The sequence below is a fragment of the Lotus japonicus genome, chromosome 1 (genome assembly GCF_012489685.1).
Source record: "Lotus japonicus ecotype B-129 chromosome 1, LjGifu_v1.2".
Classification (NCBI taxonomy): domain Eukaryota; kingdom Viridiplantae; phylum Streptophyta; class Magnoliopsida; order Fabales; family Fabaceae; genus Lotus; species Lotus japonicus.
The window spans coordinates 31571076-31642604 of NC_080041.1; the positions used below are offsets into that span (position 1 = coordinate 31571076).

At 37.3% G+C, this 71529-nt stretch overlaps 7 protein-coding genes across 24 annotated transcripts; 1 reads left to right on the forward strand and 6 right to left on the reverse strand.

Moving 5' to 3' along the window:
• Positions 1–20597: 20597 nt before the first annotated feature.
• On the reverse strand, positions 20598–22105 carry LOC130734400 (FBD-associated F-box protein At5g56370-like). The gene is made up of 2 exons (XM_057586775.1): positions 21290–22105; positions 20598–21188 (listed from the first exon to the last, which is right to left on the reverse strand). The coding sequence occupies exons 1-2, from the start codon at positions 22007–22009 to the stop codon at positions 20781–20783; spliced, it is 1128 nt and encodes a 375-aa protein (XP_057442758.1). The 5' UTR covers positions 22010–22105; the 3' UTR covers positions 20598–20780.
• A 3713-nt stretch (positions 22106–25818) lies between these two features.
• Positions 25819–33098, forward strand: LOC130732820 (uncharacterized). The gene is made up of 13 exons (XM_057584808.1): positions 25819–25963; positions 26776–26843; positions 28833–29456; positions 29564–29698; positions 29802–30268; positions 30356–30437; positions 30549–30611; positions 30714–30836; positions 30916–31053; positions 31188–31291; positions 31387–31477; positions 31661–31727; positions 32938–33098. Exons 1-13 carry the CDS (start codon positions 25819–25821, stop codon positions 33096–33098), a joined length of 2268 nt encoding a protein of 755 aa, XP_057440791.1.
• Positions 33099–34227: 1129 nt separating this feature from the next.
• On the reverse strand, positions 34228–35908 carry LOC130732828 (protein FAR1-RELATED SEQUENCE 5-like). The gene is made up of 4 exons (XM_057584820.1): positions 35009–35908; positions 34729–34833; positions 34447–34560; positions 34228–34347 (listed from the first exon to the last, which is right to left on the reverse strand). Exons 1-4 carry the CDS (start codon positions 35906–35908, stop codon positions 34228–34230), a joined length of 1239 nt encoding a protein of 412 aa, XP_057440803.1.
• A 125-nt stretch (positions 35909–36033) lies between these two features.
• LOC130732836 (protein FAR1-RELATED SEQUENCE 5-like) lies at positions 36034–37218 on the reverse strand. The gene has a single exon (XM_057584829.1). It carries the CDS (start codon positions 37216–37218, stop codon positions 36034–36036), a length of 1185 nt encoding a protein of 394 aa, XP_057440812.1.
• A 2704-nt stretch (positions 37219–39922) lies between these two features.
• On the reverse strand, positions 39923–52208 carry LOC130734401 (uncharacterized). Of its 18 annotated transcripts, XM_057586783.1 has the most exons (12): positions 51882–52207; positions 51646–51715; positions 46671–50792; positions 46435–46504; positions 43884–44327; positions 43104–43779; positions 42836–42934; positions 41924–42000; positions 41071–41694; positions 40826–40960; positions 40411–40753; positions 39923–40318 (listed from the first exon to the last, which is right to left on the reverse strand). In XM_057586783.1, exons 8-12 carry the CDS (start codon positions 41942–41944, stop codon positions 40152–40154), a joined length of 1290 nt encoding a protein of 429 aa, XP_057442766.1. In that variant the 5' UTR covers positions 41945–42000; positions 42836–42934; positions 43104–43779; positions 43884–44327; positions 46435–46504; positions 46671–50792; positions 51646–51715; positions 51882–52207; the 3' UTR covers positions 39923–40151. The 18 variants fall into 18 exon arrangements, with proteins under 18 accessions (XP_057442766.1, XP_057442768.1, XP_057442765.1 ...); XM_057586785.1 differs by lacking the exon at positions 46435–46504 and adding an exon at positions 44893–45581 and having other exon boundaries at positions 43104–44327; XM_057586782.1 differs by lacking the exon at positions 43104–43779 and having other exon boundaries at positions 44064–44327.
• Positions 52209–57575: 5367 nt separating this feature from the next.
• Positions 57576–59117, reverse strand: LOC130734403 (probable FBD-associated F-box protein At1g32375). The gene is made up of 2 exons (XM_057586795.1): positions 58351–59117; positions 57576–58253 (listed from the first exon to the last, which is right to left on the reverse strand). Exons 1-2 carry the CDS (start codon positions 58984–58986, stop codon positions 57846–57848), a joined length of 1044 nt encoding a protein of 347 aa, XP_057442778.1. The 5' UTR covers positions 58987–59117; the 3' UTR covers positions 57576–57845.
• A 7706-nt stretch (positions 59118–66823) lies between these two features.
• LOC130734404 (FBD-associated F-box protein At5g56380-like) lies at positions 66824–68198 on the reverse strand. The gene is made up of 2 exons (XM_057586796.1): positions 68122–68198; positions 66824–67731 (listed from the first exon to the last, which is right to left on the reverse strand). The coding sequence occupies exon 2, from the start codon at positions 67665–67667 to the stop codon at positions 66936–66938; it is 732 nt and encodes a 243-aa protein (XP_057442779.1). The 5' UTR covers positions 67668–67731; positions 68122–68198; the 3' UTR covers positions 66824–66935.
• Between the last annotated feature and the right edge of the window lie 3331 nt (positions 68199–71529).

The following is a 71529-nucleotide window of genomic DNA, read 5'->3' on the forward strand; positions in this document are numbered from 1 at the left end:
CTGCTGCTTGACGTGCAGCTTCTTCTGCTTGAGCTTTCTTTCTCTTGGCTTCTTCAATAGCTTCAAGAAGCTTATGTCTCTGTTCTTGTTCATGAAGAGCCACCCTTCGAGCAAACCTTTGCTTTGCAGCCTCAATGCTCTGACTTCCCTCTGCATGCAGGAGCTGCATCATAATTGGAACTTGAGCCACTAGCCAAGTGCCCAGATTGTTCCACTCATCAGCCACACGTTCAGCATTCTCACTGAGGTCAGTCTGACCGTGCACATTGCGTAGCATCAAAGAAGCTTCATGATAGAAAGTATTGATGCACTCAGAGAGAGATGTGGGTCGGAGGTGAGTGTAAGGAATTATGGAGAGGTTGGTTTCAGGAGAGGCTGGGTGATTGCTGCTGTGAGCTTCAGAGGTACCTTGTGGAGAGCCAATGTTAAACGTTTGAGCATTGGGTTCAGAGGTTCCAAGGTGAGGTTCTGAAGTTTCAACCAGAGGATGGGGTGATCTAACCGAGGATTGGTTAGACACTGATTGTTCGGGTTCAGGTTCTGGTTGAATAGGCTCTTGTTGGTCTGGGGCAGGGTGAGCTTGTTGAGCCAAAGGGTCTGCCTCTTGTAAAGGATTGGCCAAGATAGGTTCATCTGGGTCAACTAGACGTTCAGGTCTAGGGCCAGGATATCTCCTAGGGCTTGGACAAGTGAGGTAATACTCTTCTAAGGTAGACACCTTTTCTTTTCTGACCTCCATGAATTTTCTAATGGATTCAGAGTTATTGGAGGGAGAAGAATCAGCAACATTGGTTGGGAAGGATACAGGTGTAAAGGCTGTGGAAGAGTCTGTATCCGTGGGTTTGAGAGCCAGACGTTCTGATGCTCTTGGGACAGAGTGATCAGAGGTTCTGGGTTCAGGTTCTGTGTGGGTAGGCTCTGGTTGTGCATGAATGATGGGTTCAGAAGATAATGGGTTGTGTTGAATGGTAATGGGAGAGGTAGGTTCTTCTGACCTAGAGGGTTGGTTCTGAAGCAAATTCCAGAGAGGTGCTTCAGTAGGGGAAGGTTGAAAGAATGATGATCTTGGGGAATGTGGTGGAGAGGTGGTTTGTGCAGCTGGTTGGGATTCAGGAATAGGAGTGAGGGGATTTTAGGAGTGTTTGAGCATGGCAGATATAGGGAGTGCATCAAATAAATTCAAATCATCATCAGAAGCAAGTGCAGACTTACTTGAATGTGCTGATGATCTAGTCACTCTGGCAGGAGGTTCAGTCCTTCTGACCACTTCAGCAGCTGGTTCCACCCGAGTAGGCTTCACCACGATTCTGACCTGCTTCTTCTTCTTCTTAGGAGGACCATCCTCATTATCACTATCATCACCATCATCAGGCTTTCTCTTCTTCTTTTTGACCAGAGGGACATTTGATTCCTCAGAAGATTCTTCTAGGATCATCTTCCTCTGAGCTTTCTTCTTGGGAGGAGAAGGAAACTCTGGAGCTGGCGGCAGTCTGCTGAAGAAATCATCGAGATCAATTTCGAATCCTTGAGCCCTTAGGTCTTCAACATAGCACCTAATGGCGTCAGGATTGTCTGCCTGAGTCCACAGAGGGTAGTCATTCAGAGGCATCCTTCTACTTCTGATTTCAGAAGATGTGTCTTCACGAGCAGGGGCGATTTTCTTCTGGACCAAACCCATCTTCTTCAGAGAATTTGCAGTGAAGACATCACTTACAATGGTGGTCAGATCCTCTACACATCCAGCATTGACCAGATCTTGCACCAGGTTGCTTTCAATGAAAAAGTTTGAGAGCAGTCTCCCAAAGGGGATATACTTGATTGCTGACTTGATGGAGGCAGTGGTGCGAGACTTCCGGATACATTCCTTCAAGTAGGAGAACAGGAAGTAGGGAAGGCAGATCTTCTTCTGGTCTTGGATGAAGAACAACATCACCTTCTGGTTGAAGTTGATGTAGTCTGGGGAACTGCCCTTTGGTCTCTGGTTTATGCAGTGGAGCAAAATTTTGTGCCAGATCCTGAGCTTGGGATGAAGGTCCATCACCTTGTAATTCGTCTTGCCCGGTTTGTAATTGGTGTACAGGGCCTGGTTGATTGTATCCTTGGTGCTGGGTTTCAGCTTCGATTCCGTGAGTTGGAAACGATACCCAAAAGCAGTATCTGCACCCAGCAAATTCACGAAAGACTTCTCTGTGATGATGATCTTTCTTCCAAGAATGTGAGATACCACCTGAGTATCATCGCAGTCGGCGTGCTTCTAGAATTCCTTGACCAGTCTATCATACACCGGTCCTCGAAGTCTGTTGAAGTAATTTCCCCAACCTTGAACTTGGACTTCAGGACGAAGATCATACCCATTTGTAGCCAGGCTGTCGAGGTCGAATCTCCATTCTGCCAGGACTTGAAGTTCCTCAGGAGCATATACGCAGTGAACGACACAGCCCCGTTCTGCAATTGGAACAATCTGCTCTTGAGCTTGACCTTGATCTTGTGTCGGATTCTCAGGGCCCCTTTGACCCGTAGCTAGACCAACTACCATGTGAGGGAACTGGGGTGCATCTGCAGTAGATCTTCTGGTTTGACTCACCATTTTTGAAGCGGTTGAAGGTTTGAGGTAGAAGATGAAGGTTGAAAGATGAAGAGAGATCGAGAGAGAAATCGAGGATAAGCGGTTTCGAAAAGCAGAGAGAGCGAGAGTAAAAACCGGAAGTGAAAGAGATCGTGTGTGTATAGTGGGTTTTGACAAATAACCGTTGTTGATTCAAAAAGCAATTTAAGATCAACAGTTGAAAATTAAAGATAGATAGTAACAGTAAATACACAAATCACACACAGGAGAGAAGCACATCTACACGCAATCATAACAGACTGTCACACGGTCACAAGGAACTATGCATCAGAAATACTGACACATGTGTTGCTGTCTCAGCTTCAGAGTCAGTACCAGTGGGTACACACACTCTGATTGAGTTACCTTCTGGACTAGACATCTCCTGATCAAGAAGTATCATAGTCAGAGGTTCTGATCCATCTTCACTCTGGACAAAAGTCCATGTTTAGATTTTTCAGAATAAAATTAAATCTATCCTCTGCTAAGGGCTTTGTAAAGATATCTGCCCATTGATGGTCAGTATCAACAAACTTCAGAAGAAGTACGCCCTTCTGTACATAATCTCTAATAAAGTGATACTTTACCTCAATGTGCTTTGCCCTTGAATGCAAGATAGGGTTCTTACTCAATGAGATTGCAGCAGTGTTATCACAATAGATTGGGATATTGTTCTCAAGGATCTGATAATCCTCCAGCTGATGCTTCATCCAGAGCATCTGAGTGCTGCATATTGCTGCTGAGATATATTCTGCCTCTGCAGTTGATAGTGCAATGGTTGATTGCCTCTTGCTTGCCCATGAGACTAGATTGCTTCCCAGAAATTGACAATTTCCGGAAGTACTTTTTCTCTCTGTTCTATCTCCAGCATAATCAGCATCACAGTAACCTGAAAGCTTATACTCTGATGTTTTCTTATACATCAAGCCAAGGTTAGTGGTGCCTTTCAGATACCTTAGGATCCTCTTAACAGCAGTTAAGTGGGTTTCCATTGGATCTGATTGGAAACGAGCACATAAATGAACACTAAATAGTATGTCTGGCCTAGATGCAGTTAAGTATAGAAGTGAACCTATCATGCCACGATAGAGCTTCTGACATACTTTACCACTTTTATCTTCTTTCTCCAGAATGCATGTAGGATGCATTGGAGTCTTGGCCACTGTAGATTCCAGCATATTGAACTTCTTCAGAAGTTCTTTAGTGTACTTGCTCTGATGGATATATGTTCCTTCTGGTGTTTGATCAACTTGTATTCCCAGAAAGTACTTTAATTCTCCCATCATGCTCATCTCAAATTCAGCCTGCATCATCTCAGAAAATTCTTTGCATAGGGATTGATTAGCAGAACCAAATATAATATCATCAACATAAATTTGCACAATTAAGATATCATCTTTATAAGTCTTGCAAAAAAGAGTTGTATCTACTTTACCCCTTACAAACTCATTCTCCAGAAGGAATGAGCTAAGTCTCTCATACCATGCTCTGGGAGCTTGCTTCAGACCGTAGAGTGATTTCTTCAATTTGAACACATGGTCTGGTTTCTTCTCATCTTCAAAACCTGGGGGTTGATGAACATAGACTTCCTCTGAGATATAACCATTTAGGAAGGCACTCTTTACGTCCATCTGATGTAGAACTATGTTGTGATTTACTGAGAAAGAGATCAACAGTCTGATTGCCTCCAGTCTTGCTACTGGAGCAAATGTTTCAGTGTAGTCTATTCCTTCCTGCTGGCTGTAGCCTTGAGCAACTAGCCTTGCCTTGTTTCTGACTACATCTCCTTTCTCATTCAGCTTGTTTCTGAATACCCATTTCGTTCCAATAACATGGACACTCTCAGGCTTCTTCACTAAGCTCCAAACATCGTTCTTGGAAAATTGATTCAATTCTTCTTCCATGGCCAGAATCCAATCCTTGTCCTGAAGAGCTTCATCTATGGACTTGGGTTCAATTAAGGACACCAATCCTTTCAGACTGAGCAAGGTCTCTTCAGAGGGTCTGAAGGCAGATCTGGTTCTGACTGGTTCGTCTTTGTTGCCCAAAATCAATTCCTTAGGGTGAGCTGCAGTGATTCTGCTCTTCTTCAGAGTTTGTGAGTTAGAGGGACCAGCTTCTTCCTCTGGTTCATCTTCCTCTGGCTCAGCTTCCTCTGGAGCTTTTCCTTTGTCAGAAACATTAATGCTTAAATCTGCAAACTTTTCAACTAGCTTTGACTGGTCAGAGTCAAGCTTATCGTCAAATCTAACATGAATAGATTCTTCAATAGTCTTAGCATCAGTATTATAAAATCTAAAACCTTTAGATCTCTCAGAATAACCGAGTAATAGACACTTAGAAGACTTAGCATCAAATTTATGTAATCTATCCTTAGTATTGAGAACATAACAAACACAGCCAAAAGGATGAAAATAAGAAATGTTGGGTTTTATGTTCTTCCACAATTCATAAGGAGTCTTATTCAGAATTGGTCTCACAGAGATTCTGTTCTGAATGTAACATGCTGTATTTACTGCCTCTGCCCAAAAGTGCTTAGCCATGCCAGTTTCTTGGAGCATGGTTCTAGCCATCTCCTGAAGAGTTCTGTTCTTCCTCTCAACAACACCGTTTTGTTGAGGAGTTCTGGGACAAGAGAAATCATGTGCAATTCCATAGGAATCAAACAGACTCTCAAACTTGTCATTCTCAAACTCTCCACCATGGTCACTTCTGACACGCACAATCCTACAAGCCTTCTCGTTTTGCACTTGAGCAATGAAGGTAGAGAACACAGCATGAGACTCATCCTTGCGGGTTAGAAACTTTACCCATGTCCAGCGGCTATAGTCATCAACGATAACCATCCCATATCTCTTGCCACCTATAGACTCAGTTTTCACTGGTCCAAAAAGGTCGATATGCAGAAGTTCTAACGGCCTTGAGGTTGAGACAACATTCTTTGCCTTGAAAGGGACTTTTGTGAATTTGCCTTTCTGACATGCTTCACAAAGAGCGTCTGAAGCGAACTTCAGATTGGGTAAGCCCCTGACAAGGTTTAGCTTGCTCAGCTGAGAAATCTTTCTCATACTGGCATGCCCTAACCGTCTATGCCATACCCACTGCTCTTCATTAACAGACAGAAGGCACTTCACATTCTGAGCCTCCAACTCAGATAATCTGATCTTATAAATGTTGTTCTTCCTCTTGCTGTTAAACAGAACAGAGCCATCGATTTGACTTACAGCCCGGCAGGACTTTTGATTGAATATAACATCATAACCCTTGTCAGCTAATTGACTTATAGACAATAAGTTATGTCTTAAGCCGTCTACCAATAACACATTATCAATGCATGGACTACTATCTACACATATAGTACCAGTACCAACAATTTTACCCTTTTCATTTCCTCCAAAGCCAACTTCGCCTCCAGGCTTAAGTTTCAGCTCTCGGAACATACGCCTTTCTCCCGTCATGTGGCGCGAGCATCCATTGTCCAGATACCATGATTGGTGTTTCAGTGGAGCTATCAAGGATATCTGCAACATAGATAATCTTGTCCTTAGGTACCCACTTTCTGGGTCCTTTCTTGTTAGTTACCCCAGAGGTTCTGATCACCTTGGGTGTCTCAACATGATATTTTAAAGGAATATTTGCATGATATTTAGTCATAGAGAAGGATCCCTTTTTAAGAGGGTTTTTAGCAACTTTAGCAGGTACAGGATCAGGCAATATGGTACCAGAGGGAACAAAGCATTCATACAAGGATTTAGCTTTAGACACAGAGGGCTCATTTCTAATTGGTTTAGAATAGCCAATGCCATGCATTCCATTTCTGCTTACGCCATAGATCATTGAAGCCATTAAGCTTCTATCCACGCTTTTAGCTAGGAATCTTTGAAAAGACTTTTCATACTTAGATTCATTTCTACAATCAGAGGCATCACAGGCAACAATTTCTTCTAACTTAGCAATCTGGTTCTTAAGCACAGAGTTAGAATTGATCAAGGCATGATTATCATTTTTCAAATCAGAAATAATTTTCTCATGTTCAGAAGGAGTCTTGGAAACAGCAGATAAGTTCTTTTTCAGCTTCTTATGCTTAGACAATAAGGAGTTATACTTATCCATAATATCAGACAAGGCATGTTTCAGTTCAGAGGTAGAGAAAGAAGCGAATACCTCATTTTCATCGTCTGAGTTAGGATCTCCTTCTGATTCTGAGTCAGAGTCAACAGCTTCCTTTGACTCTGCTTCTTTGTCTTTGACAATAGCCATAAGTCCTTGGACTTCACCATCAGAGTCAACATCCTCTGACTCTGATTCATCAAAGGTTACCATCAGACTCTTCTTTGTCTTGAAGTGCTTCTTTGGCTTCTTGTCCTTCTTCAACTTTGGACAATCACTTTTGTAGTGCCCTGATTCTTTGCACTCAAAACATGTGACTTCCTTGATTGAAGACTTCTTCTGGCCTGAGGACTCATACTTTCCTTTTGCCTTTCCAGAGCCTTTGTACTTGCTCTGCCTGTGCTTCCAGATGCGGTTGAGTCTCTTGGAGATCAGAGTCAGCTCATCTTCATCAGAATCTTCTGATGCTTCTTCAGATTCCTCTTCTTCAGCTTGAAGAGCTTTTGACTTCTCAACCTTAGCCTTTTCAGATTTAGATTTCAAGGCTATGGACTTTTTCCTCAGATCTTGCATCTCTGAGCGCTTCAGCTCATGGCATTTCAAAATGCTGATGATTTCTTCTAAACTCATATTCTCAACGTCTCTCGTGAGCTCTATTGAAGTCACTAAAGGCATCCAACTTTCAGGAAGACACCTGATGACCCTTATGACATGATCTTTTGTTGTGTAGCTCTTGTTGAGAGGTCGTATGCCAGCTACAAGCAGCTGAAATCTAGAGAACATTTCTTCAATAGACTCATTTGGCTCCATGATGAAGGATTCATACTTTTGGATCAAAGACAATGCCTTTGATTCTTTGACTTTCTTGTTTCCTTCATGAGACATCTTCAGAGATTCGAAAATGCCTTTCGCAAACTCACGATCTGTAATCTTCTGGTACTCTTCATAGGAAATAGCACTTAGAAGAATTGCTCTTGCTTTGTGATGTTGTGAGTACAGCTTCTTTTGATCTGCAGTCATCTCTGACCTTGGGATCTTCTTGCCATCTGCATCAACTGGACGCTCGTAGCCATCCACAATAATATCCCAGAGATCTGCATCGAAACCCAGAAAGAAACTTTCCAGTCTATCTTTCCAATATTCGAACCTTTGACCGTCGAACATAGGAGGCTTTGCATTGTAACCATCTCTTTGAGTTTCACTGGTGGTGGCAGCCATTGTTTTTCACACCGGCCCGGATCACTGAACACTGTTAGGTGTGGTAATCAGAACTTGCGCTCTGATACCAATTGAAGGTATGAAAAACGGTAGAAAGGGGGGGTTTGAATAACGTTTTCAGTATAAAACTTCCACCTTAAATATTTTGACAAATCTTTCGAGAACTTAAGTGCTAAAGATAAGAGATAGAAAAGCACACAAGGATTTTATCCTGGTTCACTTGATAAATCACTCAAGCTACTCCAGTCCACCCGTTAAGGTGATTTCTTCCTTCTTAGAATGAAGGCAATCCACTAATCAGGTAAGAGTTACAACTGCACTTGAAACCTACAAGTGACTAACAATTACACTGACTTAGCTCACACTAAGATTCACTCTCTTAGTCTTCTCTAGGATCCGATCAGCCTTGATCTCCTAAAGGAACTAAACAAACTGTTTATCAAAGAATTGTTTACAAGAGATTTGCTTCTAAAAAGCTAATAGTAAACTCAATGAATTTCAGATGAAAGAAAACTTAGAAGAATTTAAGATTGTCTTGCGCGTATGTGAATGCTTCTAGCCGTTTCTTTCAGTCTTTAGCCTCTTTATATACTCCAAGGATTAGGGTTGAGCGTTGCATGGGAAATGCTACCGTTGGAGGGCAGTTCTGGAAAATCCAGCTTCTGCTGTGTCTGAGACTGTTAGGTAGGTCGTCAGGAAGGTACAATTGCTTTTGTACTTGGATAGCGACGCGACCTTTGAACCTAGGAGACTTCTGATCAGGGGAATGCTTCATATTGGAACTTGTGAAGCCGGTTGATCAGAGTCAGAGGGAAAGCCCAGATCCTCTGACCATTGTTTCTTCTGATTCTGAACTCAGAGGGAAGAACATGGTCTTCAGAGTATCTTGCTTCTGGACATCAGAACTTCACTAATCAGCTTCTGGATCTTCAGAGTCTTCTACACCATCAGAACATCTGAGCCTTCAGTGTTTCTTGGTTATCAGACTTTCTGGATCTTCAGAACTTCTAGTGACTGAGTCCACATCAGAGTTTGTGTAACTTCAGAACTTCTGAAGCTTTTCCACTGTTCATACTGAACATGGTGAATGCGAAAGCGTTGCTTGGGTTGCTCTTTATACACAGTGCTTCTGATTTGTGTGAGATTGAGTTGAGGTCAGAGCCTGCAAATAGCACACTCAGAAAAACACGTTAGAGTACCACAATTGTTCATATCAAAAGGTTAACTTGTAATCATCAAAACATAGAGTTGTACTACTAGATCAAAACTTTGATCTTACACAAACGGTATGTATTTGATTGCAGACTTGGGTGAAGCAGTGGTTCTTGACTTCTTGATGCACTCCTTCAGATAGGAGAAGAGAAAGTAGGGCAGACAGACTTTGCGGTGCTCCTTGATGAAGAAGAGTAACACCTTCTGGGTGAAGTTGATGTAATCTGGAGAGCTTCCCTTTGGCCTTTGATTTATGCAGTTTAGCATAATCTTGTGCCAGATTCTCAATTCAGGATGAAGATCCTTGGTCTTGCAGTCAATTTTCCCTGGCTTCCATGTAGAGTAGAGAGCCATGTTGACTGCCTCTTTGGTCTTTAGTTTTACTTTTGATTCCTGCAACTGGAATCTGTAGCCTTTGCTTGTTTCTGCACCCAGAAGCCTTGCAAACGACTTCTCAGAAATAATGATCCTCTTCCCCAGAACGAATGACACCACTTGATGCTCATTGCAGTCAGCGTGCTTCCAGAATTCCTTCACGAGTTTATCATAAACTGGACCATGGAGTCTTTGGAAATACCCTTCCCAGCCTTGGGCTTGAGCTTCAGGACGAAGATCAACTCCATTGTCAACAATGATGTCGAGGTCGAATCTCCATTCAGCAAGAACTTGGAGATCTTCTGGAGGGAAGACGCAGGTAACTGCACATCTTCTCTGAGATAAGGGAACAACATCTTCCGCGTCTTGGACTTGTGCTTGAGCACCCTCAGTCGATCTAGGACGCAGAGCAGGACCCACTTGCCCTGTTGGAAGACCCACAACCATTCTGGGAAATACTCTTCCATCGGCAGAATCAGATCGTTCACCGGAGTCAGCTCTTTCAGAATTTGCCATTGTTGAAGGTAGGAGTTTTGGGTAGAAAGAAATGAGTGAAAGTGAGAGAGAATCGAAGAGAATGAGGGTTTTGCAAACAGGAGAGAGAAGCAAAAGACGTGAATGATGGAGAACGTGTGTGCGTAGTGGTTTTAGAAAGTAACTGTTGTTGATTGTAAAAGCAAAAGTAAAATCAACGGTTGAAAATTAAGAACATCATTATGAACAGTTATTACACACATCACACGGTGGAGATAAAGCACATCAACACTCATTACAACAGATTGTCAGCACGGGCACAAGGAACGATGTATCAAAGTAACTGACACACGCTTACTGTCTCATCTCAGAGTAAGCACCAATGGGTACTTATCTTCTGACTAAGTTACCTTCTGAACCAGACATCTTCTGATGAAGAAGTATCATAGTCAGAGGTTCTGATCCATCTTCATACTGGACAAAAGTCCATATTCAGATTTTTCAGTATAAATTTAAATCTATCTTCTGCTAAGGGCTTTGTGAAGATATCTGCCCATTGATAGTCAATATCAATAAACTTCAGAAGAAGTACGCCCTTCTGAACATAATCTCTAATAAAATGATACTTTATCTCAATGTGTTTAGCCCTTGAGTGTAAGATTGGATTCTCACTGAGTGAAATTGCAGCAGTGTTATCACAATAAACTGGAATGTTGCTCTCAAGGATTTGATAATCCTCTAGCTGATGTTTCATCTAGAGCATCTGAGTGCTACAAATAGCTGCTGAGATATATTCTGCCTCTGCAGTGGATAGTTCAATAGTAGACTGCCTCTTGCTTGCCCATGAGACTAGGTTACTTCCCAGAAATTGACAATTTCCAGAAGTACTCTTTCTTTCAGTTCTATCTCCAGCATAATCAGCATCACAATAACCTGAAAGCTTATACTATGATGTTTTCTTATACATCAAGCCAAGGTTAGTGGTACCTTTCAGATATCTGAGAATTCTCTTAACAGCAGTTAAGTGAGTTTCTCTATGATCTGATTGGAAACGAGCACATAAATGTACACTAAACAGAATATATGGCATAGATGCAGTTAAGTATAGAAGTGAACCTATCATTCCACGATAGAGCTTCTGACATACTTTTCCACTTGCATCTTCTTTCTCTAGAATGCATGTAGGATGCGTAGGGGTCTTAGCAATTATTGATTCTGTCATGTTGAACTTCTTCAGAAGTTCCTTGGTGTACTTGCTCTGATGAATGTAAGTAACTTTTGGTTTTTGATCAACTTGTATTCCCATAAAGTACTTGAGTTCTCCCATCATACTCTTTTCAAATTCAGTCTGCATCATCTCAGAAAATTCTTTGCAAAGAGATGGATTAGCAGATCCAAATATAATATCATCAACATAAATTTGCACAATTAAGATATCATCTTTGTAAGTTTTACAAAAGAGAGTTGTATCTACTTTACCCCTTAGAAACTCATTTTCCAAAAGGAATGAGCTGAGTCTCTCATACCATGCTCTAGGAGCTTGCTTCAGACCATAGAGTGATTTATTCAATTTGAAAACATGGTCAGGGTTCTTCTCATCTTCAAAACCAAGAGGTTGGTGCACATATACTTCCTCTGAGATGTATCCATTCAGGAAAGCACTCTTAACATCCATCTGATGAAGGATTATGTTGTGATTCACAGAGAAGGAGATCAGCAGTCTGATTGCTTCCAATCTTGCTACTAGAGCAAACGTTTCAGTATAATTTATTCCTTCTTGCTGACTGTAGCCTTGAGCAACTAGTCTTGCTTTGTTTCTGACTACATCTCCTTTTTCATTCAGCTTGTTTCTGAATACCCATTTGGTTCCAATGATGTGAGCGCCTTGAGGTTTCTTGACAAGGTTCCAAACATCATTCTTGGAGAATTGATTCAGTTCTTCTTCCATTGCCAAAATCCAGTCTTTGTCTTGAAGAGCTTCATCAATTGATTTTGGTTCAATTAAGGATACCAATCCCTTCAGACTAAGTAGAGTCTCTTCAGAGGGTCTGAATGCTGATCTAGTTCTGACTGGTTCATCTTTGTTTTCCAGAATCAACTCCTTAGGGTGAGAGGCAACAATTCTGCTCTTCTTCTGAGGCTATGAATCAAAGGGACCAACTTCCTCTAGAGAGTCTTCCTCTGGTTCGGCTTCCTCTGGAGCTTTGTCTTTGTCAGAAACATTAATACTCATATCAGCAAACTTTTCAACTAGCTTTGACTTATCAAAGTCAAGCTTATCATCAAATCTAACATGAATAGATTCTTCAATAGTTTTAGCATCAGTATTATAAATTCTAAAACCTTTAGACCGTTCAGAGTAACCAAGTAGTAGACATTTAGAAGATTTAGAATGAAACTTATGTAATCTATCCTTAGTATTCAGAGCATAGCAAACACAACCAAAATGATGAAAGTAAGAAATGTTGGGTTTTACTTTCTTCCACAATTCATAAGGAGTCTTATTCAAAATTGGTCTGATAGAGATCCTATTCTGAATGTAACATAGTGTGTTTACTGCCTCAGCCCAGAAGTGCTTTGCCATGCCAGTTTCTTGAAGCATGGTTCTTACCATCTCTTGAAGAGTTCTATTCTTCCTCTCAACAACCCCAATTTGTTGAGGAGTTCTAGGACAAGAGAAATCATGTGCAATTCCATAGGAATCAAACAGACTCTCAAACTTGTCATTCTCAAACTCTCCACCATGATCACTTCTGACACGCATAATCTTGCAAGCCTTCTCGTTTTGCACTTGGGCAATAAAGGTAGAGAACACAGAATGAGACTCATCCTTGCGGGATAGAAATTTTACCCATGTCCAGCGGCTATAGTCGTCAACAATGACCATCCCATATCTCTTGTCACCTATAGACTCAGTTTTCACTGGTCCAAAAAGGTCGATATGCAGAAGTTCTAACGGCCTTTAGGTGGAAACAACATTCTTTGCCTTGAAAGGGACTTTTGTAAATTTGCCTTTCTGACACGCTTCACAAAGAGCATCTGAAGAGAACTTCAGAGTGGGTAAGCCCCTGACAAGGTCAAGCTTACTCAGCTGAGAAATCTTTCTCATACTAGCATGCCCTAACCGTCTATGCCATACCCATTGCTCCTCATTAACAGAAAGAAGGCACTTTACTTTCTGAGTTTCCAACTCAGATAATCTGATCTTATAAGTGTTGTTCCTCCTCTTGCTGTTAAACAGAACAGAGCCATCGATCTGACTTACAGCCCTGCAAGACTTTTGATTGAAGATAATATCATAACCCTTGTCAGCTAATTGACTTATAGACAATAAGTTGTGATTTAATCCATCTACTAACAGGACATTATCAATGCATGGACTATTATCAACACCAATAGTACCAGAACCAACAATTTTACCCTTCTCATTTCCTCCAAAGCCAACTTCGCCTCCAGGCTTAAGTTTTAGCTCTTGGAACATACGCCTTTCTCCCGTCTTGTGACGCGAGCATCCACTGTCCAGATACCATGATTGGTGTTTCAGTGGAGCGATCAAGGATATCTGCAACATAGATAATCTTATCCTTAGGTACCCATTTTCTAGGTCCTTTCTTGTTAGTTACCCCAGAGGTTCTGATGACCTTGGGTTTCTCAACATGATAATATAAAGGGATTTGAGCATGATATTTAAGCACAGAAGGAGTTCCCTTTTTACGAGAGGGTTTAGCAATTTTAGCAGACAATGATTCAGGCAAAATGGTACCAGAGGGTACAAAATGTTCATGCAGAGGTTTGGCCTTAGGCATAGGAGGCTCATTTCTACTTAGTCCAGAATAGCCAATGCCACTCATCTCATTTCTGCTAGCGCCATAGATCATTGAAGCCATCAAGCTTCTATCTACGCTTTTAGCTAGGAATCTTTGAAAGGATTTTTCATATTTAGATTCATTCTTTATATCAGAGGCATCACATGCAATAACTTCTTCTAACTTGATAATCTGGTTTTTAAGCACAGAGTTAGAGTTGACTAAAGCATGATTATTTTCTTTTAGTTTAGAAATAATTTTCTCATGTTCAGTAGAAGTTTTAGAAACAGCAGTAAATTCCTTTTTCAACCTTTTATGCTTGGTCAAGAGAGAGTTATATTTATCCATGATATTAGACAAAGCACATTTAAGTTCAGAGGTTGAGAAGGAAGCGAATACCTCATTTTCATCGTCAGAGTCTGGATCTTCCTCTGATGCTGATTCAGAGTTAGTTGCTTCTTTTGACTTTGCTTTTTTGTTCTTGACAATAGCCATGAGTCCTTCAACAACTTCTCGATCAGAGTCAACATCCTCTGACTCTGATTTATCAAAAGTCACCATGAGGCCTTTCTTAGCTTTGAAATGCTTCTTTGGCTTCTTGTCCTTTTTCAGCTTAGGACAATCACTCTTGTAGTGCCCTGATTCTTTGCATTCAAAGCATGTGACTTCCTTTGATGAAGACTTCTTCTAACCAGAAGAAGATTCATTCTTTCCTTTATACTTTCCAGAGCCTTTGTATTTGTTTTGCCTGTGCTTCCAGATGCGGTTAAGCCTTCTGGAGATCAGAGTCAGCTCATCCTCATCAGAATCTTCAGAGGCTTCTTCAGATTCTTCTTCTTCTTCTGCTTGGAGAGCTTTAGCCTTTTCAGATTTGGATTTCAAGGCTATAGACTTCTTCTTCTGATCCTGATGTTCAGAACGCTTCAGTTCATGACACTTCAGTATGCTTATGAGTTCTTCCAGACTCATCTGATCAACATCTCTTGTGAGCTCCAAGGAAGTTATCAGAGGCATCCAGCTTTTAGGAAGGACTCTCAGAATTCTCATGACATGATCAGCAGTTGTGTAGCTCTTGTTGAGAGGTCTAATTCCAGCAATGAGTAGCTGAAATCTGGAGAACATATCCTCAATGGACTCACTGGATTCCATCTGGAAGGATTCATACTTTCTAATCAAGGCCAACACCTTTGACTCCTTCACCTTCTTGTTTCCTTCATGGGTCATCTTCAATGAATCAAAGATACCCTTAGCATACTCACGATCTGTGATCTTTTGATATTCTTCATAAGAAATTGCACTTAGAAGAATAGTTCTAGCTTTATGATGCAGTGAGTAAAGCTTCTTTTGTTCTGCAGACATCTCTGATCTTGAGATCTTCTTGCCATCAACATCAACTGGACGCTCATAGCCATCCACTATAATATCCCAAAGATCTGCATCAAAGCCCAGAAAGAAGCTTTCAATCCTCTCTTTCCAGTATTCAAATCTTTGCCCATCAAACATAGGAGGCTTTGCACTGTAGACATCTTTTTGCGTTTCAATGGTGGCAGCCATTTTAGTTTTTCACACCGGTCCGGATCACTGAACACTGTTAGGTGTGGTAATCAGAACTTGCGCTCTGATACCAATTGAAGGTATGAAAAACGATAGAAAGGGGGGGATTTGAATAGCGTTTTATGTCTAAAAACTTGACCCACTTGAGATTTAAATAAATCTCTTCAATCACCAATGATAAAAGTGCAGAGATAAGAGATAAGGAAAGCACACAGATGATTTTATCCTGGTTCACTTGATAAATCCCTCAAGTTAATCCAGTCCACCTGTTAAGGTGATTTCTTCCTTCTTAGAATGAAGGCAATCCACTAATCAGAGTTTTGTTACAACTGCACTTGCTACCTGCAAAGTGACTAACAATACACTGACTTAGCTATCACTAAGATTCACTCTCTTAGTCTTCTCTAGGATCCGATCAACCTTGATCTCCTAAAGGTAAATCAAACAACTGTTTGAATGTTTTGGGTTTACAAATAAGTGCTTCTTCAAAAGCTAATAGTAAACACACTTAGATCTATTTGAAGAAAGATTGCTAAGAAGATTTGAAATATTTCTTGCGCGTGAATAAGTTTCTTAGGCGACATCTTTCAATCTTCAGCCTCTTTATATACTCCAAGGATTAGGGTTTGAACGTTGCATGGAGATGCTACCGTTGGAGGGCAGATCTGGAATTTCCAGGTTCTGCTGTGGCTGAATCAGTTAGGTAAGGTCGTCAGGAATGGTACAATTGCTTTTGTACTTTGGATAGCGACATGACCTTCAACCTTGTTGACTTCTGATCAGAGTGATGCTTCATCTTGGAACTTGTGAAGCTTGATGATCAGAGTTAGAGGGAAGCTTGGATCCTCTGACCTTTGTACCTTCTACTTCTGGACTCAGAGGAGAAGTACTTGGTCTTCAGAGCCAGCTTACTCTTGGACTTCAGAGTCTTCACTACTCAGCTTCTGATGCTTCAGAGCGTCTGATCCTTCAGAGCTTCTGATCCTTAAGAGCTTCTAGTGAGCTGAATCCATATCAGAGCTTTGTAATCTTCAGATCTTCTGAAGTTTGATCTACTATTCAGATTTAACATAGTACGTGCGAAAGCATTGCAGAGCTTACTCTTTGAGCATTGTGCTTCTGAATCATGTGAGATAGGTTCAGAGTCTTGGCCTGTCATTTGAACACTCAGAAAACAACGTTAGAGTACCATAATTTTCATACTCAATAGTTAACTTGTAATCATCAAAACATAGAGTTGTACTACTAGATCAAAACTTGATCTTACATGGGTTGGATGGGATTTGGAGGATGACGGGTTCAGTAAGGAGGTGCTTCTATTGAGGAGGGAGGAGATTCACATAGGAGGGTTCAATTTGGGGCTGAATTGTGATTATTAGATTAGGGATTTGTTATTATTAGATTAGGTTATTATTTAGTTAAAGTATTATTAGATTAGGGATTTTATTTAAATTAGGGATGTTTTTTTAAGTTTTTAATTTTTTTTCTGCTTAAATAAATGAGTTGGAATTAAAAAATAAAATTTTAAAATTTTTCAATTTAAAAAAAAAATGCCACAGGGAATTGCTGACTAGGATAAAATTGAAGTCCGGCAGCACTATGTCCTTAATTGAATTAAAAACAAATTCCTAGAGACCCAATTTGATGTCAATTTTTTTCAGGGATTGAAACTGATTCCCTTTGTAATTTCAGGGGCCATTTGACCCTTTAAGCCTATATAGCTGATAAAATTTGCTCATCGCTTATGTAGGGTACATAATTAATTTGACAACTTTAAACCATGAATAAGAACCATAATGTTATATAATATGCATACTGATGCACGTCAAAATAGCATACTTTATTCCTCGATGTACCTTGATTTTACACCTAATTGATGCATTTTCTATTCAGAACTCATGTGCTTTTAAACGTATTTGCACAATATAGGTAAAAAGAGGAAAAGAGAGAATATAGTGAAAAATGAGGCAAAAATGATGCTCCAGGATAAAATTGAAGTCTGGCAGCACTTTGTCCTTAATTAAATTAAAAAAAAATTCCTAGGAACCCAATTTAATGTAATTTTTTTTCAGGAATTGGAACTGATTCCCTTTGTAATTCAAGGGATCATTTGACCCTCCCTTTAAGCCAGCTATATAAATTCACTTGATTTTCTAATCATGCTGCTTTTCGAGGTATATATCCAGGTGAGGTAACAATATTCCCTTGTAAAGCAATCCTGCACTGGCGTTTTAAGAGAAGAGGCTTTCGTGGGCTCTATGTTCAAGAAATGGAAGATCAGAGGATGGAAAGTAGATGATGGAATGCAAGCAAAAGAACTTGGTACAAAATATATAACATGTTCAGGCAATGTTACACTCTAAGAAGCAAGGGAGGTATAGCCAAAGCCCAAAAGGAACTTGTCACAACATAGTTACATTATTTCCTCTGCTTCTAAATTAAAAGGGAATTGTCTCCCTTGATATTAACTATGTTCAGGCTTATCCAATAATTGCTCTTAACTAACAAATATTGCTCAAAATTTTATCTTTTTTTTTACATCAGAAAGATTATCTTTCCGATGTAACAAATACAAAAAATTACATTAAATTGGGCTCTTAACTAACAAATAGAACCCTTCAGGGTTGATCCATAGACCACCCCTCCCCAAACCATATATCCACTAAAAAATTTATCTTGTTACCTGTTACAATATTTTTTCAATCTAAACTCTACTAGTAATATTACTCTACACGATCATGAACTTCAATCAGGCAAATTCTTTGACACTCTTTGATCATGTGTTTCAGTCGTGGACAATAATAAGACTCATCATCGCTATGACACATTGCTATTCTGATAATTTTTTGGAGAAAGAGAAAGATCAAACAGCCAAATTCAGACCTGCAAAGTATCTTTTCAGTTTGAAAAGGATAAGAAAAAGATGGTTTGTCTTATGGTTCATTCCTGCATAGGCTCCCATCAATATCATCATCTCACCCAACCCCAACATAATATTTTTCCATCTTCACCAACCTTCTTCACTAAGCAAAACTAATGCTTCCTTTTTCCTCACTGCACATTCCACTCCCACCAATATTTTCAAGTCTCAAACCCTTGACATTCAAAGTCATTGATTTTCTATATGTTAGCTCCTCTTCTTGTGTTCATATTCATGGTCAACCTTCTTCAACTCTTCCCTGTGTTGATGTTCCTTCTTATCCCAGTTTCACCTCAAGCCTGAACAGCTCCTATATACTGGATTCAAGAGAGTGGGCAGGGACAATTTTATTTTAGAAAAGAGAATTCTATTGAAAATAAGATAGGCTTGGGAACATGCTCTCCCAAGTAAGCTTGAAATACAGGACAGAAACATCAGAAAAATAAACAGTAGACTAGACTAAACAAGTTCACAGTGGAAAAAAAACAAATAACACCTAAGGCTAAAACGCTGATATCATGAGTTCCATATAGCCAGCTTGATTGAATTATCATAGCTACTTCAAATGTGCTCCAACAGCAATCTCATTACGGGGGTCCATATCAGCAGCAACACACCAAATTTAGTGAGAAACATCACTCACTATAGCAGAGTTTCAGCCCAGAAAACACACAGCAGCAAAAACAAGCAGATGAACAATCAGAATTTTGCCCAAACAGGAGAATTTTGGACCCGTACCCTTCTGCTTAAAGGCAGGGACAATTTAACCTTGAATGGGGTAGCAGAATTAGAGAAAAGTATAATACTTAGGATAACAAATGAGACAAGTAAATATATGGGGCATACTTTTTATCCAGCTCCTTTTCAATTCAAGAACTCTAGCAACGGTAAAGCATTCTACTTTTCTTCTATTGTCCCTGAGTATCTAAATCCAGGTGAGCAAGGAGCCCTAGCCTTTACCACTGCAACTTCCAAGGATCTCCATGCTCTCCCCAGCTAGTACCTTGGTGGTCTTAACAAAAGTAACATTGGGAACTTCTCCCACCACCTCTTTGCTGTTATGTTAGACACCGTTCAGGACATCAATGACAACCATGTAAGTATCCCAATCAACAACTTGCATTCAAATTCATCTGACCCAGCAGAACATTACACAGAAGAAATATACTTCTCTTATAACTGGAGTTTCAGTATCTGTTGTCCTTGCACTGTCTGCTATCTTACATGATATTTACATTTGCAGAAAAAACAAGAATGCAAATGTGACAGAAACTTGGGAGTTTGAGATTGGGCCACACACGTACTCCTTCCAAGAGCTCAAGAAAGCCACAAAAGGTTTCAAGTAGTGTCACAGTCAAAAACTGAGAAATAAGTTCCATTACAATCCAGAATCATGTTTACACAACATGAAAACTTGATAGACTCCATATCACGCTTCTCTCAACTTTAACAAGTCTAGAAGAATTGAGTCTGCATGCTTGTTCACACTTAAATCTGAAGAATGTAATTACAAGGGAAAAATGGAGCATAATTTATTCAACCAATGCAACTGCAGTCATTGACAGGAATATCAAGATCAAGTGAACAAACAGAAGATGATTATGTTCATTGGTCTGAAAATTAGTATAATGCCAGTACTGAATCACAAATTCACAATTTACAACCCCGATGTCTAATAACTTATAAGGAATTTGCACATAATACATGAAGCATCCACCACTTTAACCCCAAATGTGAAAATGCATCCAATCTAACCCCGCATCCCCTGCAACATTTCCTTATAATGATAAATAACACATCTTCATCAACTCTCTTAACTATCAATGACTGACACAACAAATCCATATAAGTAAGCAAGATAAATTCTCTTGTGGATACAGATTAGTCTAATAACAATGCCTGACATTTAATGCCAGACTGAAACACACTTACAAGAAGTTCGCACCAAATACAATAATAAGCAGCAATCTTGCCCTAAGTACAACACCTTAAATTAACTAATCAATCAAATCACATACTGAACATTGATAAACACGCTGAAGAATCTACATCTCTTTCTTGCCCAAAAAATGAATATGAATACTTTTAGGCAGAAAGAAACCAACGCAACCCAGCAATTAGGAATTTAGGATTCATCAGCAAAAACTATATCAACCTATATATAAATAGCAGACAAAGCATCACATAAACCATTCTGATCATAACTACAAGTTGTAAACTCAATTTCTAATAGTAGAAGCAAGTATGTAGTAATCCAGCGGGGAGGAAAAAAGTCAAAGATCCTTCTTATCATACCCTTCACGTTGAAAAGAACATCACAATCAATTACAAAACATATATCAATTCACTTTGTTCAAAATATTTAGGACAGCCATTGCACAAGACACACATTCCATGTCCTGCACAACCACCAAAACTAACAGGTGCAATATATTGTAAAAACTAAGTACCAATGCAATCATCTAGACACAACTTCCAGTTACTAACTAACTCCTATCAGAAACTTTCATTTAAATAAAAGTTCACATATTGCAGAACTTCTTGGGCATGAGGACAATTCTTTTAGCATTTCAAATTTGTCCTGTAATTTCGAGGAACACGCAGTGCATATGGTCATTGTCTGTAAAACTCCTGAGTTCTTCATCATATATTTTGCAAACTGCTGCTCACTTTCTGTGCCGCTATAATTTGTAATAGAGCACTTCCTAAGCTGTGAAAAAAGACACTCAGGAACATTAAAGGGGGAATTCCAAACCATATCAGTATCACTTTCCACCATATCAAGTGATAACTTTTGCAGCTTTGGCCAATTCTTGAGCATCGCAAGTACCAAATCCCAGTTCATACCAGTACCGAACATGAGCTCCACATGAGTTAAATTGGGAAAAACTGGATTGTCATCAGCATCAGGGTACTGCAATAGTTAAAAAAAAAAAAAAAATCACAAACATTAGTGACATTTTCTAAAATACAAACAAGTTAATCACCCTTTTCTTTCACATATACACAACAAACCTTGTCAATGCGAAGAAATTCTACATTACAAATCACTTTCAGAGCAAAATTTGGACCAATGCGAAATATATCTGCCCTGACCAACTTAGATAAACTTTTCAAGTTCTTATTACTAGGTCTAGGACTATCAGAGCCAGCACAGTATATACGCGTCAAACGCAAATCCTCAAGAACTGGACACCCAGAAAGAAGTTTCATAAGATAATTCGGTCCGCGAAACTCAACATAATCCAAATGCAAAGTTTTGAGGAAAGGAAGGTCCGAAATAGAAAATACATCCACGTCTAACGCAATCAACTTGAGAACAACCAGAGTTTTGCAGCTGAAAATGCTGCTGGACCTTAAGCGTACAGGGTCTGAAGAAGAGGGAAGCTCGATGTGCAGATTTTCAATTCCACTTTGCATTGCAGCGTTGACCCATGTAGTAACATCGGAATCAGAAAGGTTGAAATTGGAATGACCACATTGTAGACGAAAACTTGTGATTGGTTTCTGCATATCTCTGTTGAGAATGGTTCTATATATGAACTTTGAAAAGGAATCGTAGGGTTTGTCATTGATGAGGTAGGTTTGGTCGTCAAAGAAGAGAGTAGGAACTGAACGCCATAGTGGCTTCCACCCCTTTGAGAGAACACTTGTGGTAATGGCGTTTTGGGTTGGAAGAAAAGAGAGAATGTGAGAATGGACTTCATCTGGCAACGTGCTGATTCTGTCAGCCATGTTCACTCTGGTAGGTTCTCTTCTCTGCCGTGTTCACAAGAATGTGACGAAGAGCCTTGATTAGATTTGGGGCTGGTTTGTTTTTAGGGTTTAAGAGATGTTTCTCTTGAGTTAAGGTATTCATAACCAATTCAGGCCCCGTTTAGAAACACACCTTAATTAAGCGCTTATGAGCTATTTTAAAATATTTATTGAAATAAATTGAAAATAAACTATACATAAGCATACGCTCTTTTTCATAAGTTATCCTGAATAGCTTATGATAATAAGCTCAAAATAATTTATGGTAGGCCATAAGCTATTTGTATAAGCTCTTCCAAACACTGGCATAAAAGCTTATGCTATCAAATAAGCTTTTCCAAACGAGACCTCAATTCAAACAAAAATTGAAAAGTCGATCAAGAGCAACTAAAATTCAATCAGATTGTAATCAAATGAAATGAAGTGAGAAGTGAAAAAATTGATTTATTTTATTAAATCGGATTGGATTTTAGATTTAATTTTCAAAACTGAACCAATCCAATCTAAATTGAATATTTGTGCATATATATAATTTTTCAACAATGATATGCAAACCACATTGACCACTAACCTCATATTGTAGCCGTTTACGACCGTCACAAAGAGAGAAGTTTAAAAAACATGTTATGTGACGGTTTCAAACTACTAAAAATGTAAAAATGTTGTGGATGGGGTATGTACTATAGAGTGGTTCACCAATTTTTTTAATAATTTTATTTAAACATAAATCATATTATTCATGTTTACTTATTTATTTAATTGTATGTTTATATATTTATTATATGACACTTCTTTATTTATAAAAAAATTGAATCATAGAATTTCTAGTAATCATTTAAATAAATATGATTTTTTAGGTACAATATAAATATGGTTCAAAGTAAACAAAACATTTGTTGGGAGATGCCTACTCACTTAACGTGATCTCAGAGCCTCAAGGAATTAGTCTTATGAATGTCGGTTGTGGGGATACCAACACGCATATCAGAAGTAAAAATAGAAAACACAATAGGGGAAAGAGTCTCCCACACTAAGTGATGTCTATGCTGATTCTGAGAAAAACTAGTAAGCTTGTCCGCCACCACATTGATACCTCGAGGGACATGGTGGAGGGAGACCCCCCCAATCAAGGTTAAGGAGATAAAGAACTGATGCTACCTCCACATTAAATTACGAGCAATGCCTCGATCCATCTCTGTAGGATATTAGTCACACTAGAGCACTCTGACTCACATTGCACTCTTCTGTAACCTCGCTGCCAGCAAGCTGCAACCCTTTTTTAATTGCAGCCACCTCAGCTAGAAGCATAATTGAAAATCCAAGTGTCGTGCATGTCGAACAAGCAACTGCCATATGTATTGAGCTTCACCCAACGGTTAGAAGGGGAAGACCAATGGGCAACAAAACATGTATGGTTGAAGCGCTAAGAAAGAACACCCTAGCAGATCTAGGTCCTGGACAGAAGAAGCAACCGCACGCAGAAGCAGCACTAAACTTGGGTATGTGTGAGTTAAATTTGTGTGACTTGTATTTGGATACCTTTATAGAAAAAAAGTGAGTTTCATGGGGTCTAATTATGAAATTCAGTTGTAAAATCTCAGGATCGGTTGTGTTTAATGTAGAAGCTACTATTTGGTGTGGCAAATAGAATTGATTATGTAGAACTCATACTGGTTTACTAGTGAATCAAACATCACATCAGCTGGTTGGAATTGATTTTTATCAAGTGGAATTGATTTTCTCTTAAATCAGAATTAGTACATGTACCTAGGGATGACAATGGTAAAGGTATTCACGAGGTAGGTATCATAGTACCCATTTTCAAACCCGCATTTTTAAAAAATTGCTTGAACTCATTCTCATACTTGCATCACAAACAACTTAAATGTTCGTCCACATATCTTCTGGATACTTATATATCCATACTCATACTCATTACTCACAATTTAGTTAACTAAGATATGACTTTCAGTAATTTTATTTTTTAATTAAAAAAATAAAAATATAATTGTTATTATATTATAGAAAACATTAATTAAACATACAAAAGACTAGTAAATACTTAACAAGTGAAATCATTCAACTAAGTATATATTTTTGTAAAATGAGAAGCAAGAAAATTACAATATTACATTTGTTAATATACTCTTAAAGTTATAGGTTAATAGGGATTGGAGGGCCCAGGTGTCCTGGATTCATCGTGATGGTAATTCTTTGGCTGATTGACTTGCTAGACGTGATGCACTTTCCCCCAGTTGGTGTCCAGACTATTGTTTCCCCTTCTCCCGAGCTAAAGATTCTTCTGCTAAAAGATTCTCTGACTGTCCCCTAGTTCTTCTCTTTGTCTGTCTGTTCTTAATTTTCCGATAAAAAAAAAAGAGCTAGTAAAACAAGAACCATATATATAATATAGGCTTAGTTACATTTTTTAATCTCTCATTTATCATGCTAGTGTAATTTGGGTCCCCTGGTGTTTAAAATGATTGGTCCTTAAATTTTTTGACGTGTGAAATCAGATCCTTCTGTTAGAATAACGTCCAAAATTTAACATTATTCACATCAATAATGATTCATAGACATAGGAATAGTAAAAACACCCCAAACACCGTTCACATGTGGCCAAGTGTGCTGAGTCAGCTTCTGAGGGGAGGGGCCGGAAAATGAATTGCAATATTTGAGGGACTGAATGTATAATTTGGAGAAAGGTTAGAATTTTGGGGATTTTGAGCGGGATATGAAAGTGAAAATCCCTAAATTAGGGATTCCAATTTTCACCGTTCTCCTCTCTCTCGCGATCTCTGTTCGCCAGTTCCTCTTCTCCGCCCGCCACTCGCCGGCGCCCCTCCACCGCTCGCGCCCCTCCACCACTCGCTGCCCCTCCACCACTCGCGCGAAGGCTCACTTCTTCGCCTGGGTTATGCTTCCTCCTCCTCCTCTGGCTTCCTTTTCTTCTCTCTCGCGAATCCCTCCCTACGCCTCGCTCACACCGGCTTCCTCTCCTCCGCCACTGGTTCTGACGGTCACTCAACCAGCCCCTTTTTGAATCTCTCTCGGTAACGATTTCCATCAATCTCGTTTTCTCAATTTGGTACTGATGTTTCACTCACTCTACCAGTTCGATTGCCAATGCTTGATTGATTCTTTTATGTTTTCAATTTTGTTTACATTTTCAATTCTTGTTGGGTGGTGATTTTCTGAAAGGAATTTTCCTAAACTTGACAGATTCGTCTGTAAAGGGAAACATGGAAAGACTATTCTTGATCAAACAACTGCAAGCACTGTCTCACTCATTTTGCTCTTGCTGATGATATCATTTCCAAGGTCCCCTGCTGCTCCCATTTTTCCTCTGATTTTCATTTCTTGATGCTGAATGTACTGTGATTTTGGGTTTCTTGCTGAATAATTATTTGATATATATGATATTTTTGAGTCTTATTATTGTTCAATGATCATGATGTAATGATGGGAGTAATAGAAGATAGGAATTAGAGAAAAATAAATTAATATATCACTCTTTTGGGTTTATAAATCAGTGGTATATGCTAAGCGTAGCTGCATCTGTGTGAAACAGATTTGAATCCCCTGCTGTTTCAAAATAAGTGCATGGTGTGCAGTTCTAAAGTTAACAAAAGGTTAAAATTGATGATCTGAAACTTTTCTTACACAATGACTAACTTAGGTACCGTAAGATTACCCGTGTAGATAGTAAATGTGGCCCCATTGTTTTTTTCCAGTGGTCAAAGGTTAAAATTCATCTCTGATTCTTATCTGATTCACCAAGGTCAATAATGACAGTGTTGATTACTAGCATAGTGCCTATTAAGTTGTTGGTTACTCTATTCTTGTATTTCCTTGGAAGCCAATCCTTCAAAGCATTGGTGATTACTGATTGGTGTTGTCATGAAAGCATACTTGGTTATGGGATTGACCAAGGTAGTATATATTGCTATTTTTGAGCTTATGTTGTTATGTGGCAGGTTTAATGCTACCTATGATTCAACCTTGGAACCAAACATTAGATAGCTAATTGTGCCCATAGAGCCAAACTTAACCACCCTCCAGATACTAGAGCATATGGAGCCGACAGTATCTCAACACCTGATATTGCATTGAGTCCATTAAGACAAGTGCCGAAGAAAGATAAAGTGTTTTTAGTTGGAGAATGAGAGGAGAGGCTATAAGTTTCTCCTCATCTATGGCATACCCTAACATTAGAGGATGTAGCAAGGTTCATTGCAAGGTGCTCACAAACTCAATATTTATGTTGAAGCTGATACATTTTTTTCTTTTTGTTTCAGTTGGTCTTTTAGTATTAGAATCTCGGCTGAGAGGGGTAGTAAAAATCCTACCAATTGTGCGTGGGGCTATTTTACATTATATATTTATATATATTCTATTAATATATCGTCTACACCAAAAAAATTTATTCCGTTAATAGTGAACTTATATTACAAGTTTAATTTAGTTGACAGTAGTGTCAAATTCAGGGCATGTCACCATTTAGGAAAAATGCCCCCACTCAAACCACCTCCCTTGCCAAATTCTGCATTTCTTTCTTTTTTAAAATTTAAATTTCAAATTTATTGGCTATGTTTCTTCTCTTTTCTTTCCAAATTGTTGATCTTGTCTTTTTATCTATTTTCACTTACCTTTTGTCTTCTGTTGATCGCTTACAAATCTGCTGACTTCACCCATGTGGTTTACAATGTAAGTCATAATATTAATCTTTCATTTTATTTTTACAGGTTACAAAGAATTAATTAACTCTGCGGCTCACAACCATATAAGAGCAAAGGATACAAGGAAGAACATGGTAACTATTTAAAAACTGGCTAGACAATAATTGCTAATACTGTTGTTGTTAATCTAAAACAAATCTTAAAATGTTTTTTTTATGTTCTTGGTTTTATTAATGAGCTGATAATAATATTTATTAGTGTTGATACTATGTTAACTATGTTCAATTACTTATGTTTTTGTAAACCAAAATACACTCCACTTAAATAGAAATTGTTGGGGCATGCTGACTAGTGACTATAACTTTCATGGATAGGAAAACTTATATTTGTAGTTAATTTCTCACCTCCTCTAATACATATATTCTAATTTATACTATAATTCAAAACGATATGTATTGGACAAAGAGTCAAAGGAAATATAACATTTGATTTTAGCTAGCTGGTTGGTTGGGTGAAATCAATACAAGGTATAAAACATTATTATTTTAATCTCTTAAATGAATTAATTTAGTAAAACTAAGCAATTTCTTCAAGAATATTAACTATGGAGTGAGTGGTGTCTTACCGTTTAAGAGTTGGGAAACACCTATACTTAAATATTTTTCCTTCAATTTGATGTTCATCAAGCATGTTCTTTATGAGATTTTAAGTTTCTGGTTTGATATTCATGTTTAAAAATGGATTCTCTAGGCATTGACTGAAGGTATGAAAAACGGTAGAAAGGGGGGGTTTGAATAACGTTTTCAGTATAAAACTTCCACCTTAAAGATTTTGACAAATCTTTCGAGAACTTAAGTGCTAAAGATAAGAGATAGAAAAGCACACAAGGATTTTATCCTGGTTCACTTGATAAATCACTCAAGCTACTCCAGTCCACCCGTTAAGGTGATTTCTTCCTTCTTAGAATGAAGGCAATCCACTAATCAGGTAAGAGTTACAACTGCACTTGAAACCTACAAGTGACTAACAATTACACTGACTTAGCTCACACTAAGATTCACTCTCTTAGTCTTCTCTAGGATCCGATCAGCCTTGATCTCCTAAAGGAACTAAACAAACTGTTTATCAAAGAATTGTTTACAAGAGATTTGCTTCTAAAAAGCTAATAGTAAACTCAATGAATTTCAGATGAAAGAAAGCTTAGAAGAATTTAAGTTTGTCTTGCGCGTATGTGAATGCTTCTAGCCGTTTCTTTCAGTCTTCAGCCTCTTTATATACTCCAAGGATTAGGGTTGAGCGTTGCATGGAAAATGCTACCGTTGGAGGGCAGTTCTGGAAAATCCAGCTTCTGCTGTGTCTGAGACTGTTAGGTAGGTCGTCAGGAAGGTACAGTTGCTTTTGTACTTGGATAGCGACTTGACCTTTAAACCTAGGAGACTTCTGATCAGGGGAATGCTTCATATTGGAACTTGTGAAGCCGGTTGATCAGAGTCAGAGGGAAAGCCCAGATCCTCTGACCATTGTTTCTTCTGATTCTGAACTCAGAGGGAAGAACATGGTCTTCAGAGTATCTTGCTTCTGGACATCAGAGTTTCCACTATTCAGCTTCTGGATCTTCAGAGTCTTCTACACCATCAGAACATCTGAACCTTCAGTGTTTCTTGGTTATCAGACTTTCTGGATCTTCAGAACTTCTAGTGACTGAGTCCACATCAGAGTTTGTATAACTTCAGAACTTCTGAAGCTTTTCCACTGTTCATACTGAACATGGTGAATGCGAAAGCGTTGCTTGGGTTGCTCTTTATACACAGTGCTTCTGATTTGTGTGAGATTGAGTTGAGGTCAGAGCCTGTAAATAGCACACTCAGAAAAACACGTTAGAGTACCACAATTGTTCATATCAAAAGGTTAACTTGTAATCATCAAAACATAGAGTTGTACTACTAGATCAAAACTTGATCTTACATTGACATGGTTCGGATACTATATTATTAATTAATGTGTAGGTTTTTGGGCGATGCATTACGTAACATTATAACGTAAAAGTGATTATCAAGTTGAGTTGATATATTACTAAGCACTAACAATAAGGCCTTTATGGTTTGGACATATTTTTTTCGCAGGTTCAATTGAGGCATAAGTGTAGAACTAATTTATTGGTTGAAGTTAATAGTCATCTCACTGCAGCACAAAAGGCTCGAATTCAGTCCACCCCATTTAGATGGACCATCCAAATGGGAGAAACATTAGAACTATCTTGCCCTTTGCTACTTGAATTGTTGTATCGGTGGGATGAGCACCTCAAAGGTTTTAGAGTAGGAAGTCGTCTGGTTAAATTTACTCTTCTACATGTATATTTTGCTCTGGGGTTGCGTATAGTTGGTGAACGAGTATTGATGCATGACCCAGAAGAAAGTCATACAAGATCCTTGTTTGAAGGAAAAGATATAACCATCCCCACCATAGTTGAACAACTAAAACTGTTTCAGCGTGATGAACAAGTTGATGATTTTTGTAGGCTATATTTATTTCTTGCCTTTTCTGTATTCTATTTCCCAAAGACAACATCCCCTGTGAATGGTGCTTTGTTAAGTATGTTAGATAACCTAGATGCTCTTGACCAGTACAATTGGGGTGCTGCTATATATGATTCCTTATCTGCCAGCTTAACTCGATCAGCAAGGTCTGTTAGTGAGGGTATGAATTCTGACCAAGTTACTATTATAGGTTGCGCAGCTGTGTTACAGGTATATCAATCTTGTGTTTATGTTGTTTTGTGTAATACACCAACAACATAATTTGTTATTTTGTTCAATTGGCCAATTTTATCTACAACTCATCGTCAATGTTACAGATATGGGCGTTGGTGCATGTGTGTCTACGGAAAAAAGATCAGCAACCAACAAGCGTTTCATTTCCACGCTTTTTACAGTGGCAAAAACTTAATATGGGGAGCACAACTATTGCAACAGCTTTTGAAAAGAATCCTGTAATATCCCTAAAAAGTCCTATAATTAGTTACATGTTTTGGAAACTTTGAATATTGTTGATGGGTATTTTATGATTTTACTCTTCAAATGGTGATATTCCAGGTTCTTGAAGACTTGGTTTGCTCTAAAGAGGAGATTGATCAGCATGAGGTCCTCAGGCAAGCGATGACTGAAGCAATTGAGGGTTTTTGTCATTGGAAATGTCTCACTAGTGACAATGAGGATATGGACAGTAAACATGAGCGACTGAGTGGACAGTTTAACGAACTTGAACATAAGGTATTGATACTTCAGCAAGAGGTGGACATAATCAAAAAGTTCATAGGTTTGCAATCAACGCCTACTCCCACTAAAGATGAAGGACATGACATGGAGCCTGTATACCCCAGTGAAGGTCATGAGGATGGGCCTACATGCCCCGATGAAGTTCATGAGGATGAGCCTGCATGCCATGATGGGTCACCTCAACCATTAAGACCGAATCCTCCTCCATGTACAAAAGAGAAACTTTTGAAGAAATTGTATAGCTTTTGTACTCGTAAGAAAACTAGTGATGGTGGAAGATCAGAGTATGTTCTAAATATAATTTTTTTGACTTACACGTCATTCTTGTTGGTCGATGTGTTAATTACATGCTAGTGATGCTCAATGTGCAGGATCATTGTTGATATGTTTGGTCAGTACCTTAGCCTTCAAGACATGCTGTGCATGAGACCAAGACATTGCGTCAACACTATGGTAATTATTAACTTGACAATCATACGTTAACTATGTTTGTATGATGGCCCCAATAACCACTAGTTCATTACTAATATAATGCAAATTATTTTATTTCATATGTAATGTCAGATCTTCTTACTAGCAGCCAAGGTCTTCATGCGTGATGAAGTAGAACACACGGAGCTGTTACCCGTTACATGTTTAGCCATGTCTTAGTCGTGAGTAATCTTCAGAGTAAATGTTGTCATTTAAGTTATGTTATGTAGATACTAATTGTATATTTTTTGTTGGTAGGATAAGGTGAAAAATGAGTTGGGTTTTATTCGATCTGGATTACGTCCAATTTGGAGTAAGAGAACCATTACAGAAGTTGCTCATGATAATAATGCAATGCATAGTCTGATGCATTGTAATTTGGTAAGTATCCAATATAACTTTTAACAAAGCATATACAAAAATTGAGCAATGTAAAGTTGATGTCGTTTATCTATTGCAGATATTTGCACCTGCATTATTTGAGGGCCATTGGTTCTGCTACGTGGTGGACAAGAATCACAAGGTTTTATATGTGTTAGATTCACTTGGAAAACACCATGACTCAAGTGCTGATTTGATGTTGCTCACTAATTCATTGGTATGACAACTACTAAAATTCATATATCATCTAATTAAGATATTTTGGTCTGATTATATGTGCTTAATATTTATAATGCTACTGATGAATACCAATTTCGTTGAATTTTTTTGTTAAAACTTAATATTCATTAGAAGGGTCGATTTGAGGAGTTGTTGTGCATGCTGGACAATACGTTGGATAAACGTAACTTCACTTTGCAAATTTTATATGATGACTTGCATCAGCAGCACAATGGGTGAGTTTTTTAAAGTGTCAACACTTACGTACTTATGTTGTCATATGTTGATTCAATACATACATAAAGTAATTAACACATATGTTCTCTTATAGACATGATTGCGGTATCTATGTATTAAAATACATGGATATTTGGGACTGTGTCCCGAGATGGGGTGGTATGACAATGCCAAATTACTCTGAGGTTAGGTTATTACTATTATTTTGTTTATAATTAGCCTTTTTTATTCTACATTCAAATTTAGTTATAAGCCTTACTTTTATTCTACATTGAAACATATATTAAGTAATAATTGCATATTCAGGTTGACATCAATCAAATTCGTCGTGAATTTGTTTGTAAATGGGTGTTGCATCCCATGAATAGTCATCGGACCAAAGTGTTGGAAGATGCACATCTTCCATTAGATTTATAAAGACAGATAATTCAACAGGTAATTTTAGATGAACTGTGGATTGTATATATATGTACAACGACTGACCATGTACTTATTTATCCTTCATGCAGGATTACATAATGTTGGCGATGTTTACTTTGATCGTGTCTAATGTTTGAATAGGACTAACTGCAACAAATTTGTTGATCTTTTTGTATAGTGGTATATATTACTTGGTTTTTATTTGTTAGTGTGACTACACTTATGTCACTATGATGTGTAAGAATACATCCTTTCTCCATATCCTTTCTCCTTCAATGATGGAAACACCGGCATAACACAAATTTTGTACTTGATGAACTAGTACTTGTTTCCCATCAATCTCAATTGTCTCAATTTCAAATGTCTATGTATGATGGTACTTTCTTTGTAATAGTTGACAAACACTACCTTTTGCTTACTCTTACAAATATTGGCAAACAATATGTATTGTCGTTACAACCTATGTACTATGTATCGATGATTATTAATTAGTTGATATCTATCTATTGCAACATAATTTTTACAAAATTGATTGGTGAACACTCCAATAGTGGCAAGCAATCAAACACTCATGCTTTGTGGGGGTTACAAACGGTTGAAAGGATTTTACCACAACTACTTTCAAATCCCTTTCAAAATTCAATCGTAGTATAGTAAATGGTTTTTATCGTCCTCAGGGAATTGGAAATACAACGCCGTTCTTTAGTGAAAATACTTAAGCAATGAATTCAAGGAGTGTTTTGGTTGGTGGTTTTAAACTAAGTTGCAAAACTAAAAGAAAGCTATAATAAAATGAGATGTGAACAAGTTGAGAAAACAGTTGGAATTGGATTTCGCCGATTAACTTTTCAGTATCCTTATGACTTCACATATAAGTCACTTCCTATGTAGGATTCCATCACATCATTTCTTATCCTTTTCACAGTTCCCTCATAAAAAGGATTATCACCTCACTTTCCAATAATCAATTCCTTGAGTAAATTAGAAAACAAGTTGCATTAAGCTTAGATGCTTCTTGACTAAAATCTCGGTTTGTTTTTGGCTATTCATTTTTATTCCGAGTTATAAGGCTCGGGAAAAAGCAGGTGTTAAAACAAAGGGGCAATTTTGGGTTTTTTTTTATAAAATACATGGAGTGCCAATTCAAAAAGGAGGTACGAATATCAATTCCCTACTTGTAATGAACTTTTCAACTGATTTTACACCCCCTATGTGATTTTAATAGGATACAAGGATAAATATGGACCTTGTGCTTTATGGTTAGTCATGTGTATGCAAGTGGTTAGTTCAGTGCAGTATTTGGCCAATTTAACAGGAACATGCTACTTTCGATATTTTGAATCAAAATGGCATGTAAATAATACTTCTAATGAACTTTTCAACTGATTTTACACCCCCTGATGTGATTTTAATAGGACACAAGGATAAACATTGACATTGTGCTTTATGGTTAGTCATGTGTATGCATGTAGTTAGTTCAGTGCAGTATTTGGCCGATTTAACAGGAACATGCTACTTTCGATATTTTTGAATCAAAATGGCATGTAAATAATACTTCTAATGAACTTTTCAACCGATTTTACACCCCCTGATGTGAGTTTAATAGGATACAAGGATAAATATGGACCTTGTGCTTTATGGTTAGTCATGTGTATGCAAGTGGTTAGTTCAGTGCAGTATTTGACCAATTTAACAGGAACATGCTACTTTCGATATTTTGAATCACAATGGCATGTAAATAATACTTCTAATGAACTTTTCAACTGATTTTTCACCCCCTGATGTGATTTTAATAGGATACAAGGATAAATATGAACCTTGTGCTTTATGGTTAGTCATGTGTATGCAAGTGGTTAGTTCAGTGCAACATTTGGCCAATTTAACAGGAACATGCTACTTTCGATATTTTGAATCATAATGGCATGTAAATAATACTTCTAATGGTGACTAACATATCATGAACGAACTACTTGGTAATATTGCCCAGATAAAGGATTACTTTGAGTCAACAATTTACTAACGCATACATTCACATCTGACCCATTCCGGAAGTCTGTTCTTATCATATACATAAGAGTTTTCTAAAATTCTGTTCTTTTCATTATCAAAATATACTCCTATCTATTCTTATATGCATCATATATATATTTCTATCAAAATATACTCCTATCTATTCTTATATGCATCATATATATATATATATATATATATATATATATAGCTGCCACCTTTCATTCTGTCATTAGCAAAAAATGCAGCACTTTTGTACTACACAAAACTTCTGCAATATAAACCGCGGTCGTTCATGGTTAACTCTGTCCCAAAATATGAGATTGATTGCATTACGTCACTTGACCACAATTTACAACGACCATCCATCCTTTCTTTGTAATTGCAGCATGGTGTTCCAAAAAATATACTGTACATGATACAACATGTTCACAACGCTTGGTCGTGACCTACATGACAAGTACCAATTCATTAGTAACATTAGTAACTATAACTTGAAATATGATCATTCATTAGTAACATTAGTAATTGTAACAAAATGACCGTCCACACCTATGAAGTAAGGAAACTGAGATGCATGTGAGGTCACTGTAGACTGACTGTCTAAATAATTGTAGGAAGGACCCTGTAGAAACACATTTAATGTCAGGTAAAACAAAATGGCCCGATATTGATAGTCCTATATTAACTAAGTTTTTTTTCTTTTGTTTTGTAATATTGTAACCTCATCAGCTTCTAGTAATGATAAAAAGCTAGTTGCATGACCATCTGACAGTTCGGAAGCCGAACAATTTTGTAAATATACGCCGTCATTTCTGCTGCCATTTACACCTGTCAACTGTTATATGCACCAGAAAAGAGTCAAATGTATATACACATGAATTTCTTATTCACCTTACTTTTGATCTTCAACATGAGTGTTTAAACTTATCACATTGAAAAACAACAAAGCCATTAACCAAATAATCACGAATGAAAATGTATTTTTTTTTTTGTGCACACAAACCACGCTATGAGGTTGTTCAAATCCTCCACTATCAATGTCATCTGTTCTATGTCCCATGTGAAGGCTTGATTCGCATTCTTGACTGGCCATTCCTACAATGTGATCCTGTGTAACATAGAAAGGAGGCAAGAATCAATCATTATTGGCCTTGTGTGCATATTTAGAAATATTTAAATTTGCACAATTTCATATTAGTAACCACTCATTAGACATAAGTAACCAGATGATATGAGTCTGCTATAATTGTTCAAAATATAGCTTGAATATAAGCTTCACTTACTGTGACTATTGCTTGTTGATTATTCTTTGTCCTCTTTTTCCTTATTACTTGTTCTGTAGTTGACATTTTTCTCTTTGATGGCGGTCTTCCCCTACGTGGCTTTGTTATAGGACTGTGAATGTTCACTTGATCTGCTGAAAGTGACACACCTAAATTAGCTTGCACTGGTCTCGCTGCGTCACCTTGATGGTGGCCTTTTCCTTTTGTATTTGCAGCAGCTTCCTTCACCTTCTCCTTCACCTTATCTTGAATACCACGCATGGTATTGTCTAGAAGTGCTGTGGCATCAATTGTCTCACATGCAATCTCCGCAATCTTATAGAATTTCTTGCACAATTCATCAAATCTTTGCGTTTGTGGTTGCAGCTGTTTAACATGGTAGCTTGACTTGATGTATGCATAATTCCGTCGAATGTTTTGGCTCCACCTAGGCAAAAGATATCGTGAAGGTACTTGTTTGACCCTTTCTTGTGCAAGTACCTGAAGTGAGTGCCTACATATTATTCCTCTAAATTGAAATAATAAGCATGTGCACTTGATGTCATGGTCATTACGATTGAAGACGACTCGAAAGACTCCTTCCTTTAGACGCCCAACCACATGCATTTCTTCCATTACTTCATATATGCAAATTGGCGAGTCAATGGTGATGCTACAGACATAACAATTCATCTTTGCTCGAAATTCAGCTTGCACTTCATTAAATTTAGAATGGGTATACTCCTGCTGAAATTGCCTCTCAATATAGGAATTTGATCCACAAGGGACAACAGTGTGGAAAGAACGAAAGTCTGCCTCATATTCTTTTTCAGCTTTGTCCTTGAGGGCATTATCATACTGTCTAACAAATTGTTGCAATGATGCACGAGAGTTTATATATCCATCGAAGAATGCATTCATACTTTCACTCCTTTGTGTGGTTTACATTCTAGCCCAAAAGTGCTTCTTTAAAAAACAAGGGACCCATCTTGACCGCTCCATATAGAGGCCAGATAGCCATTCATTATCGGCTAAGCCATATTTTTTTACAAAAGCATTCCATGCATCTTCGAATCTCTCTCTGTGAGTGATTCATAAACACATTCTTTCATGTCACACTTTATACTTTTGTATTCAAGAAAACTTTTAAATTTTTCTGGTATCTTCTTCATTATGTGCCACAAGCACCACCGATGTCGAGCATCCGGGAAAACTAACTGTATTGCTTTCTTCATTGCCTTACATTGGTCCGTCACAATACCTTGTGGAGACTTTCCATACATGCAACTCAGCCATGACCGAAACAACCATGTAAATGACTCTGTGTCTTCAGCAGACAATAGACCACATCCTAGCAAAATAGATTGCCCTTGGTGGTTGACACCAACAAAAGGGGCGAATGGCATGTCATACTTATTTGTTAAATAAGTGGTGTCAAAAGAGATAACATCTCCAAAGTACTCATACGAGGCCCTGCTTCTTGCATCAGCCCAAAACACATTTCTCACATGGAAGTCGTCATCCAAGTCAATTTCATAAAAGAAATTGCTATTCAGTTGTTGCATCCGTGAGAAATACTCACGTAGTGCCTTGCCATCACCATCCTTTCCAAGTCTCTTCCTTTCCTGTCGCACAAAGTTCCGGATGTCTCGCTCAACAAATGGCAAATTCTCATGTCCTCCCGCTTCTTGAACAAGTGAGCGGAAGCTCTTATTGAACCTAACACCTGCATCATCATTAATCTGAATAGTCCGCTTAACATGCATGCTTATTCTTCTATTACCTTCGAACATCCTAGATTTTCCGGGGCTCAAGTCATGGCAATGGTCATCATTAAATGTGTTAATGTACCAAAGCCCATCTTTGTGTACCGATGTACAAATCTTTGCAGGACACTGAATTTTCCTTGTTGGGTTTGTTTTCAAATCATTTGGCAGGGACGACACATAATTTCCTTCCCAAACACATGCAAACATATTGTATTTAATTTGGCCATCAGTTCCTTTCTTTGAGTTTCTCACCTTCATACCGAATCCTTTCTTCATAGCATATTGACGATAATGAGCTTTCACACACTCTGCAGATTTAAATGACATGCCAACCCAAATGTCAGTGTCATCAATTTGACTAACCAATGTTGGGGACCCTTCCTGTGCTGATTGATCACAATATTGGGTTGTATTATCCTGTAAGTGAGGCAGTTCAACCCTAGGCACAAAGTCTTGCTCCATCACAAATGCTTTACATACACTTCAAGAGGGACAAAACCATATAATTTTGATCAGGGGCAAAAATATGAAAAATGTTAGATGAAAGATATAATAACAGACTTGTACTAGTATTAGCATTAGAAGAGGAAATATAATAGACGTGAAGAAGGAATGTGAAAGCAAAAAACAATTTCAATTGCATGCTTTTGTTCAGCTCACAAACTGGGTGTTGCCCCTATCCATCAGGGATGGGTAAAATTAGGCTTCAAATTTACATTAAAAGTTTTCAAATCCCCCACTATTAATACAATATACCTGTAAATAAACAAGAGATAAGGAAAATTTGGGGAAGGTACTGCTCAGAGTTATGTACACAAACCACTAGGGTGACTACAATACAACCATAGCACCCCATAAATATAATAAATAACAGATGAGGATCAAACCTTCAAGCTTTGCTTCCAATATGATGCACAAAAACGCAAAAACAATCTTGGATCATGAGATGCGCACGAGCACGAGACAGAGGGAAAAGGGGGGAAAGGTCATCGTTTTCCCGCGGAGTGAGACTGAACAAAGAGTGTTGTTGGTGATCGTGTAATGCACACCAATAATACTGTTTTTTTAAAGATAAATATTGGTTTTTTAAAAAATATGTATATTGAAGATTGAAGTTAAAACAAAAAAAAAGATCTATTTTGTTTTTTTAACGTAAGCAAGATAGATTTTTTTTTTTGGAATGAATTTAAGATAAATATTGTTTTTTCAAAGAAATAAATATTGTCAAATACACAGAGTACATATTTAGAATATATATTAATGTTCACAATACCTTCAAATAGAGCTGGGTTTCAACCCGCGGGTCAGCTCGACGGGTTAGATTAATGAGCCGGGTTGGATTGGTTAAATTTCAGCTCGAAAAGAACTTGGGTTAGTGCAACATGTGGGTCGGGATGGCCGTATTGACAGCTCTACTTTTAAATCTTCTTTGATAATTAGCATATGATAGAGAATTCTATACGAGCAAGATATGATAAGAGCATAATAGACTCTAATCATATTATACTATATGTTTCCGGTGGACAGCATAAGAGGAGATATGATACAATATCACATGATATGATAAGAGCATAAACTATTTACATGACATTATGATTCAAAATATCGAAAGTAACATGTTCCTGTTAAATTGGCCAAATACTGAACTGAACTAACCGTTCGCATACACTTGACTAACCATAAAGCACAAGGTCCATATTTATCCTTGTATCCTATTAAAATCACATCAGGGGGTGAAAAATCAGTTGAAAAGTTCATTAGAAGTATTATTTACATGCCATTGTGATTCAAAATATCGAAAGTAACATGTTCCTGTTAAATTGGCCAAATACTGAACTGAACTAACCGTTTGCATAAACTTGACTAACCATAAAGCACAAGGTCCATATTTATCCTTGTATCCTATTAAAATCACTATCAGGGGTGTAAAATCAGTTGAAAAGCTCAATAGAAGGACTATTTACATGACATTATGATTCAAAATATCGAAAGTAACATGTTCCTGTTAAATTGGCCAAATACTGAACTGAACTAACCGTTTGCATACACTTGACTAACCATAAAGCAAAAGGTCCATATTTATCCTTGTATCTTATTAAAATCACATCAGGGGGTGTAAAATCAGTTGAAAAGTTCATTAGAAGGACTATTTACATGACATTATGATTCAAAATATCGAAAGTAACATGTTCCTGTTAAATTGGCCAAATACTGAACTGAACTAACCATTTGCATACACTTGACTAACCATAAAGCACAAGGTCCATATTTATCCTTGTATCCTATTAAAATCACTATCAGGGGTGTAAAATCAGTTGAAAAGTTCATTAGAAGGACTATTTACATTACATTATGATTCAAAATATCGAAAGTAACATGTTCCTGTTAAATTGGCCAAATACTGAACTGAACTAACCGTTTGCATACACTTGACTAGCCGTAAAGCACAAGGTCCATATTTATCCTTGTATCCTATTAAAATCACATCAGGGGGTGAAAAATCAGTTGAAAAGTTCATTAGAAGTATTATTTACATGCCATTGTGATTCAAAATATCGAAAGTAACATGTTCCTGTTAAATTGGTCAAATACTGAACTGAACTAACCGTTTGCATACACTTGACTAACCATAAAGCACAAGGTTCATATTTATCCTTGTATCCTATTAAAATCACATTAGGGGGTGTAAAATCAGTTGAAAAGTTCATTAGAAGGACTATTTACATGACATTATGATTCAAAATATCGAAAGTAACATGTTCCTGTTAAATTGGTCAAATACTGAACTGAACTAACCGTTTGCATACACTGGACTAACCATAAAGCACAAGGTCCATATTTATCCTTGTATCCTATTAAAATCACTATCAGGGGTGTAAAATCAGTTGAAAAGTTCATTAGAAGGACTATTTACATGACATTATGATTCAAAATATTGAAAGTAACATGTTCCTGTTAAATTGGCCAAATACTGAACTGAACTAACCGTTTGCATACACTTGACTAACCATAAAGCACAAGGTCTTTGTGTCTTATTAAAATCACTATCAGGGGTGTAAAATCAGTTGAAAAGTTCATTAGAAGTATTATTTACATGCCATTCACATGACTGACCACAATGTTTAAGGTTCATATTTATGTAAGATATGTAAAAGAAGTTAAAATATTCATTACAAGTACATTTCATTATACTTCAAAATATTGAAAGTAACATTTTCCTATTCGATTGGCCAATTACTACATTGATTAAACCACAAAGTTTCACATGACTGTCATCAAAGTTTAAGGTGTTTATGCTTCGGGTTGAATTACCCAATTACTACACATGACTACCCATAACTATAAAAGCACTACATATTGAAATAATACCTTCAAAAACATCCTAAAGGTCAAATCTATTGAATCTTCTTCTTTTTCCTTTGATATGTTGTCCAAGGCGTTCGGCAGACCAAGCTGCCCACACGTTTCCTAGGTTGGTCTTTCTGCCTTGTGTACATATTTGATCGTTGTTGCTCAGGTGGATCGGTATCATGGGGTATATTATGACCTTCACCTGCATCAACTGCAATAAAAAAAAAAGCAATATATATAAATTAGTAAATCTATAAGAGTGACTTATGAGTCATTTGTTATGCAGTCACATGCCCAACTTACATATGGAAACGCCAAGCACAGATGGGACAGATGGGGATCCACCGTTCATATTTTCAAACAATATGGTTTCTTCGCCCAAAGAACGAGTACTAGTGGTTGGATCAATAAACTGAGGTGATGTTGGTAGATTCAGATCTATCATTCTCAATTCTTCCTCAAGGATGAATATCTTCTCTTGTAGATCCTTAACCTTTGCATCTAAAACATCAATATCATGTGCGGCATATCTTGATTGGCAAACGGGCTGATGCCACTGGAGAAAACCACGAGGTGCCATTTGCATGGCTTCCTTCACAATTTCATGTTCAAGATCTTCATTTGATGCAGCTATTTGTTGACATATCTATAGACAAGGCAACCTATTACAAATCAGCAGAATACAACAAAGATTTGCAACAAAGGTTCATTTTCTTACCGAAGTGTTTTCAAACATTGTGGAGAGTTTCTTCCTCCCTAAGGTAAGATGAGGCCAATGTAAAAACCGAGGAAATGTAGTTCCATAGCTAAATTTGACACTATGGTGCAATGACATATGCTCCAAAGCCCAAATCTGTATGTGCATCATAAACTTCATGATCATATCATAGAAACATAAACAAAAACATAAGCAATAATGACCAGAAAGTACCATTGAAATATATTTCACTTAAAATCTTGTACCTGTAAAACTGCTGCACAACCTATTAGAGACACTTTGTGTGAATTTTTTGCTTCACGAAAGTGTTTGACTGCTCGAATCAATCCACCAACCAAAACATCATATACAAAAACACCCCAACTATATTTATCAAGTGAACTTAGGTCGTCTAAAGTCCTCAACAAACCACTATGCACAGTGGAGTTGGTATTAGGGCAATAAAATTCTGCTAAGCCAAGAAGTATGTACCATCGACAAAAGTCTTCAACATCTTCAGCACAATTATTCTTTTTTAGTTGTTCAACTATTATCGGGATCGTAATTTTTTTCCCATTGAACAAACTTGTAGTATGACATTCTTCATCTTGATCAAAAATCACGCTTTCCTCTACAATGCGCAACCCAGTTGCAAAGCAAACATCTAAAGGGGTAAAAGGAACTACTGCACTTCGTATTGTAAAACCCAAACGACGCCCTACCCACCGAGTAACTAATTCATACAGTAAATTCCCATTGATTGGTATTTTTTCCGGAATATTCATTAACCATTTGAACGGGGTAGCATTTATTTGAGCTTTTTGAAGATCAGTGAGATTCTTATTGACCTCAAGAAGAAAATTTGGTTGACAATTGTGTCTAACACGTAACTGAAAAATGACAAATAAATGAATCATCAGAATTGCTTCTAAATATACGTATGTTCATCGAATAAACCACTAGAATGTTATTTGAAATATAAAAATAGCTCAAAAAAATATCATTTTACAATATATGAAGACGCTAGTTCTATAATGGGAAAACACTAAACAAACTTGCAAACCGTATAACCTTAAAAAGAAAGGTGAGAAGTTTCAATATTAAAAGGTTTATACAAACCTGTCCCCCACTTTCCTCCATGGTTGGGAGCTTAGAAATTGGTTTCAGTTTCACCCCTCTCAGCCGAGATTCTAATACTAAAAGGCCAAGTAAAACAAAAACAAAAAAATGTATCAGCTTCAACATAAATATTCAGTTTGTGAGCACCTTGCAATGAACCTTGCTACTTAAACAATGTTAGGTTAAGTTTGGCTCTATGGGCATAATTAGCTATCTAATGTTTGGTTCCAAGGTTGAATCATAGGTAACATTAAACCTGCCACATAACAACATAAGCTCAAAAATAGCAATATATACTACCTTGGTCAATCCCATAACCAAGTATGCTTTCATGACAACACCAATCAGTAATCACCAATGCTTTGAAGGATTGGCTTCCAAGGAAATACAAGAATAGAGTAACCAAGAACTTAATAGGCACTATGCTAGTAATCAACACTGTCATTATTGACCTTGGTGAATCAGATAAGAATCAGAGATGAATTTTAACCTTTGACCACTGGAAAAAAACAATGGGGCCACATTTACTATCTACACGGGTAATCTTACGGTACCTAAGTTAGTCATTGTGTAAGAAAAGTTTCAGATCATCAATTTTAACCTTTGGTTAACTTTAGAACTGCACACCATGCACTTATTTTGAAACAGCAGGGGATTCAAATCTGTTTCACACAGATGCAGCTACGCTTAGCATATACCACTGATTTATAAACCCAAAAGAGTGATATATTAATTTATTTTTCTCTAATTCCTATCTTCTATTACTCCCATCATTACATCATGATCATTGAATAATAATAAGACTCAAAAATAGCATATATATCAAATAATTATTCAGCAAGAAACCCAAAATCACAGTACATTCAGCATCAAGAAATGAAAATCAGAGGAAAAATGGGAGCAGCAGAGGACCTTGGAAATGATATCATCAGCAAGAGCAAAATGAGTGAGACAGTGCTTGCAGCTGTTTGATCAAGAATAGTCTTTCCATGTTTCCCTTTACAGACGAATCTGTCAAGTTTAGGAAAATTCCTTTCAGAAAATCACCACCCAACAAGAATTGAAAATGTAAACAAAATTGAAAACATAAAAGAATCAATCAAGCATTGGTAATCAAACTGGTAGAGTGAGTGAAACATCAGTACCAAATTGAGAAAACGAGATTGATGGAAATCGTTACCGAGAGAGATTCAAAAAGGGGCTGGTTGAGTGACCGTCAGAACCAGTGGCGGAGGAGAGGAAGTCGGTGTGAGCGAGGCGTAGGGAGGGATTCGCGAGAGAGAAGAAAAGGAAGCCAGAGGAGGAGGAGGAAGCATAACCCAAGCGAAGAAGTGAGCCTTCGCGCGAGGGGTGGAGGGGCAGCGAGTGGTGGAGGGGCGCGAGCGGTGGAGGGGTGCCGGCGAGTGGCGGGCGGAGAAGAGGAACTGGCGAACAGAGATCGCGAGAGAGAGGAGAACGGTGAAAATTGAAATCCCTAATTTAGGGATTTTCACTTACATGTCCCGCTCAAAATCCCCAAAATTCTAACCTTTCTCCAAATTATACATTCAGTCCCTCAAATATTGCAATTCATTTCCGGGCCCCTCCCCTCAGAAGCTGACTCAGCACACTTGGCCACATGTGAACGGTGTTTGGGGTGTTTTTACTATTCCTATGTCTATGAATCATTATTGTATTCACATACATGGGTTTCATTTAATGAAGTGGACGTCCATGTGGATTCCACTTTAGCATTAGTTTTTTTTTTATAAATAATAGTTGACATGTCACAATCTTCTTCATCCTCAACCATCATCCCTCTCGCTCTCTCTTGCTCTCTCTTGAGATTTTGGTATCATGAAAAGAAGAACAGGATCCTGAAATTGTGCATGAACTAAAACATGTGAATGAGAATGGTAGAGAAAGTAAACACAGACGCATTAGAGGAAGGCATTGGAGCACATAGAGCAAGAAGAATTACCTGATAAAATAAGACAAGAAAACAAACAGATATTGGACACAGAGATCGAGGGGAAGATGTTTTTCGTAGACAAAAATGACAAACTTGAGTGTGAGAGCGTGAAGTAGAGGAGCCAGAGAAGGGAGAGCAAGAACTTTTACATGATGAGAGAAGCATTGACTTCTTACTTATTATAATTACCTTGAATTTTGAATTCCAGTTTACCAAATATCCAAACAAAATATTCAAGAACACTTCTAGCAATTGTAAAGTTTTCTCCTTTTCTTCCTCATTTGCTCTGGTTATTGTCTCTGAGTATCCAAGTCTAGGTGAGCATGGCCTAGCTTTAACCATTGAAACTTCCAAGGATCTCAACTCAATGTTCTCCCCAGCCAGTATCTTGTCTCCTTAACAAAAGTAACATTGGGAACCACCTCTTTGCTGTTGAGTTTGCTGTATCAGCGACTGACACAACAAATCCATATTTAAGAAGTAAGAAAGATAAATTCCCTTGTGGATACAAATTAGTCTAATAAAATTGCTTGGCATTTAAGGCCAGACTGAAACACACTAACAATACAAATACAATAATAAGCAGCAATCTTACTCTAAGCACAATGCCATAAATTAACTACTCAATCAGATCACAGACTGAAAATTGGTAAACAAGCTGAAGAATCTACATCCCTTTGTTGCCCAAAAATTGAATATGAACCCTTTTAGGCAGAAAGAAACCAACACAACCCAGCAGCCAGCAATTAGGATTCATCAGCAAAAACTATATCAATATGTATATAAATAGCAGACAAAGCATCACATAAACCATTCTTATCATAACTACCAAGTTGTAAACTCAATTTCTAATAGTAGAAGCAAGTATGTAGTAATCCAGCGGAGCGGAGAAAAGTCAAAGATTGTCCATCATCAATAGTAACACTCAATAACAAGAATAAAAGGTCTGAAAATGCAATAATGATTCATATCATTCCTTCACGTTGAAAAGAAGAACATCACAATCAAAGTGACTCACACCAATGTTCTGAATGCCTCCAAACAAATTGTATTGAACCTCCGACGAGTTCATCGAGTTCTTCATGTTCCACATACTCCTTTTGACAACTGATTTCCCCTGAATTCTTCTTCTTCCATATATTGCTCTTCCCTATTACAGGTTTACTCTTCATTTTGCCTCTCTCATATGGATTAAGTGCTATATTGTGGGTGAAGTTCGGTGTTAATTACTTTCATGTGGTCTTTGTATGTGCTAAATATATAAACATTTAAACCCTTATACTATTCTCTTATGCGTCCACTCTCTGTCACGACCCAAAATCCCAAGCCGTGACCGGCGCACAGACTACCACCTTAGCCTGGCAAGCCTATTTAACAAAACTCACTTCCCAAAATAATTTTCCAAAATTGTACATGTTTAGTATAATTTATAAAAAAATAAATCCATAAGAATCTTTTATGTAATATCACCATCTCCATTCGTAACTAGAATTTCAAGAATACATAAATTTCAAATCCAGCACTAAAGTGCAAATCCTTAAATTAGAACAATAAATAACAATTCAAACTGAATTCCCCCAAAGACTCCCCTATAGCTGCAGAATGACAGATCAACAACAGACACAAATATGACAACCTTCCAAATGAGGCCTATAAACAATATAAGCAGAACGATCTGAATCTGATAACATACTGGTACTCAGTTTCCTGTGGATGGAAATAAGGAATGGGGTAAGTCACAAAGACTTAGTGAGGATTTAACAACCACCATGAACAGGAAAAGGGAAACATATGAAGCACGAGTTTTTCACTATCAGTTCAGAGTGGATAAAATATATAATATTAATAAAATTAATAAGCATCATTTCCAATAAGAGATGATCAAACTGCCAAGTTTATAAATAACTGTTTCAATGAAACTGAATAAAAATCATGTCAGTCATATGAAAGCATTTAAAAATCAGAAATATAATTTAATAGGGTCACACATGTAGAACCGTGAGGCGGCTCCATCTCGTTGATAGCCCTCTCCTCCTAAAGGATGACCTATCCGATAGGGGCGGCTCCATCTAACGGATAGCCCTTTCCTCTCTCGTATCACATGTCACATCGTATCATATCATCGGGGGAAGATACATCTCGTTGATAGCCCTTTCCGTGCACTGGCGGCTCCATCTAACGGATAGCCCTCTCCTCCCGGAATCAAACTAGCTAGGTGCACCTAGGCCGTTACCTCCGCTAACGGCTACGGGGTTCTATCAAGGATCCCCAAAACCGTTTTCTCAAACCAGTTCAAGTCTCATCAGAAGTCCCAAAATCAACTTTCCAAGTTCACAATCTCAATTTCACATAATTTCCAAAATCAAAGCAATATAAATATATTTCTCATGTCAGTTCAGAATCAGACTCATATCAACTTCATAAACCAGCTTTCGGATAATTCACGAATTGTAAAGCATGTTTTCCCAATTTAAATAAATATGCAATAAGCTAAAATAATCAAATCATCAGTTGTATAATTTATTAAAAAATAAGTCACAATGATTGGAAAACCACTCACTGTTACGAAGAACCAACATGATTGCTCTCCACAACTGCGCGACAACCAAACGAACCACTAACCGACAGATCTGAACACCAAAAATCAACTTCAAACCTTCAATAACAATTATCTTATGTCGTACCCGTGAGCAACTATGAAATCCCCAATTATGTACCCAAACCCCTAAATTAATTCTACCTAAGTCTGACATACAGTACAATATCATTCTCTAAATTTAAGGGTTGTGGAAATACCTCAATTAATTTAAAAGAGGAATCATGAAGGGCTTGGTACCATTCTCCTTCATCAAAGCACCAACCGTGGCTCCCAAAAGAGAACGCAAGAGACTCTCACTTGAATGATAGATTTTATCTTCACTAGCATGTAACTTTATGGTGGTATTGTGTGGTTCTTAACTAAAGAAGAAAAGGATGTAGAGGAGAAGAGAAGAATCGCTGATGCCGAGAAAAGAAGTTGAACCAGAGAAAAAGGAAAAAGATGAGAGGGAGAGAAAAACATAGGGTTTTAATATATAATTAGGAATTAAGAATGGTATTGGGAGTGGGGTTACAGTTTGTTTTTTGTTTGGTTTGTTATATATACATATATCTATTTATTTGTTTTTTTTTTATTAACAGGTTCCTTTTATATATTTTTTTTATTTTAAACGGGATGTTTCAATCTTTCCTCCTTAGAAAAATTCGTCCTCGAATTTTTTAAAGTTTAGCTAACCTTGAATTTCCAATAGCGGGAGATACTTGTCACGTATTCCCAAGACTTCTCTTAACCAGATAGCCCTCGCCAAATAACTTTCACATCATCAATATTCTTAGGACGCATACACCTCACTTTCATATCAACCATGACTATTGGATGTTCCATATGAGACCAATGTTCACCCAATTGCACGCCCTCGTGACAAATATTTTGAGATTGATCGTATAGGTTTCTCCAAAGCAAAGTGACATGAAGAACTATGTGAGCTGCCAAAAGATAAAGGGAGTGTGTCAATCAATAAGCTATAAGACAAACCATCTCCAAGATTTTAAACGGTCCAATGATCTTAGACTCAGTTTTCCTTTTTTTTACCAAACCGCAACACTTCTTTCATTAGAGAGACGTGCAAGTGCACATGATCACCACCTACATTCTCTAAAGAGCATCGCCTCCTATCACCTTAAGACTTTTGCATACTCTAAATTGCAAGCAAATGATTGGAACCATCTTAACCTTTCTATATTGTACCTTGTATAAGTTATGAGAGTATACCAACTTAGCTCCTTCGACATCAAACAAACCTATTGGTTATCTGCATCGCCCACCATACATGGTCTCAAATTGTACAATCTTAATGCTAGACGGGTAGTTGCTATTATAAGCGAACTTCATTATAGAAAAATTCTACTCTCAAATCATTCTAAAGTCTACAAACACAAGCATATAACATATCCTCCGAGATCTGAATACTCCTTTTAAATTAACCATCAATTTAAGGATAGAAAGTTGTACTCAAACTTAAATGAGGCTCAACAACAACTTTGAAAGTCTTCTAAAACAATGAATTCAATTAAGCTCCTTGATCTGTAGACAAGTTTACACCGTGCAAACAAACAATCTCAGCCAAGGTAGATCTTAGTATACAACGTTCTTTATAGGAAAAAGTGTACATACTCAGTCAATTGATCCATAATCACCGATATAAAATCATAACGCATTAAATTCCTAAGCAAACCTCTCACCAAGTTCATAACAACACTTTCTCACTTTCCCTATGGTATCTCAATAGATTGAAGCAACATTACTTGCTTTTAAGCTCATCCATCACCTGTCGACATGCTAAACCTTCAAAAACAAATTTTTTTTTTGTCCTCCTTCATCATTTTCTATAAATAAAATTTCTTCATATCTCAATGCATTTTATTAGAACCTGGATGTATGATCTAAAAATAATGATAAGCATCCTCTAATATTTTTCTCCACAAACTATCTACATTAGACACACATATTTATCACTCCAGCCACTATACGTCAACAAAGTCTAATGAAAACTATGGAATCTTTTCACTTTAAACATCATCTACCATCTTTACCACCTACTAATCTTGAACCTGATCGTATTTAACATCACCAACCAAATCATCCATCAAATTGTAACCAATTTGCACCTAAATCAACAATGAGTTGGAATGGCAAGCTCAAACCAAAATCTATTATCAACAAGCTTCCGGTGTTAGTCCTTATCCTTAGGAATATACAAGAATAATCAATGAGTACAATAACTAAATAATCCAAGAATGAATGCGGCTCATTAAATCCATAAAAACAACAGTGACACCACTAAGTCCAAAGTATCGTTGACAAAAGATTAACCCATCTATATCCAAGGATCACATTAAAATCAATCATGTCTTAAGCTATAATGGCTATCAACAACTCTCAATCTCCAATACCTTAAAAAGAATGGCGCACAAACTCAATTATCAAATTCTCCCCAAGAGGTGCAGCAAGGACCAATGTCTTATTCAAGAAAGAAGATAACTCACCAAGTTGACGACAATGATATAAATAGTATATATCTTTAGCATTAAGCAAAACATAATCATCTCAAGATCATATAAAAAGTATACTTACTACCACTGTATTGGCTGCATAAGCATCTTGATGAGTCAAAACAAAGACTCGAGCTCCACTCTCCTAACATATCATCAACCTCAACTACCATTTAATTTACCATAATTTTTGGTACTACACGTCCTCGGCCAAAAGAACTCATAACATGTCTAACAAGTGTTGTAGGAGCAGGTAAGATGCTAAAGCTACTCTTAATAACACTTATGCATTACTAGAGAAAGGTTGCACCACAACCACAAGTAAATTCCTCGTAATATGACATGTCCAATCGCACTAACAGAACACCTAATCATCTCCAAAGCAAGCTACGGAATGAAACTTCACACAAGTAGGACAAGGTGTAGATCTTGCGCAAAATACTTCTAAGAATAAAAATGGATTGTAAAGACCCCTAAAATCTACTCTAAAAATTTGTACAAATCCTGATAAGTATCCACTAGAACCACTCTCTAGAGTCATTGTCCTCAGTCTGCTCTAGCACCTCAAATCAATTTCTAAGCTCTCTAGCTCTCTCTATTACGAAACGATTCTTGAATTTCTAGGAAAATTCATCTTATGCTACCAGAGGTGATCTCAGTGCTCTCATACTCATAAAGTCATCAATCTAATCATATACCATAATCATAAGATAGAACTATATTAACTCTACCGCATTAATGTATGCGCATCAAAGTTCTGTCCACAATCTCTCTAAAGCACAAATATTCCCTTGTGGATCCTTTTACTTGCATTTGTAAAGTAGGAGAATTAATTAGCTACACAAAACCAATCACTGTGACCTCAATCTGTCTAGTGGCACCTACTTGTTACTTTCCTCTGTCTAACTTCTAACTGACTCTCATAAATTTTCTTATGTGAGTTCCCTTGTTGCTGTCCAACAACCACTCCAACACTTATTTCAAATCATGTTATATTTCCTTCGTACCAACTGTAAGCTGTAACATCCCTGAATTTCATAACCTCAATATAAGCACGTTAATATTGACTACAACAACAAACAACTAGCGAATACAGGCAATGGTCCTTGGCCTAAACCACAACACCGACCACAACCTCCCTAAAGAGGGTCCTAGTAAGTTAACTCATCTTTTAACGAAAATCCTAATTTAGGTGGCATCCTCACTGAACAAAGAATATTCATCAAACATAACACATGACTCGGAATTCAGTGAATGAGGAACGAACTCAAATCACACTTGGAAAACAACTTTAGAACACTCATGAGGAGTTAATAGCATCTTGGAAGTAAGTTGTGCCGCGGTTCACAATTTACTAACAAGATTCCATTATCACCTCATGTCTGCAGCTAATAGGACCTACAGCCAAAGCTCTGATACCAACTTTGTCACGACCCAAAATCCCAAGCCGTGACCGGCGCACAGACTACCACCTTAGCCTGGCAAGCCTATTTAACAAAACTCACTTCCCAAAATAATTTTCCAAAATTGTACATGTTTAGTATAATTTATAAAAAAATAAATCCATAAGAATCTTTTATGTAATATCACCATCTCCATTCGTAACTAGAATTTCAAGAATACATAAATTTCAAATCCAGCACTAAAGTGCAAATCCTTAAATTAGAACAATAAATAACAATTCAAACTGAATTCCCCCAAAGACTCCCCTATAGCTGCAGAATGACAGATCAACAACAGACACAAATATGACAACCTTCCAAATGAGGCCTATAAACAATATAAGCAGAACGATCTGAATCTGATAACATACTGGTACTCAGTTTCCTGTGGATGGAAATAAGGAATGGGGTAAGTCACAAAGACTTAGTGAGGATTTAACAACCACCATGAACAGGAAAAGGGAAACATATGAAGCACGAGTTTTTCACTATTAGTTCATAGTGGATAAAATATATAATATTAATAAAATTAATAAGCATCATTTCCAATAAGAGATGATCAAACTGCCAAGTTTATAAATAACTGTTTCAATGAAACTGAATAAAAATCATGTCAGTCATATGAAAGCATTTAAAAATCAGAAAAATAATTTAATAGGGTCACACATGTAGAACCGTGAGGCGGCTCCATCTCGTTGATAGCCCTCTCCTCCTAAAGGATGGCCTATCCGATAGGGGCGGCTCCATCTAACGGATAGCCCTTTCCTCTCTCGTATCACATGTCACATCGTATCATATCATCGGGGGAAGCTACATCTCGTTGATAGCCCTTTCCGTGCACTGGCGGCTCCATCTAACGGATAGCCCTCTCCTCCCGGAATCAAACTAGCTAGGTGCACCTAGGCCGTTACCTCTGCTAACGGCTACGGGGTTCTATCAAGGATCCCCAAAACCAATTTCTCAAACCAGTTCAAGTCTCATCAGAAGTCCCAAAATCAACTTTCCAAGTTCACAATCTCAATTTCACATAATTTCCAAAATCAAAGCAATATAAATATATTTCTCATGTCAGTTCAGAATCAGACTCATATCAACTTCATAAACCAGCTTTCGGATAATTCACGAATTGTAAAGCATGTTTCCCCAATTTAAATAAATATGCAATAAGCTAAAATAATCAAATCATCAGTTGTATAATTTATTAAAAAATAAGTCACAATGATTGGAAAACCACTCACTGTTACGAAGAACCAACATGATTGCTCTCCACAACTGCGCGACAACCAAACGGACCACTAACCGACAGATCTGAACACCAAAAATCAACTTCAAACCTTCAATAACAATTATCTTATGTCGTACCTGTGAGCAACTATGAAATCCCCAATTATGTACCCAAACCCCTAAATTAATTCTACCTAAGTCTGACATACAGTACAATATCATTCTCTAAATTTAAGGGTTGTGGAAATACCTCAATTAATTTAAAAGAGGAATCATGAAGGGCTTGGTACCATTCTCCTTCATCAAAGCACCAACCGTGGCTCCCAAAAGAGAACGCAAGAGACTCTCACTTGAATGATAGATTTTATCTTCACTAGCATGTAACTTTATGGTGGTATTGTGTGGTTCTTAACTAAAGAAGAAAAGGATGTAGAGGAGAAGAGAAGAATCGCTGATGCCGAGAAAAGAAGTTGAACCAGAGAAAAAGGAAAAAGATGAGAGGGAGAGAAAAACATAGGGTTTTAATATATAATTAGGAATTAAGAATGGTATTGGGAGTGGGGTTACGGTTTGTTTTTTTGTTTGGTTTGTTATATATACATATATCTATTTATTTGTTTTTTTTATTAACAGGTTCCTTTTATATATTTTTTTTATTTTAAACGGGATGTTTCACTCTCCACCAGCAACACATCGATGCTGATTCAAGAATACATAAATATTCCAGGTACTGTATCATATCTATATTTAACAAATCAATAACCACAAAATGGGCACCTAGTGTAAGTCAACTCCAAACAACCAATTTATCAATCTTTCACTTTTCTTCCTTCTCTCTCATTTAAACATGGATGCAGACACCCAAGAAACCCAACTAAGTGTCTGCAAAACATTTTCACAGATAACAACAACTAAAGTTCTAGTAATTTAATTACAAAACATAAACCAATTCACTTTGTTCAAAATATTTAGGACTACCATTGCACAAGACACACATTCCATGTCCGTAACAACCACCAAACTAACAGTTGTAATATCGTAAAAACAAAGTGCCAATGCATTCATCTAGATAAAACTTCCCGCTACTAACCAACTCCTATCAGAAACTTTCATTTAAATAAAAGTTCACATATCGTAGAACTCCTTGGGCATGAGGACAATTCTTTTATCATTTCAAATTTGTCCTCTAATTTTGAGGAAGGCGCAGTGCAAATGGTCATTGTATGTAAAACCCCTGAATTCTGCATAATATATTTTGCAAAATGCTGCTCACTTTCTGTGCCACTAAAATTTGTAATAGAACACTTCCTAAGCTGTGAAGAAAGACACTCCGGAACAGGATAAGGGGACATCCAAACAACAGGAGCAGAACTTATCTGGACATCCAGGACAAAAATTTGAAGATTTGGACACTTTTTGAGCATCCGACGTACAAAATCCCAGTTCATATCAATACTCAACTCGAGCTCCAGATGAGTTAAATTGGGAAAAACTGGAATTTCATCAGGGTACTACGACTGTTAAAAAGAGAAATCACAAACATTAGTGACATATATACAAACCTTGCCAATGCGAAGAAATTCTACATTACAAATCACTTTCAGATTCAGAGGAATAGTAAATTCAATGTTAAATATCTCTGCCCTGACCAACTTAGATAATCTTTCCAAGTTCTTATATGAACTGTGAAAAGAAACCATAGGGTTTGTTGTTGTTCATGAGATAGGTTTGGTCGTGAAAGTGAGGGTAGGAAGTGAGCGCCACAGTGGCTTCCACCTCTTTGATTTGGGGCTGGTGGATGGATAGATATGTGATTTTAGGGTTTAAGAGATGATTCTCTTGCCAAGGCTGAAATGAGTTAAAAGGGTCTCTTTGGTTCAAAAGGAGGGAGGGGAGGGGTTTTAATTAGCTAGCTTGTTTGGTTAATGGGAGGGAGAGAGAAACTAGTCATTCCCCAAGAGTTAGCTTAAGTTGTAAGAGTTCGGGGACATAAGGGTTGGGGAGGGAAAGGTCCACGGTTTGAACCCTAGAAGAGAAATTTGAAGGAATTTTCTAACTTACTAACAACTAATCACTAACATTTGTCTATAAAAAAAACTTATAAAAAGTGAGGAATTTTTATAATTGGATTATTGATTTCTGAAGCTGAAACCAATTCTTTTTTTTTAAGCAGAAACCAATTCAATTTAAATTAATATTTATAAATATATATAATTTTACAATAATGTTTAATTTTTTAATATATTAAAGTTAAAAACCCATGAATTTGGACGGGCTATTTGCTAGTTAGTATTATTTTTACCACAACTGTGCAGTCAGGGCACGACCGTGGCAATCGGCTGATAGAAAAAAACATAGGGAAAACACAAATAAGTAATTAAAAATCCTAAATCTATAAACCCTAAACTCAACTGTTCAATCCTAGTCTCTGATAATTGCGCCAAAAACTTGTTGCACTATTACACATGTCTAAACTAGAGTAAGTACACTATCGCTTAAGTAATATAAGATTGTTGTTTACTTAGATTTTTGGTAAACAGTAAGAAATCTAAACCTTAACGAAGAGGCTGCATTTAGATCTTCTTTGGTTTTTTAACTGAAATTGACGTGCTCAAAATTAGAGTTTAAGAATTTTAAAAGAAGGCTAAAGTTCTTCAAAGAACTTAAGGAAAGGATGAAGAAAAATGTTACAATAAATAAAAATAATAATTGAAGAGAAACAAGAGAAAAACTAGTAATAAACTTATATATATATATCTGGAAATGGTTTCGCAAAATACATACACAAGAACTCTTAATGTGCTATTAGTCACATTTGCTTGGACTTCGAGCATTTCAGAGAATTTTTTGAGCAATAATACGCGAACCCATATTCAAGTCACAAATCTCCTATTTATAGGCAAAAACCTAAATTGAAAGCTAACGGTAAGAAAATCTCAACCTTACATGTGTCCTGATTGAACTAACTAGCTTCCACGCATCTTGTAAGTTTTCAACTGCTCTAAACTGTTAGTTGAAATGCCCGTTAAAACAGTTCTGAATTATTAGTTGAGATGTCTATTCAATGTTGGCAATACGATCTAAGTTAAGCATTGCACTTCGACCAAAATCTTTCACCATTTTTTGGTCGAAATACATCAATTGCCAACAGAACTAACAACTTGATAGATTAATCTTCGACTCATTTTTCCTCATGCAAATCGAGTAATAAAGACTTGGTGAAAGTTTTCAGCGTAATAATTGTAAGTCTCAGTTATCGAACTCAAGGGATTAGGTGGACAAACTTATTTTAGGCAGGTAAATTCATAGTTTAGGAAAATCAATAATTGGAAGTTGTAATCATGCAATAAAGCAAACAAAAGTGGGAGGGAGGGGGATGGAGAGAGAGAGAGAGATTGTAGTGCAAGTGGATCATTCTCCCCGATTTCATAAACATTATCCTAATTAACTACTATGTCGACCATACCTTCTTAAGGAATTAACTCACCATTGCTAATTGTCCTATATGAATGCACTACTTACAAGCAACCACCATTGTAAAGTGATAAAGTAAAATAGGTATGAAGAACATAGAGGTGACCTAAGTGATATTTTACTATCTAATCATTGGTGACTCAGAAGCAATCATGAATTAATCCTAATACCTCTTCTAGGAGCGCACCAAAACTAATTCTCTACACATTTTTCCCTTGTAATGATTTAGTAGGTCAATTTTCCCGTCAAGAGTTAATTAACTACTAGTGATATAGTTTTTTTTTTGGTTAAGAAAACAAAGGGAACACAATTCTAACTGAGTTAAAACTGCCATATATGAACTAACAAGGTTCAGATAGCCTCTTTAACTAGAAACAATTAGAGGCCCCTGGTTGCGCAAGGTGGCACGATCGTGGCTTATCAAGCATGACCGTGGCATCTTTTAATTCCTTTTGCCACGAGCAAGTTGAGGGATGCATGGTCGTGAAGCTTTATTTGATTGGCACAATCTTGGCGTTTTGGCAAGCACTGTGGTGCTTTTTCTTTAGCACGTTAATCTCCACTCGGAGCATCATTTTTGGCTCATTTTACACTATATTCTCTTTTTTTTCTCTCTTTTGCCTGTATTGCGCAAATACGTTTAAAAGCACATGAGTTATGAATAAGAAATGCGTCAATTAGATGTAAAATCAAGGTAAATTGAGAAATAAAACATGCTATTTTGACGCGCATCAGTATGCATGTTATATAATATGGTTCTTATTCATGGTTTAAAGTTGTCAAACTAATTTTGTACCCTACATAAGCGATGAGCAGTTTTTTATCAGATATATAAATTGGGTCCCCATATAAATTGACTTGATTTTCTAATCATAGTGTGTCGGTCCATGAAAAGAAAAAGTTGTTCATGTATGTTATAATGCACATGCTGCTTTTCGAGGTATCTAGGTGAGGAAACAAGATTCCGAGATTCTTTAGTCTATTGGAGTCATTGATAAAGCAATCCTGTACTGGCGTTTTAAGAGAAGACTAGAAGAGGCTTTTGTAGCTTTGTGGGCTCTATATAATAGTTGCTCTTAACTAATAAATATTGCACGAAAATGTATCTTCTTATCTGTTACAATATCTTTCAATCTATGATCTACTTAGTAATATTACTCTTCGATCATGTACTTCATTCAGGCAAACTCTGACACTCTTTCATCATGTGTTTCAGCCCTGGACAATAAATGATAAGACTAAACATTGCTATACTGATAATTTTTTTGGAGAAAGAGTAAGATCAAACAGCCAAATTCAGATCTGCAATGTTTCTTTTCAGTTTGAAAAGATAAGAACAAGATGTTTGTTTTATGGTTTATTCCTACATAGGCTCCTATCAATATCATCATGTCACCCAACCCCAACATAATATTCTTCCATCTTCACCAACCTCCTTCACTAAGCAAAACTAATGCTTCCTTTTTCCACACTGCACATTTCACTACCACTCCATTCCCCACTCCCACCAATATTTTCAAGTCTCAAACCCTTGACATTCAAAGTCATTGATTTTCTCTATTTTCGCTCCTCTTCTTGTGTTCATATTCATGGTCAACCTTCTTCAACTCTTCCCTGTGTTGTTTTTCCTTCTTATCCCAGTTTCACCACAAGCCTGATCAACTCCTATATACTGGATTCAAGAGAGTGGGCAGGGACAATTTAACCTTGAATGGGGTAGCAGAATTAGAGAAAAGTAGAATACTTAGGATAACAAATGAGACAAGTAAATATATGGGGCATACTTTTTATCCAGCTCCTTTTCAATTCAAGAACTCTAGCAACGGTAAAGCATTCTACTTTTCTTCTATTGTCCCTGAGTATCTAAATCCAGGTGAGCAAGGAGCCCTAGCCTTTACCACTGCAACTTCCAAGGATCTCCATGCTCTCCCCAGCTAGTACCTTGGTGGTCTTAACAAAAGTAACATTGGGAACTTCTCCAACCACCTCTTTGCTGTTGAGTTAGACACCGACATCAATAACAAGTTAACAACCATATTAGAATCCACATCACCAACTTGCATGCGAATTCATCTGACACAGCAGGACATTACACATAAGAAACATACTTCTCTTATAACTGGATTTTCAGTTACCTGTAGTCCTTGCACTATCTGCTATTGTACATGGTATTTACAATTGCAGAAAAAACAAGAATGCTAATGTGACAGAAACTTGGGAGTTTGAGATTGGGCCACACATATACTCCTTCCAAGTGGTTAAGAAAGTCACATAAGGTTTCAAGCACAAAGAGTTACAACAGGACACAGTGTCACAGTCAAAAACTGAAAAATAAGTTCCATTAGAATCCTGAATCATGTATACACAACATGAAACCTTGATAGACACTAGCACGCTTCTCTCACCTTGAGCAAGTCTAGAAGAGTTGAAGGCTGCATGCTTGTTAACACTTAAATCTGAAGAATGTAACTACAAGGGGAAAATGGAGCATAATTTATTCAACCAATACAACTGCAGTCAATGACAGGAATATCTAAGATCAAGTGAACTACTAATAGAAGATGTTCATTGGTCTGAAAATTAGAATAATACCAGTACTGAATCACAATTTACAAGAGACAAATTCCATACCCTTCAAAACAGTAGCAGTTGTACTACATGTAGATAAACTAAGTGCAAATGCAATCTTCTAAACACAACTTGCAGGTTGCAGCTACTAACTAGAGCATGGCATTCATTTTCATTTAAATGAAAGTTGACAAATTGCGGAACTCCTTGGGCACAAGGACAATTCTTTTATCATTTCAAATTTGTCCCCTTGTTCTGAGGATGGCGCAGTGTCTATGGCCATCGTCTGTAAAACTCTGGAACTCTGCATAATATATGTTGCAAAATGCAGCTCACTTTTCGTGCCTTTATAATTTGTAATGGAACACTTCCTAAGCTGTGAAGAAAGACACTCAGGATCATTGAAGGGGGAAGTCCAAACCATATCATGAGTAGAACTTGCCTTCATATCAAGTAACAACTTTTGCAGCTTTGGGCACTTCTTGAGCATCGCAAGTACCAAATGCCAGTTCATACCAATACCCGACATCATGAGCTCCAGATGAGTTAAATTGGGAAAAACTGGAATTTCATAAGGGTACTGCAACAGTTAAAAATAGAAATCACAAACATTAGTGACATTTTCTAAAAATACAAACAAGGTAATCACACTTTTCTTTCACATATATACAACAAACCTTGTCAATGCGAAGAAATTCTACATTACAAATCACTTTCAGAGGAATTTCAAAGCCAATGAAAGATATATCTGCACTGACCAACTTAGTTAAGCTTTTAACGTTGGTATTACTAGGACTAGAACAGTCAGCATAACGCATTCTGCTCAAATGCATATACTCAAGAATTGGACACCCAGAAAGAAGTTCCATAACATATTGCGGTTCTGGAAAAATAAGGCAATACAACTGCAAAGTTTTGAGCGAAGGAAGGTGAACAAAAGAAAATACATCCACGTTTAACCCAAACAACTTGAGAACAACAAGAGTCTTGCAGCTGAAAATGCAGCTTTTGATCAATTTTGGAAAAATTTGATAGAACAGCTGGATGTAGAGATTCTCAAGTCCACGTTGTACTGCAGAGTTGACCCATCTATTGACATCAGAAAGGTTGAAATGCGAAGAGCCACATTGGAGACGAAAGGTGGTGATTGGTTGGTGGTGATCTCTGTTGCGCATGGTTCTATATATAAACTTTGAAAAGCCATTATAGGATCTGTTGATTATGAGATAGCTTCGATCTGGCAACGTGCTGATTCTGTCAGCCATGAGGTTGCGGCGTCTCTGGTAGGAATTCATCTTCAATCGATTCTCCATTTCTTGCAGAGCTTTGATTAGATTTGGGGCTGGTCAGCTGGTGGATGGAAACAAATGGGATTTTAGGGAAAACATGAGGAAGGAAAAGGAAAGGATGAATTTTAGAAGGAAAAGTGGACGGGCCCAAATGTGTTTGGTTAGGGAAGGAAAACTACGGGAAGGGAAAAGTAATGGTGGGTCCCATGGCTTAAACTTTTCCTCTCATCATTGCGTGGAAAAGACTGATCATGGGGACTGGAAAATGGTGAAAAATCTTTTATGTTCATGCTATATGTTTTATAGCATTTTAAAAACATGATAACTAATATATTTTTAGAATTAAAAACATGAATTTTCAATTTTCAAGATTGAACCAGTTTAATTTTTTTTTGAACGAATTTAATCTAAATTGAATATTTGTAATACAATAATGATACACAATCATGTTACAATGTTGATAAACCGACAAACACTTCACTTTTGTGGGAGTTTACTTTACAACTGTCACAAAGCGAGAAGCTTGACAAAACATGTTATATAGCGATTTCATACTACCATAAACGTAGGTGTTGTGTGTGGTTTGTACTATAAAGTGGTCCACCAATTTTTTTTAATAATTTTATTTATACTATACATATTATTCATACTTACTAGGGATTTGCTAACTTTTTTTGAACGTAGGGATTTGCTAACTTACTCCCACTTAATTTTGTGAATGAGTAAGATTGCAACCAACACCTTTTTTTTATAGAAAAAAACCCAACAATTTTTCTTTAAACCCAATTTTAATTCGGGGTATTAATGTAACTTCCGTTTTTACCTTTATTTTTTAATTCCAAAAAACCATTGCCATTGAAATTAAGCATAAAATCAGAACATTTTAGGGAACATGAGAACATGAAGATTTTGCCACCAATCTGATTTTGTGAACCTTTTACAGGAACCTTTGTGATTTCGAGAGAGAAATATTTCAAAAAAACAAAAGTGGGGCAAAGCAAACAAGAAACAAGGTGAGACAAAATTTGTACTTGGTGGAAAAAAGAAAGAAAATAGGAATGATTCTCTTGGTTTGGATGATTTCCCAAGGATCGGTTGGAAAGAGTCACGACAAGAACCCATGGGTCATTCGTCAACGGAACCCGCCGCCTAGCCACACTGCTAGGAAGATTTTCGACCCAAGGAGTCGTTATCATGGTCCCACGAACCATCGGCTCTGATACCACTTGTTGCGGAGAGCCACAGCGAGGACCCATGGGTCAAGGACGAGGAGAGATACCAAGGAAATCTTGGACACCACAACTTTACCAAAACCCTTAAGACATTAGGTTTATGGGTCCATCTCATTATAAATTCTACCTCTTACCCTGACTTCTCTGATGAAGGACTTGACTCTAACACTTGATTATAACAGGATCAAAGGTTGTTTTGTCTCTCTCAGGTTGCTGGGAGCAACCCATTTCAATGGCTATGGTGAGGAGAAGAAGAAACAATAGCTTGAAAAGCAGACAAGTTTGGGGAAAGAAAAGAGAGATGGACGATTAAATGATGAAGTAGAAGTTAAGTTTTTCAATTTAAAATTGTTTTGGTCTAAGATCTACTAAGGGAATATTCTAAGTCCTTGATAAACCCTAGTAGAGCACAAATAGTAAGAATGATTAAAATAAGGAAAGTATTTCATTAATGATAAAAAAGGTGCTTGGTACAATGAAGGACCCCCCTTTTATAGTGGGTGTCATCCTTATCTAAAAGATTCCTGGGTTTAGGCCTTACATCCAAGGCCCAAATCTCTATGCAAATGAGACAAATACATATAAGACACATATAAATAAGACAAAATAGGTCTTGGGACCACATTTCAGGTATGTGACCCTTCACTGCCCTAGTGATCGCCAGGTCAAGCTCTCACTTATTAGGCGAGCGTCCTTTATACCGGGCGGGGTTAGGCTTGTATAAGCCCACTCGGTCCACAAATTTTCAAAACAAAATTACATAAACAACCTTCATTTTAAATTGATTTTAAGAAGAGAGAGTTGAATTTTTGGTCTAAAAGAAAATGTGTTGGTTGCTAACTTACTCCTTCACAAAATCAAGTGGGAGTAAGTTAACAAGTCCCTTACTGATATGTTTATATATTTATTATATGACACTTTTTTTGGTGCCTCAGAAAGTTAACAACAAGAAAGAAAAAAAAGAAATAGGAAACTAAGGCATGACCAATTGATCCTTCAGCAGAAGGTACTCTTGTTCTGGTGTAGGATGAGTCAGCTCTTTAACACCAGGCATGAGGCATGTGGCTCCCTGTCTTGCGATCCAATTTGCAGCACAATTACCCTCCCGTTGGACCCAAGACAACTTGATTCTCCAATCCCTCTCCAACAATTCCTTTATCTCCCTCAAGACAACAACATGATCATGATGCGTTAAACTAAACTCATCGGCAAGCACCTCCCTCAACACCGAACAATCAACCTCTCACAAGACTTTCCGGTGTCTGCGGCTCCAGGCGAAGAGAAGGCCATCACGCAAGGCCCTAGCCTCAGCGAGAAACGAAGTTCCAATGGAAGCATAGCTCATGAAACCAACAATCCAAGACCCCTGACTATCACGCAGAACGCCCCCACCACCCATGCCATTTTCGCTATCTCGATAGCTTCCATCAGTGTTAAGTTTTACGAATTCCTGCGAGGGAGGAGACAATGAACGTGCAGAAGCTGGCCTGCATCCCTTCTAGAAAATTTAACCAGGTCACCGTGCTCATGGCAAAGCTTATGCCAAGCTACTGAATGGGCCAAGGTTGAGGATCAAGAACCATATTATTATATCACACGTTTTTTGATACTTATATTATTATATCACACTTAAAAATAAATATTTATTTGAACAAAAATTGTTTTTGGTAATTATTTAAATAAATATGGTTCAAAGGAAACAAACATAATCTTTATTTTAAATAATATTATAGGGCAATGCTATAACTTAGAATTCTATATTGGTACTATTAATTATATAGCGTTGTGTTTTTATATATTATATATTTTAAAGATTTATACACACTTTAATTTTAAAGGAAAAAAAGTTATAAAAATCGAAAAATTTCATCTAATCCAAACCGTTATGGATTATATCGGATTTGAATTTATAAAAAAATATCATTCGAAACCGAACCAATCTAATCTGCAAACACCCCTATTGAGTTGTGTTGTGCTTTTTCGAAGGGTTTGTTTAGTTGGTATCTAGTTACTGTGTGTTTTGGTGTAGGGGAAAGAAAAAAAATAGAAACACAGAGCAAGAATAACTCCTAACCAAAACGCCCATTAGAAGCTAAAATAGAGAACACAATAAGGAAAGGGGTCTCCCACACCAAGTGATGTCTATGTTGATTCTAAGCAAAACTAGCAAGCTTGTCCGCCACCACATTGATACCCCGAGGGACATGGTGGAGGGAAACCCCACAATCAAGGTGAAGGATTTAAAGAACTGATGCTACCTCCACATTAAACTAGGGAATCTCCTTGACCCCCTATTTGTAGGATATCAATCACACTAGAGCAATTTGACTTACATGCACTCTTTTGTAACCTCGCTGCCAGCAGAGCTGCAACCCTTTTTTAATTACAGCCACCTCAGCCAGAAGAATAACCGAAAATCCAAGTGTCGTGCGTGTCACGAACGACACCACCGATGGTTGCCTCCCTGAAGCAAACAAGCAGCTGCCAATTGTATTGAGCTTCATCCAACGATAAGGAGGGGGAGACCAATGTGCAACAAAACTTGTGTTCTTACACAGCGCAATACCCTTCCGATCAAGGGTTCTTAGTCCTAGGGTTCATGCCGCACAACACATTCAATATAGAGTAAAATGGAACATGCTTTATTCATTGGAGACTTAGCCTTTTATAGTGGGGCTAAAGTCATGACCTAAACCTACTACATTTGGGCCTTGTTCTCCGTCTACTGGGTCTTGAGGGTAACAACCCAGTAGTCATATTCTCAACATGTGTACAATTATAGTCTCGACCACAATTATGATCTCGACACACGTTTAGGTATCTCAATCCGTCATTTCCCACATAGGGCTATACATCAGAGGTCCCGCCAAGACCACATAGGGCGGGTCCGGTCCACATGCCCGCAAGACGTCGAGTCCTTAATGCCTAAGGACGAAGCGCGTCTTCTTCATGCTCTTTCTAGGGCGGGTCTGGTCCAACTTGTATGGTCAAAGAGCTAAGAAGAAGCCCCCCTAACAGATCTAAATCCTGGAAAGAAAAAGCAACAACACGGAGAAGTAACTACTAAACTTGGGAATGTGTGAATTAAATTAGTGTGATTTGTATTTGGGTACCTTTATAAAAAAATGGAGTTTTATAGGGTATAGTTATGAAATTCAATTGTAAAATCTTAGAATTGATTGTGTTTAATGCAAAAGCAACTATTTGGTGCGGGAAGTAGAATTGATTATGTAGAACTCATTCTGCTTTACTGGTGAACCAAACATCACCTCAGTTGATTAGAATTGATTTTTATCAAGTAGAATTGGTTATCTCTTAAATAAGAATTAGTACATGTACCTAGGGATGACAATGGAAAAGTTACTCACGAGGTAGGGTCTCATAGTACCCATTTCCATACCCGCATTTTAAAAAATTGCTCGAACTTATTCTCATACCCTCATCACAAACTACTTAAATGTTCGTCCACATATCCGTTGAGTACTTATACATTCGTACTCATATCCATTATCCACAATTTAGTTAACTAAAATATAACTTTCACTAATTTTATTTTTTAATTAAAAAAATCAAAATATAACTTTTATTATAAAATAAAAAACATTAATTAAAAATACAAAAGACTATCTAAATACTTAACAAGTGAAATCATTCAGCTAAGTATATTTTTTTAAAATGAGAAGCGAGAAAGTTACAATATTAGATTTGTTGTATACTCTTAAAGTTTAAAGTTGTAGATTACTAACTTATTTTAAAAATAAGAGCGAGTTTTTTTTTGAAAGAAAAATATATAATAGGCTTAGTTGCATTTTTATCTCTCATCAATCATGCTTGTATAATTTGGGTCCCCTGGTGTTTAAAATGATTGATCCTTAAATTTTTTCTATAATTTAACATTATTCACATGTAGATTTCATTTAATGATGTGGACGTCCATGTGGATGCCATTTTAGCTTTAGTTTATTTAAAAAAAAAAGGTTGACATCTCACCATCTTCTTCATCCTCAATCATCTCTCTTGAGATTCTGGTATCATGAAAAGAAGAACATGATCCTGAAATTGTGCATGAACTAAAACATGTAAATGAGAATGGTTGAGAAAGTAAACACAGAAGCATAAGGGGAAGGCATTGGAATACATAGAGCAGGAAAAATTACCTGATAAAATAAGACAAGAAAACAAACAGATATGGGAAACAGAGATCGAGGGGAAGATGTTTTTCATAGACAAAAAAGACAAGCTTGAGTGTGAGAGAGTGAAGTAGAGGAGCCAAAGAAGGGAGAGCAAGAACTTTTACATGATGAGAGAAGCACTGATTTCTTACTTAATATAATTACCGAAAAAAATACCTTGTATTTGAATTCCACTTACAAAATATCCAAACCAAGAGTTCAATTCAAGAACTCTTCTAGCAATGGTAAATTTTTCTCCTTTTCTTCCTCATTTGCTCTGGTTATTGTCCTTGAGTCTCCAAATCTAGGTGAGCATGGCCTGGCTTTTACCATTGCAACTTCATAGGATCTCAAATCAATGCTCTCCCCAGCCAGTACCTTGTCTCCTTAACAAAAGTAACATTAGGAACCACCTCTTTGTTGTTGAGTTTGACACCGTTCAACCTTGTTGGAATCTTCTGCTACAGCAGGGTATTTATTACACGAAGGATTAAACCAAACCCGATCTCAGTCTCAAAAGTGGGATTGACATGAATATCTAAAGATCAAGTGAACAAACAGAAGAGGATTATGTTCATGGGTAAAAAAATTAGTATAATACCAGTACTGAATCACAACTAACAACAACAATGTCTTATAAGGTATTTGCACATAATACATGAAACATCTGCAACTTTAACCATATGTGAAAATGCATCTAATGATTCTAATCTAATCCCCCATCCCGTGCAACGTTTCCTTATCATGATAAATAACACATCTTCATCAACTCTCTTTACTATCAGCGACTGACACAGCAAATCTATTAAGAAGTAAGCAAGATAAATTCCCTTGTCGATACCAATTAGTCTAACAACAATGCCTGACATTTAAGGCCAGACTTAAACACACTTAAAATTTATAACAAGTTCGTGTCAAATACAATAATAAGCAGCAATCTTACCCTAAGCACAATGCCTTAAATTAACTACTCAATCAAATCACAGACTGAAAATTAATAAACACGCTGAAGAATCTATACATCCCTTTGTTGCCCAAAAATTGAATATGAACCCTTATAGGCGGAAACAAACCAACACAACCCAGCAATTAGGATTCATCAGTAAAAACTATATCAACATATACACAAATAGCAGACAAAGAATCACATAAACCATTCTGATCATAACAACAATTTGTTACCTCAATTTCTAATAGTAGAAGCAAGTACATCGTAATCCAGAGGGCCGGGGAAAAGTCAAAGATTGTCCATCATTAATAGTAATACTCAATAACAACAAGAATAAAAGGCCTGAAAATGCAAGAACGATTCATATCATATCCTTCACGTTGAAAAGAACAACATCACAATCAAAGTGGCTCACACCAAGATTCTGAATGCATCCAAGCAAATTGCATTGGACCTCCATTGAGTTCTTCATGTTCCACATCCTCCTTTTGACAACTGATTTCCCCTGAATTCTTTTTCCTCCATCTATTGCTCTTTCCTATTACAGGTTTACTGTTCATTTTGCCTCTCAACTGGATGGAGTGCAATTTCATGGGGGAAGTTCAGTGTTAATTACTTCCATAGTTCCATGTGGTCCTTGTATAGTTGTATGTGCTAAATATATTAACATTAAAAGCCACATATTATTCTCTTATGCTTCTACTCTCCACCAGCAACACAATGATGCTAAGTCAAGAGTACAATCATATTCTAGTTACTGTATCATATCTATATTTAGCAAATTAATAACCACAAAATAGCACCTAGTGTAAGTAAACTCCAAACAATCACATATCAATCTTTCACTTCTCTTCCTTCTCTCTCATTTAAACTTGAAAGCAGACGCCCAAGAAACCCAATTGGGTGTCTGCAAAACATTTTCACAAATAAAAACAACTAAAGTTCTAGTAATTTAATTACAAAACAAAAACCAATTCAGTTTGTTCAAAATATTTAGGACTACCATTGCACAAGACACACATTCCATGTCCTTCACAGCCACCAAAACTAACAGTTGTAGTATTGTATAAACAAAGTACCAATGCAATCATCCAGAAACAAGTTCCAGCTACTAACTAACTCCTATCAGAAACTTTCATTTAAATAAAAGTTCACATATCGTAGAACTCCTTGGGCATGAGGACAATTCTTTTAGCATTTCAAATTTGTCCTGCAATTTCGAGGAACGCGGAGTGCATATGGTCATTGTCTGTAAAACTCTTGAATTCTGCATCATATATTTTGCAAAATGCTGCTCACTTTTTGTGCCGCTATAATTAGTAATAGAACACTTCCTAAGCTGTGAAGAAATACATTCAGGAACAAGATAAGGGGATATCCAAATCACATGAGCAGAACTTATCTGCATATCTAGGACAAAAATTTGAAGCTTCGGGCACTTCTTGAGCATCCCACGTACCAAATGCCAGTTCATACCAATACCCAACACGAGCTCCACACGAGTTAAATTGGGAAAAACTGGAATGTCATCAGGGTACTGCAATAGTTAAAAAGAGCAATCCGAAACAATAGTACATTTCCTATAAATACAAAATTACAAACAATTTAATCACACTTTTCTTACACATATATACAAACCTTGTCAATGTGAAGAAATTCTACATTACAAATTTCCTTCAGAGGAATATCTAAGCCAATGGCATGTATGTCTGCCCTGACCAACTTAGAAAACCTTGTCAAGTTGTTATTACAGGGAGTAGAAGAATAACCACAGTATATAAACCTCAAACGCATATCCTCAAGAATTTGACACCCAGAAAGAAGTTCCATAAGATATTGCGGTTTTTCAAAACTAACATCAATCAAATTCAGAGTTTTGAGTGAGGGAAGATCAAAAATAGAAAATTCATCTATGTCTAACCCCTTCAACTTGAGAACAACCAGAGTTTTACAGCTGAAAACACTGCTTCTAAAGCACAGTACAGGATCTGAAGATGGAAGCTCGATGTGGAGATTCTCAATTCCACATTGTATAGCAGAGTTGACCCATGTAGTAACATCGGAATCAGAAAGGTTGAAACTGGAAGCACCACATTGTAGACGAAAACTAGTAATTGGTAGGTGCGGATATCTGTTGCGAATGGCTCTATATATGAACTTTGAAAAGCAATCGTAGGGTTTGTGGTTGTTTATGATATAGTTTTGGTCGTCAAAGAAGAGAGTAGGACCTGATCGCCACAGTGGCTTCCACCTCTTTGAAAGAAGACTTGTGGCAAAAGCATCATGAGTTGGAAGAAAAGAGAGAATGTGACAAAGGATTTCATCTGGCAACCAGCTAATCCTGTCAGCCATTGTTAGTAAACTTCAGCTTTCGCGGCGAGTTTTTACCTGATGAAGATTCTCTCTGCTAGGTTCTCTGCCAGTTATAAAAAAGGAATGCAATAAATTTTACCAAAAACTCACAGGTCATGCCAAATTGAAATTAGAACCAATTTTTCCCCAATTATATAATTTTCATACTTCAAATATAGGAGGGAAAAATGTCAATTATACACTTTCTACGATGGTGCCTTGCTCTTGAAAATGTTTCTACGATTCATATTCATGTGCCCAGCAAAACAAACAAAAATAAAACATAATCATATGAACAAGAAAGCTATTTCTCGTTATCTAAGATAGAATAGACAAAACAATGTTACATGAATTCATAGATTCAACTATTCAAGGTTAGATTCAGATCCCTTAACTACCACCTTAGTGCATTTGATTTCGTTAGAAAACAAAACAAAATAAAACAAACTCTAACCTCTGAAATTGAAGAAGACCAATGGTCCAATGCTGAATTATGGACGATACTCAATTGCGGGACACAGGTTGTTGAAATTTAAAACCGTGAAGAGGAATCCAAAAAAGGGGGGTATATGTATGTTTTTTCAATTGTTATATTAAGGGTATTATAGAGAATTTTTTATATTAAGATTTTGTAAATACTAATTTTCAGAATATTCGTGTACATCATAACAATAAAAACCTCAATCTTGGGGTTTTTTTTTTAAAGAAACCAAATATATTCATTAAATGGTAAAATGCATGCCGAGCTAGGAAGTATGCGATCATATTACCTGAACGACGAACAAAAGTAATAAAAACATTATTAAATTGAGAAACTAGAATGCAACAATCCGCTAAAATAGATGAAAAATAAGATGCACCATCCGGATGATCCTTCCAAGTTCCAGCCATTAAAGAGCTGAAGGCAATCGGTCTCAAAGCAAGCACACCAGAATCCAAGCTCACTGGCCAAATCCATGGCCCCATGCAACCTCTGAGCCTTCGTGAGCAACGACGACATGACCTGCACCAAACTCGACGTGGTTGTAGCAAGGATACCCCCCTCATAATTTCGAGCCACCATGCCAAAGTATGCACCTCCACCCTCTTGCACCGACGTGTCAACGTTAATCTTAATTGTTCCTCACCTTGGTCGACGCCACACCTAAGATAACGCTGCCTGGGTTCTTCCTTGAAGCGGTTGTGCTGTCATCATACCACCTGAGAGAGCACCCACTCACATGAACAAGGACTCCACAATGAGAGGTTTACCGTTGAAAACCAGTGCATTTCTCGCCTCCCACATCACATATAACCATACCTGCAACTGGGTAATTAAATGATCATCATTAGCCTCTAGCAACGTAACCATCAGATCTTGTAGTGTCGGAAAACTTGCCACCCGAACGGACAAAGATGATGCAAACCATATGGGTTGAATTGCGGAACATTGCATCACTACGTGTTCCAGAGTCTCCTCGACGATGCCACAGAACAGAAAGCCTGCATCCACTTCCACTCCCCGGGTCCTCAAGCTCACACGAACCGGTAAAGCACCCTTGAACGCGCGCCAGTATATACCTCTATAAGATTGTGTGTTCAATCATGAAGGCTGTGTGTTCATGATTGTTCTGTATATACCTCTATAAGCGACCTACGATTCTGAAGACATGTCTTGATTCATGATGGTGACCGGAACACAATCAACCCAATTTTTTTGTAACAAAAAAAATTCATTTGCATTTTTTTTCTATCTTCTTTTCTTATATTTTGGTATTTTAAAAAAAAGTGGTGCACAAATCGTTATTGATTAATCTTAGGTGTCTAAAATGTAACACCCAAAAAGGAATGCTCAATAACTAAATTTGTTTGAGGATCATGATAGGATGAGAAAGTTGAATAAATACATAATATGATAAGAGCAAAATAGAATTTTATCTTATCTTGTGTTTATAATGAATTAGATAATGATTGCAAAATGAAAAATGAATAAAAAATTTCATTGAATAAAAAATACATAGAGCACGTTTCCATAATCAATTCCACTTGCCACAACAACTAGTTACTTTGACGCTAAACATAATCAATTCAGAGGTTTTACAATGGAATTTAATAACATTACCTACAAATTTCAATTTTTCATAAAGGTGTCAAACAAAAATCATGTAATTTTAACTCATCTTTACTATACGTAATTTTAGCATAATCAATTCCGTTCAGAATCAATTTTGCTAACACTGATCTAAACACACATATTTAAGTTTTACACCATGATGCCGGAAATATTGAAATATTTAAGCTCTTGTGGAAGATTCTAGTGCCATCAAATGTGTTGGCGTTTGGGTGGAGAGTGATCCTAAATAGAATTCAAACAAGAGAGAATCTTAGGAAGCGAAATATTGTCACTACAGGTCAAGATAGCTCTTGTGTTATGTGCCAGAAGGCAGAGGAATGCAAAGTTCATTTATGATTTTCTTGCAGATTTTCTTGGTATGTTTATGTTCTGGGGGTCGATAAGACGAACCGCCCCTCCACCCGACCAGTCGATACCCCCGACTATTGACCCGAGAAAAATGCGGTAGATCGATCACCCCAAGAACTGAGTGTATCAGACCTGACTAGCGCCAGCTGGAGATACGATCCGAATCACCTCACCTATCTCATCGTTAACCCTAGACTCCAGCTGTAGAGGGCTAGGAACGAGGCTCGAGGTTTATCCTTTGGTTACTAGGAACCTGAAACACACCGTTTCAGTAAATGAGGATAAAATAAAAAAATAATAATAAAAAAAAATAAAGAAAGAGAGAAACTCGGTTTGTTTGAGAAGGAAGGAGCATGTGGGTAAAATACCCATTTCTTCTCTATTGTTGAAAATAGAAAGTGGGACTCCATCCTCTTGTTCCTCAACTTCTCATTCCAGCACCTTCCTCCCTCTTTGATTTCACTCTCCATTTTCGTTCCATCAGTAAGATCAAGTTTTGATCGAGTAGTACAACTCTATGTTTTGATGTTTACAAGTTAACATTTTAGTATGAACAATTATGGTACTCTAACGTGTTTTTCTAAGTGTGCTATTTACAGGCTCTGACCTTAATATTATCTCACACGAATCAGAAGCACTGTGCTTAAAGAGTGACCCAAGCAACGCTTTCGCAAACTCTATGTTCAATCTGAACAGTAGAAAAGCTTCAGAAGATCTGAAGTCAAACAAGCTCTGATATGGACTCAGTCACTTGAAGTTCTGAAGATCTAGACGTTCGGACAACCTAGACACTCCGAAGGTTCAGATGTTCTGATGGTGTAGAAGACTCTGAAGATCCAGAAGCTGAAAAGTGGAGACTCTGAAGTCCAGAAGCAAAATGGTTATGAAGACCAAGTACTTCCCTCTGAGTTCAGAATCAGAAGGTACAACGGTCAGAGGATCCATGCTTCCCTCTGACTATGATCAACGAGCTTCACAAGTTCCAACACGAAGCAATCCTCTGATCAGAAGTCAAACAAGGTTAAAGGTCAAGTCACTATCCAAAGTACAAAAGCAGATGTACTATCCTGACGACCTAACCTAACATTCCCAGCCACAGCAGAAGCTGGAAATTCCAGATCTGCCCTCCAACGGTAGCATTCCCATGCAGCGTTCAAACCCTAATTCTTGGAGTATAAATAGAGGCTAAAGATTGAAAGATGCGGTTGGAAGAATCTCACACGCGCAAGCTATATTCAAACTTTCTAAGCATTCTTTCATCTTGAATTCATTGTGTTTACTACAAGCTTTTTAGAAGCAATCTCTTTGTAAACAATCTTTCTTAAACAGTTGTTTAGTTTACCTTTAGGAGATCAAGGTTGATCGGATCCTAGAGAAGACTAAGAGAGTGAATCTTAGTGT

Excerpts from the sequence above, each read along its gene's own strand:
- LOC130734400 (XM_057586775.1), bottom strand. The coding sequence starts at position 22,009 with ATGGCTGACAGAATCAGCACGTTGCCAGATGAAGTCCATTCTCACATT. Across the intron at positions 21,189-21,289 it reads AATTTCTTCGCATTGACAAG|TACCCTGATGCTGATGACAA; the intron begins GTTTGTTGTGTA and ends TAACTATTGCAG.
- LOC130732820 (XM_057584808.1), top strand. The coding sequence starts at position 25,819 with ATGACAGTGTTGATTACTAGCATAGTGCCTATTAAGTTGTTGGTTACT. Across the intron at positions 25,964-26,775 it reads TGGTTATGGGATTGACCAAG|GTTACAAAGAATTAATTAAC; the intron begins GTAGTATATATT and ends TTATTTTTACAG. Across the intron at positions 30,438-30,548 it reads GACATTGCGTCAACACTATG|ATCTTCTTACTAGCAGCCAA; the intron begins GTAATTATTAAC and ends ATGTAATGTCAG.
- LOC130732828 (XM_057584820.1), bottom strand. The coding sequence starts at position 35,908 with ATGAATGCATTCTTCGATGGATATATAAACTCTCGTGCATCATTGCAA. Across the intron at positions 34,834-35,008 it reads ATCAACAAGCAATAGTCACA|GATCACATTGTAGGAATGGC; the intron begins GTAAGTGAAGCT and ends TATGTTACACAG. Across the intron at positions 34,348-34,446 it reads CATTACTAGAAGCTGATGAG|GGTCCTTCCTACAATTATTT; the intron begins GTTACAATATTA and ends GTGTTTCTACAG.
- LOC130732836 (XM_057584829.1), bottom strand. The coding sequence starts at position 37,218 with ATGGAGCAAGACTTTGTGCCTAGGGTTGAACTGCCTCACTTACAGGAT.
- LOC130734401 (XM_057586778.1), bottom strand. Across the intron at positions 41,695-41,923 it reads TGGAGGAAAGTGGGGGACAG|TTACGTGTTAGACACAATTG; the intron begins GTTTGTATAAAC and ends GTCATTTTTCAG. Across the intron at positions 40,754-40,825 it reads CAATGTTTGAAAACACTTCG|ATATGTCAACAAATAGCTGC; the intron begins GTAAGAAAATGA and ends CCTTGTCTATAG.
- LOC130734403 (XM_057586795.1), bottom strand. The coding sequence starts at position 58,986 with ATGGAGAATCGATTGAAGATGAATTCCTACCAGAGACGCCGCAACCTC. Across the intron at positions 58,254-58,350 it reads AATTTCTTCGCATTGACAAG|TACCCTTATGAAATTCCAGT; the intron begins GTTTGTTGTATA and ends TAACTGTTGCAG.
- LOC130734404 (XM_057586796.1), bottom strand. The coding sequence starts at position 67,667 with ATGGCTGACAGGATTAGCTGGTTGCCAGATGAAATCCTTTGTCACATT.